Source organism: Adiantum capillus-veneris, chromosome 16 (assembly GCF_014529385.1).
Source record: "Adiantum capillus-veneris isolate H3 chromosome 16, ASM1452938v2, whole genome shotgun sequence".
NCBI lineage: Eukaryota > Viridiplantae > Streptophyta > Polypodiopsida > Polypodiales > Pteridaceae > Adiantum > Adiantum capillus-veneris.
The window spans coordinates 150745452-150817540 of record NC_140946.1 but is presented as its reverse complement, the minus strand read 5'-3'; the positions used below and the strand labels follow the sequence as shown (position 1 = coordinate 150817540).

The 72089-nt window shown below is 43.6% G+C and overlaps 1 protein-coding gene across 1 annotated transcript; it reads right to left on the bottom strand.

Annotated features, from left to right (window-relative positions):
- Nucleotides 1-14179: 14179 nt before the first annotated feature.
- On the bottom strand, nucleotides 14180-70121 carry LOC147440067 (transcription termination factor). Its single transcript, XM_086485745.1, has 2 exons — nucleotides 69833-70121; nucleotides 14180-14642 (listed from the first exon to the last, which is right to left on the bottom strand). The coding sequence occupies exons 1-2, from the start codon at nucleotides 69944-69946 to the stop codon at nucleotides 14484-14486; spliced, it is 273 nt and encodes a 90-aa protein (XP_086341871.1). The 5' UTR covers nucleotides 69947-70121; the 3' UTR covers nucleotides 14180-14483.
- Between the last annotated feature and the right edge of the window lie 1968 nt (nucleotides 70122-72089).

Below are 72089 nucleotides of genomic sequence, written 5' to 3'. Positions count from 1 at the left end.
TGGATTGGAGATGTTCAAGAACCCGATGAGAAGGTTGAAGACATAGCAGCTAAGCAAGATGCAGAGCAGGATGTAGATGTAACACCAGATAAAGTAGAGGAAGACTAGGAACCAGCAGTTTGCCCCGAAAGTGAGGAGATTTCGCCAAACTGCCCTGGATGGGGATATCTTGTTTCGAAATTCTGCAAGATCAAAAAGCTCATCATCCTTGATCTCGATGGACTATTTGTGAAACGAGATGTAACCAAACGTGATCCAAAGACTGGACAACTTAAACACCCTCCACGTCCAGCTTCCGACAAAGTTAAACTAAAAAGAGTGGACGAGAAGTTGTGGATCTACTACCGTAGAGATGTTGAGCAATTTGTTTGGGATTTGAGTCAAATAGCAGATGCAATGATTTGGAGCACTTGTACTGCTACTAACATTGAGCATATCCTCAGTACATGTTGGCCAGACATATGGGAACATAGGACTTATTACTTTAGGGATCTCTTCTCAAACTGGCAATGTGAAAAGTGGTCGTATTTTGAAGAGATTGTTGGAGCTCCAAGAGACCTTGCAGGTGAACCTGTGTCTTTCAAGCCCCTTTACCATGTTTGGAACAAGTTTCCAGAATACGACTCCTCTCAGACATTGCTGGTAGATGACTCCGGATATAAAAATCTGCGCAATGTCTGGGACAACTGTATATGTCCACCCACCTTTGATCCTCTTGATGAAGAACAAGACCCTGATTACCTCACGCGCACACTGTTTCCATGGCTATGCAGATGGGCACTAACCCCCAATACCCTAGAGTATACAAAGGCAAACCCCATCAGCAATCCCAAAGATGAACTTTTGAGTCTAGTCTTTGAGCACTTTGTTATAAATGGAGATGAATGAGATTGTACATCCGGAAGTGCCAGAAACGTTATATATTGTACATTCTTGGTGGATATGTAGACGTTTCTGGATAATTGTTGTAATACACTTTTTGTAATATACAGAAGTTCTGGCACTTTACTGTCTCTGCACTATACATGTCTCTACACTTCTGAATGTCTCAGAACCACTTTTTAGTGGTGCTAAACCCCTAAAACGTGGTTAAATTTTTATTATGTTATTGCAAAAGTTTTTTTGGAACTGCAACACCATTTAATGGTGATGTTTGGGGGGAGTGGTGAAGCATATTTAACCACTTTTTAGTGGGGCTAAACCGCTTTTTAGTGGGGCTAAACCACTTTTTAGTGGTGCTAAACCACTTTAGTACCACTAAAAAGTGGTAAATTTTTATTGAGTTTTTCTGAAACTGCAACACTTTTTAGTGGTGATGCTTGGGGGGGGAGGGGGGAGTGGTGAAGCATTCTCAAAAACCAGCATGTCAATTCCATCGTACATTTACACCAATTCCATCTTGTTCGATCTTTCACTAGATGATATAAAATCAGATTTGATTTACAATTCAAAGGGCATGCTATTGTATATTGTCTCATGGTTTTCATTCGAAAGTTCGAACACTTCTCCTATGCCATCGAGCACTACATGCTCCATAGGGAACTTTATTGCCCTTATCAAGTGGGAATATATGAAAACTACTGGCTTGTTATCCCACAGCTCATACAAGTTTGCTTGTAGGGATTTATACCAATGGCCCGTGACCATATAAGTATGCTTCTCTATCTTGTTGCCCCATGCATCAATTTGCTCGTTAGTTGTTAGGCCCTTAGCTACTACACACTTCAAAATGTAGAAGTCAACAGCCTCCTCATTATTCTCTTCAGAAGTGACATCAAAATTGTCTCCAGGTGTGAGAGCATCGCTTAAGGAGTCATAATGACCTGCATAAGTGGCACCATGGAACTCCTCATCATCTGAGTCTCCGTATGACTGGGAATCATTAGCAAGTGGCTCCAAAGTGTGATATTGCCACGTCTCCACATGTGATCTGTTCATACACTTTCTCCAATGGCCAAGCCTGCAAGGAAAACAAAAGCATGACAACCATTTTGATCGCAATGCACGAGTGTTGTTCTCAGAATACCCATTCACACAGTGCATTGCTCTTGAGCCCTTCAATGGTTTGCAGTCCCATTGATGGGATCGCTGAACATCGCCTAGCTTGACCTCCCGGAACACCCGACTGACCTCCCTCTTTTGCTTGTCATACATAGTAGTTACTCCAGTACTGAGATGCATTCTCAAAAAAGAGACAACTTCAACTGCACAAGTCAACCGCATGCTATTTTGCTTCAATTTCTCATGAGTTAGAGCCCTTTTAATGACAGCCCCAACCCCATCATGTTCCCCCTTTCCATGTCCTGAGCAAAAAAAATTCCAATTCATTTCCATGCTAGTAAGGCTCCAATATCTAGCAACAAAGTAAAACGGTCGCTTTGCTTTAAATTGTGAAGCTGCGCCATCTGACCAAACCCAATGTTTTTTAAAGCTTAGCCCTTGATCTCTCAACCATTGAGCATGTAAGAGAAAATCATGCTGCACAAATAAGGTGTCATGTTGTTTATCATCTGAGACAAAAAAGTGCATGGTCTTCTTTATTGCACCTGATGCGATGCGGAAATAAGTAGTCAGGACAAAGATAGTGACCTGCTTAGTGTACCAATGCATTGACTAGATCTCATTTTGCTCCTTGAAGGAGTAGTTCTCTGCAAAGTCAACGACGGAGACAACCACATCATCTGGAAACAAAGAAATGCAGTCCTTGAACTGTTGTGCTTACCACCTAAATATAAAATTGTGAGTGACATACTTCTTCAAGTGGTCTTGGTACACTCGCAAAAGTTCTCTAGGCAGCATTTTCTTGTGGACAATGTCTTTCACAGTGCTCTTTCTAGCTTCATTGTTTAATCCAGTAGCACCCACTATATTTTCAAAAAACTTCACAGATACTTGCTTAGTCTGCTCAACTTCTTCTCTTGGACAGATCTGCATATTACCTACACCGCATGCATTGCATGTTCCCATTAAGCATTGGTAGCTATGGAAACTATGTTCTGCAAGTATAGGGCAAAGTATAGAGTCCAACAGTGAAGTGGTACTCATACTTGCATGTTTGTATGCAAGACATCCATGGTTGACAACTTCATCATGATGAAGGCATATAGGGCAGCTGCACATGCAGCAAGAACCATGAAGATCAAAACTTCGAGTCCGCATGTGATTTACTGCCTCTTTAAGGAAAATCATTTGTACATGCACAATACAACAGCAGGTGTAGCGATCCCTCAATTTTCGAACAAAGAACGGTTTCATAGACTCGAAGCAACGTTGCGAAATCTGAATATCTGCAAACTTTGTCTTAAATCTTAAATAAAGCTCCACCTGCAATATACATGTATACAAATGTTAAAAATAAACTTAGCATTCAAAACTGGTTAAATTGTTTCAAAACATTAAAAAGTGATTCTATATCACTAAAAACTGGTGTGCACCACTAAAAACTAGTAATGATACATTCAGTAGTATTGTTTTACCTGTGAAAATAATGCACCACAAATACAAATTAGTGTAGAAACTAGTAACCATACAAAAAGGTAGAATATTAAGAGGTTGTGTGAGGACAACTTAATAGTGGTGAGAAACCGCATTCAGCGTAACTAAAACGTGGTTTGGCACGACTTAAAAGTGAATTCAAACCACTTGACGGTGATGAACCGCCAATAAAAAATGGTGTGCACTACTTGAATATGGTGGGCAACGATTAAAAAGTGGTGAGTAAGGACATGAAAGTTCTGGGGAAGTTCAGAACTAGCACTTAAAAAGTAGCTGGGGGGGACAAAATACTAGGTGACAGAACAGCATTAGCACTAGATAGTAGTCCAACACAACTTGAAAGTGGAGGAGCTCTTGTGAAAAGTGTTTGATGACCACTTTAGAGTGGTGAGCGACTAGTTCAAAGTGGCCAGTCACCAATTAAAATCTAGCACTTAAAAAGTAGCTGGGAGGGACAAAATACTAGGCGACAGACCAGCATCATAACTAGATAGTGGTCCAACACAACTTGGAGGTGGAGGAGCTCTTGTGAAAAGTGCTTCATGACCACTTGAGAGTGGTGAGCAACTACATCAAAGTGGGAAGTCACCACTTGAACGCGGATTCTGGTCACGTGAATGCGGTTTCTGGCCACTTGAAAGCGGGAACTTGCCGCTTGATTGCAGTGACAAGGTTTTAGCTACCACTTGAAAGTGGTGTCTTGCCACTTGGGAGTGGTGCCTCATCACTTGTATGGAGTGATGACTAACGTAGTGACTTAGCACATGAAAGTGGTGTCTCAACACTTGATGACCACTTGAAATTAGTGAGCAACTACTTCAAAGTGGGCAGTCACCACTTGAACGCTGATTCTGGTCACTTGAATAAGGTGTCTGGCCACTTGAAAGCGGGAGCTTGCCGCTTGATTGCAGTGACCAGGTTTAAGCTATCACTTGAAAGTGGTATCTCACCACTTGATGACCACTTGAGAATGGTGAGAAACTAGTTCAAAGTGGGCAGTCACCACTTGAACGCGGATTCAAGTCATTGGAATGCGGTGTTCGGCCACTTGAAAGTGGTGTCTCACCACTTGGGAGTGGTGTCTCACCACTTGCATGGAGTGATGACTAACGTAGTACTTTGCACATGAAAGTGGTGTCTCACCACTTGATGACCACTTGAGAGTGGTGAGAAACTAGTTCAAAGTGGGTAGTCACCACTTTAACGCGTTTTCTTGTCACTTGAATGCGGTGTCTGGCCACTTGAAAGCAGGAAATTTCCGCTTGATTGCAGTGATAAGGTTTTAGTTACTACTTGAAAGTGGTGTCACTCCACTTGGGAGTGGTGCCTCACCACTTGCATGGAGTGATGGACTGACGTAGTGACTTTGCACATGAAAGTGGCTTCTCACCACTTGAATGCGGTCAGACACCATGTGAAAGTGGTTTTTATACGTGTAAGTGTTGTGTGCACCGCTTCATTGTGGTGTGACAGCACTTGTAAGTGTTTACTAACAAAATGTGTTCAAACTCCACTAATATGGTTTTGGTTATCATCATAAGGTGGTGGGCACCATTCATGCAGCAGCAGTAAAAAGTCTATGGCACTACTATAACTGTTGCACCATGACTAAAAGCTGCTACATCACTTGGAAAAAGTGAGCTGCACCACCAAAAACGTTTTCACTTGTAACACCCCTACGAGTTTGTAAAACACGTCTGTTAGCATTGGGTAAACAAGACTTTTTAGTGGGTGAACACCACTTTGTAGGGTTTACGGTGAAGCGTTGGTGCATCTCTAGTAAAAACTGTTTCTTAAACATTAAAACCTGCTACAAAACATTAAAAACTGGTTCAAACACACTAAAAAGTGGTGTGGAAACACAAGTAAAAGTGCTTCAAAAACATTTAGAACTATTGATCAAAGTTTAGAAGTGGTTCAGATACAATTAGAGACCAGTATAGTAATGTTTCACCACTTTTTAATGTTGCAGCAGCACTAGAAAGTGGTGCAAAACACCAAAACAAGCTGTAGCACTAATAAAAAGAAGTATAGAAACATAATGTTGTGGCAGTAATGAGTTGTAGCACCAATAAAAAGTGGTATAGAAACATAATGTTGTGCAGGAATATGAGTTGTAGCACCAATAAAAAGTGCTAAAAAAATATATCAATTACCTGAGGCTCCTCAAGAAGGTGGATTGGATGCTTTACATATGAACATCTAGCTAGTCTCTTACTGCAACATCTTTCTTGTTGGGGGACACCCTCGTCTCATCCATCCAAAATTGAAAGACTATGTCTTTAACAGTTTGAGTTATGTGAGTTCTCCGTGCATCATCTCTATGACACGCAGATGCAGGGAACGAACCATCGGATTCACTTGACACTATTAAGTGATGTTTGGCTGAATATAAGTTTCTTTTGTGGATCCCCATAAGCTTGGCAGCTTGCGGTATGCTCATGTCAGTGTTTTGCTCCTTGCTTCCACCATTCACCAACATCATCATTGCTGATTTCTTCACAAAAAACTCGTCTGAAGATCTTGGGACCTTCACATGATTCAAAGTGTTGCGGATGTTTCTCAGCATAATTGCTTCCAACTCTTTGGATTTACTCTGCATAGTAAGGAAGCAAGGATGTTGAAGAAGTTCATCAAAGATTTCCTTCCTACCACTTGCATCCATTCCCATAGTTAATGTATCAAAGTGTTGTACCATAGATTGACATATCCTTCGTTTCTTTCTTTCATCCATCTCCCCTGTATTGCTTTCCGTCACAAAGTTGACCGTTGCCTTACGTTGCTTTCGTTTCTGAGCAGCCCAATATTCCCTCATTAATTTTCTGCGCTGAAGTTGAGCTTCTCTACTCAATGACGATGAGCTGATAGACAGTTCTTCACTGTGCTCCATTGTTGCAGTACTTTCAAAGGATTGCTCTACAAGAAATACAATACAAATCATAACTACACGCTATACTTTTAATTAATACATGGCACTTCTTACACTAATTAGCAAGATACTAACAAAGCATAATAAGTGTTTACATACCTCAAGAATCATCAAGTAGAAGAGGAACCGATAGAGATAGAGTTCGTGAGAGAGAGAGAAAGAGTGCTAAGAGAGAGAGAGAGAGACACAGAGAGAGAGAGAGAGATGAGCGCGAGCTCAGACGCAAGAGGAGCCATGCTTAGAGAGAGAAACAGAGAGAGATAGAGGGGGCTGAGCGATATAGAAAGCTTAGCAAGAGCTTTGTGAGAGAGGGACAGAGAGGAGCTAGATAGAGCTCCAAGAGAGATCTCAGAGACAAAGAAAGCTCAGACAGGTTGTAGCGGGAAAGAAGCGGCGGACAATAACCCAGCGTTTAGCAATAAATTACATTTAGTCTCATTAATTGTGGTACGTTAGGAGACTTAATTGACGTACCTTAGGAGAGTGATATTCGTTTTGAGATTTGAAGCACTTTTAAAACACCCACTTTTAAGCGCAAAAAAGCAATGTCCTTGACATTACTTTCCAGGCCACCTATACATGCTTTCACCCTGTGATAGTACTCATTCTTTTTTTTTTCATCGAGATATTTAAGGAGGTTAAGGCTTGATCAACTTCCGATTAAAAAGCCGAGCATAGAACTGGCAAACGGAAAGAAAGTGAAGAATAAGTATCTTATTCTCCATATGGGTGAGATATCTAATCGTGTACATGGAGTCAAGATGTTCACAAAGATCAATCTTTTCTCAAGGTATCATCAAATTTGAATTCAAGATATTGACATCCCCAAGACTACATGTGACACTTGTTATGGCCTCTAGGAATTGACAATCATGGCTTTTCATCTTACGGATGCTCCTGTAACTTTTTGTCACTTGATGTAAGAGTTTAGTACAACGATTTTTTCTTAATATTGAAGATGCTACTTGGGAAGAGGAAGCAACACTCTTGAAGCACTATCCTAGCCGACGGTTGAGATAAGATCTCAATTTGTAAGTTGAGGAGGTTGTAAGTGTTAGGAACTGGATCGTGCTAGCTATGGTGGATGAAAGAGAAATAGAGTGTCAATGCGTGAGTGTGTGTGTAAGCAAGGTTATCACTCAAGTGAATTAGGTTCCAAGATAGAATTAGCTTGGACTCATAAACACAATCTTGAGTATTGACTTAGCTTAGCACAAGTTCACCATGGACAAGCATGTCGTGCAAAATGAAGTTGTTGTTTATTCATTCATGAAATGAGCTTTAAGTAGCTCTACAGCCTTGCTCCACAGTATGTGGGATAAATCCACTCTCCTCTCCTTGACTCACACCTTAGGACAAAGCTCACACATTACAATCCTCCCCTTGATGTTTGGACTAAGACAAGATACTGAAGATGCATGATCCACACAGGCTAACAAAATCCACATAGGATAGTGATATCCACACAGGAAAATAAAGTCCACAAAGGATGGTGATGTCCACACAGGATGATAAGATCCACACAGGAAAAATCCACAAAGGATGGTGATATCCACACAGGATGATAAGCTTGTATCCACACAGGAAAAAGTCCTCCCCTACAAGTAGAGAGTCTGCATCTTCAAAATGGGTCTTCATAAAAGACAATGTTGCTCTCGTCTTCATTCTTTTGTCTTCTACTATGTGAGCTGATCCTCTGTCAGGTCTCTTGCCTTCGTTGCTTCTGCCGTTGCTTCCATTGCTGCTGCTTTCTCCACTACTACTACCTCCATTTGAGTAGCACCGAGAAGGAGGGTGTCCCTTCCTACCACATTTGTTGCAAGGTTTGTTTGTGTAGCAGTCTTTCGCTACGTGTCCCATTCTTCCACATTCATAACACTTTATTCCTTTTGTCGATGTTGATGGTGAATGCCTTCCCCTTGAAGATGTTGCGATAAAAAATCCTCCTGATGAGGTGATTGAACCTCTTTGCTTTCTTTCTTCTGCTTGGACTGAGTTGATGACATCTTGGAATGGTGGTGCTGGTTCTTTTTCTTCAAGAATTGTGACTAAGTGGTCATAAGAAGGTGGAAGTGCACTTAATAGTATGGCCACTTTGTCATCTTCTGGTACTTCAACCTGGATGTAAGTGAGCTGCGTGACAATGCTCTTAAGCCTATTCACTAGGCTAGCAATGTCCTCCACTTCAATCATAGTAACTTTGTAAAGTTGTCTTTTAAGAATAACTTTGCTTCTCTTGGCCCTAGCTCCAAAATTACTTTCTAGGACATGCTAGGCTTCATGTGCATGCTTACATTCATCTCTGAAATGCACGTAGTTGTCATGCAAGGAGGTGATGATGATTCCTAATGCTTTTTCGTCTTTGGCCAAATTCTGTGCACTTGCTATGAGTGTAGATGCCCTAGTATGCACTCCATCGGGTTCGGCTTGTTGCTCTAAGGCAGTGCTGATGACAGACCACAAACATTTTTTCATAAGGTAGCCTCTTAACTTCGTTTGCCAAGTGTGAAATCCCTCCCCATTGAATTTCTCTATTCCCTTGCCCCCCATTTGTGCCAATAGAGGGGTCTTAGCTTAGGAGACTCTCTCTGCCTCTTTACACGGCACACAAACAAAGAAAGATGATTATTTATTTGCAAAATTTTGTGCTTGGTTGCAATAATTTTAAGGGTTCATTGTAAGAGAGAAAGAGAGATCCCCCTTTTTGTGAAGCTCCTCTTCACCGTCGCGTCGATGAAGCCCCTCTTCACAAGGAGGTAATGTCCTTTGCTTTACGCGGTGAAGCTCATTGGATTTTCTTCCGATGCTTGAAGGAGTTTTGTCCTTTTGTAGGAACTCTTTAGTTGCTTTGGCTTCTTTGTAGGTGAAAACAACCTCTGATCATGGGCCTTTTTTACTTCTGTGGGATGTGCGGCTTAATTGGAACTCGAGGCCCATGGGAAGGTAAACAAGGCCAAGAATAGGTGGTTTGGGCAGCGGGTAGGACCGCGGGACAGTGGGCTTGGCTTTAGCTTTTGAGGCTCGGAGCAGCGTGGGAATGTGTCCCAAGCAGTGGCTTGGTCAAGCCTCAGCAGGCGTGGGAAGGGGGGCCCAAGAGGTCGGGTAAGCCGGGCAGAAAAGGGCAAGGTGGGCATGGCCAGCCGGGGTCAATGGGACTCCCTCCTTGCGGACCCACCAGTTCCACAAAAAGCAAATTTGAAATCCGTTTCGGATCCGCCCAGCGTGCCGAATTTAGGCAACCCGATTCGAGCCTCGGACTTCAATGCCTCAAATGGACTAACTAAATTGAGCTAGCCAACAAGCCCATGTGTTTGCTTGTGGAAAAGCTCCGAAAAACAGAGTGTTAAGCTGAAGTCGGCAAGCACTTTCCCACACAAACTCACACACACACACCTAATAATAGGCAATATTGAAGATAGCTTTAATGGAGTTCTCGGGCTCGGTTTGCAGAGCTTGAAGGCTCTATGGAAAGCTTGCGAGGAGATGAGATGATTGAAGCTTGATAAGTGCAAAATCGGGAAGATTAATTGAAGATGCAAACAACTAGAAAATTGACACAAAAAATGACTAGAAATGCAATAATTGGATACTAATCTTCTCCCTAATCAAGCCTATCTAGCCATGGAGGGTAGTGGCCTCTTGGGTGTGCCAAGGACATGCCCACACATAACTAGATTAGTGCTTAATTAGTGAGATGCAACTAGTTATGAAAATGTCAATGGGCCGCAACAATGAAATGCTAATTGATCTAATGGAGATGCTAATGATTAACACACACTAATGCATAATGAAAATCCTAGCTAGCACACCATGGCTCTGATACCAAATGTTAGGAATTGGATTGTGCTAGCTATGGTGGATGAAAGAGAAACATAGTGTGAATGCGTGAGTGTGTGTGTAAGCAAGGTTATCACTCAAGTGAATTAGGTTCCAAGATAGAATTAGCTTGGACTCATAAACACAATCTTGAGTATTGACTTAGCTTAGCACAAGCTCACCATGGACAAGCATGTATTGCAAAATGAATTTGTTGTTTATTCATTCATGAAATGAGCTTTAAGTAGCTCTACATCCTTGCTCCACAGTATGTGGGATAAATCCACTCTCCTCTCCTTGACTCACACCTTAGGACAAAGCTCACACTTTACAGTAAGTTACCTTTCTTTTACACATAAGCTTTTTGATGTGAAATCAAACAAATCTAGAACCTTAATGGAACCTTAGAATTTTGAAGATCTTTTTGAAAATATAAGGGTTGAAAGTATGCAATCCTATTGGATAAAATTCATAAGAAATCATATGGGTTGACCTGGAGTCACATAGGGGGAAGTGTGGCTCTCACATGAAGCATGGCAGCTACTGCAAGGCCTAGAAGCCCTAAAACTTGACCACATGTGGGTAGTGTAGAAGCATTGGGTGGCCTCTAAGACGTCACTAGGCCTAAAATAGCATGTGAGGGTGAGCTAACAATATAGGGGCTTCCTCGTGCAACAAAGGGGTAACTTCTAGCATACCCTCTACTTGACAAAAGCTATAAATAGGCACTGAGTTCTCACATATTTACACAATTTGTGTTGCTACTATACTTAAAATTCTTACTTCCCCTAAGAGAATGGAATCCACAAGCCACTTAGAGATCAATAAATCAAGTGGATTTATGGGGTAATCAAGCATTATTATGCTAATTATTCTTTAGGACCTCTATGCAATTATCCAAAGTCTATCGTAGAGTCTATTAATTACTCACCTTGTTTGTCTAAACAAAAATGGTTATGTTAATCATGCTTAGTATCTCATACATCATTAAGCCTAATTGAATAAGTCATGCATAGTTCATTTATTAAAGCAACATTATACATACTTATAATTAAGAAAATTATTAATGAGCTTAATTTTCATTAGTAAAAATTAGCTAAACTATAGCTTAATTAGAAAATTTAAAGTTAGAACTATATTCTCTATTGCATGGTTAAGAAATATGCATTATAATTCTTAGTCAATTTTTAGCTATACACCTTTTTTTACCTATTAAAATAGAGAGAAAATTATTTTTGTGAAAAATCAAGTTGAATTCAACTTTTCTAAACATTTGTGATTTTGGGAAGGAAAATGGTACAAAAAGAATTTGATTTCTAACTTTATATATTTTTTAGTTCATTTTAAAATTTATGGAATATAGAAATTTACATTTATTATTTATATGGTCTTCAAAAATAAAATGCTTCAAAAAAAATGATATACTTAGATCTTAGAAAAAAATTGAAAGAAAATGTTAATTATTGTTAATTTTTTCCATTTTTAGCTAAAATAATACTAAAATAAGCATTACAATTTTAAAAACATCTCTTGTAATTCTCTATTCGAATAATTGAAGATAATTAGGAAGAGTTTGAAACCCTAGTTTTTCTTATTATTATTAGGAAAATTATCTTTTTATTGAGTAGAAAAATGACAAAGATATTTTAGTCAATTAAACTATGGTAGATATCCCTAAGTTATATCTATCCATGGTTAATATTAGAGAACATAATTAGTTCATAGGAATCTATAAATCAAATATTTATCATAAAGCTGCCATAAAATTAAGGAATTAAATAGAGAAAATTATCTAAGGTTTACGAGAGTGCATCTAATAGCCTTAGTGCATTTTAAGCTACCCTTAGAAAATAAAAGAGACTAAATAAAGTAATTTAAGTATAGTAGCTATGATACCTCACAAAAGATTTCGAGATTCGGCGATGAATGATCACGACTTAAGTCTAAGCTACTTGACGTCACAAGGAGGTGATACCGATCATACATGTTGCGAATGTTGCACAAGTTAGCAATGTCATTCAAGTTATGCATACATTGTGTACGTGACCAGAGCAAGTTGATTAGAACCTCATCTTAAAAAAAGTATTGACTAAAACATAAGATTTACCCCTGGAAACACCACATTTTGTTGTAAACTAGGAAAGAAATAGTTGAGACAAACTGATTGACTAATTTGCTTAACATTTTGGTATGGTTTCTTTTTTACTAGCATTGATATCGGAGGACGATTGCCATGGGCCGTGACAAAAGTATGTCCAAGTTGGCCTAGCAAAATATTATAGACTTCTTGTTTTTTCATGGCATGAACCGACATTCATGTTGGCCCCACTGTTGTTGTGGCGAGAGTATGCACAGGTAGGCTTAGCAAGTTACTTTATCAAGTGGTATGGGACACCAAGGGTTTTTTCTTTGGATAATGTATATACAAGCCTTTGTCGATTGTGCAAGTAGAACTTCTAAGAGAAACATAGTAAGCCTCCCCCATCTCAGAAAAAGGAAAAAACATCATTTAGTTTAGGTTCAGTGATAGGTAGAAGAGAAATTCGAAGGTCTCAAGCATGATCAATTTTTTAGGTATATCGCTCCAGAACTTGGAAAGTCAAGCATGGTTGAGTAAAAAAATTGGCAATTATAGTTGTTTGCGACATAGTGATTGCATGAGCATCGAGTTTCAAACTCTCTGTCTCTCTCTCTCTCTCTCTCTCTCTCTCTCTCTCTCGTGTACGCTTTCTTCAAACTCGCCGATCAGCCTATGCTACATGGTGTCGCCTTTGGTGGAAGTGAGTTCATTAGCATGTTGCTAGTTAAGGGCATTCTCGGTGTTGCTTGCTGCAAGCTCGTCCTCTTGTTGCCTATTGTCAGCACGCTCTTTGTTGCCTACTACGGGGCAACGCATCTGTGTTTCTGCATGCTGCCAACGCAGCCTTAATGGGAATTGAAAAAAACAAAAAAAAAACTAGACAAGGATGGCCTTATCTAAGATGCGTTCACATCCTTGTTACCTTGGGTATGAAAAAACAAAAAAAAGTAAAGTGACTGTATTTGAAGGTTTTTACACCGAACCTATTCCAAGAATGTCTAAGAGGAATTTTATCTACTCCTTTGTTTTTAAAAGACTGTCTTCAATACTATTTGAAAGGTTAATGGTACAAACATGTGAGATAAACTAAAGAACTTAAATGTGTTTCACATCGTGGTAGTTATTAGAAAACAAAAAATTGTGACAAATTACAAATATGGCATTTAAAATGAACATGGAAGATTTTGAACCTTTGGTTGCTTGCCACCACAAATCTTAGATATCTTGATTTGAGGCTAGGTCATCAGAGCTTGGCCACCACGGCTTCTCTTTGGCTCCTCCAAGCATCTTCCTCCATCTCGTTCGCCCGCAATCTTGTTGGGTTTGACTCCCTCCTTTGCAACCGTCTTCACTGCTTGATTGGGACTTTAGATGTCTCAACTTCCAAAATAGACACAATGTACACATTGGTACTTAAGGGCATCGAGGGCACTGAAACTAAAAAGGCTAAAGGGTAATCTACAAGGTGGGGCACTACAGCATTAGGACCGATTAGAGAGTAGAAGACAAATGAACACAAGAGATTACACACACCAAGTACAAACTGGATTGTTTTGATTATGAAAGAGAGACTATTTATAGAAGTGGAAAGGAGTGTCTTGCATAAGCAATGACCTGAACTATGACGTCATGTGGATATTCATGTCCTTGAGAAAGGATGACTGGTAAGTCTACCAGCCTATGTACTGGTGAGATTTGTGATAAGTACACAATACTAATAGGACAAAACTTGGTGAATATTGTGATAATTGTGTATTCTACAAGACCATGACCTTGAAGTATGATTACCAAGTGAAAATTTACAATTTGGGCCTACCTACTACTGCAGGCCTTATATTATTACCCCAAAGTGTCCTATGTGCAGAACATAAGTGATTGCCATTGACATCTCTTTTGCTTAAGTTTTATGATAGTCAGCATACACAGCACAACAAAACTGACTCTTGTAACCTTACATAGGTTCTTTGCTGGAGACTACATACAGAAATACCCATACTACTGGCATTCATACAATTCACTATTATTTCTTGTCACTGGCACTGCCAACAAATTCAGGCCCTCTGACAGATTCACCAGCCCATACGACTTTCCTAGAGGACAAGTCGCCACAAATAGCTACAGATTTTAAGGCATTTCAGGTCCTTGGAATGTTTATGTTATTTCCTACCCTGTTTCTTGATCAAAATCTTCACCTTCACTTTCTTCCTCTACATTATCTGCATCGTCCTCCTCTCCATCAGGTTCAAAGTCATCTTGATCATTATCAGCATTGATCTTTCCAATTGGCATCAAAGTAGCATTAGCTATTCGTATCTCGTTATACTGCAAACAACAGAAAAGATGGTTCTTGTGAGAAGCAAGAATGAGCTATACAAAAAGCATTGAGTCCATCCTCTTGGTTCCTGTTACTCGCACACAGTCGGAGTTTATCTGATAAAACTCCATGCTTTGGATCATTCTCTCGCCCTTGATCTAAACAAGAGGTGGGTTCAAGTTCCCATGGATTTTCTCATGAAGCAAGGGACACCTAAGTTCATTCGGTATGGTCACCCTACCATGGCATGCCATTCCCCTTTAAACTTCTAGACCACCCCGGGAGGAAAACCCTGTCAAAATCCCTCTGCTGTTACAGTATGTTTCAATGGTAGAGGTCACAGATATGCTTGTAGCCCATGTCTGCCCATGACACACGGTAATTAAAGTATACCTGGTAATTAGAGCACATACTGAGACAAGATATAGAGAGAACATGGATTAGACCATCTTTACCTCATGACACGAGGATGGCACAACATTAAAGTCATTATTCTTCAATTCTCGACAAAATGTGAATAGTAGAGAACGAGGGAGAAGAACCCATGAGAAGAGAGTGCTCATACAAATGAATAATGAGAAAGAGGGGGCAGAGATCACTTTTATGTCACAAGAGATGATGTGGCAACCGGTCGACAAGAACAAACAAAGAGAAAGTCAGTGACGGATGACATGGTTGGACTGTACGGACAGTATGGATTGCTGACGTGGCTCCATAAATCACGACGCAGATCGCAATGGAAAATACGAAGGTGCTGATGTGGCAGGTCAGTCAAAAAGCGTCAACTTTTTTAGCGCCAACAATTATTAGCAATTACTTTCAGGCAGAGCTAGCTGTTTGTATCTGTTGCTTATAGGCCAGGGCCTTTATAAGTGAGCCTAGGGAGCCAATTTGGTAGATCAATCGTAAAGTGACTACCCGCACTAGTACACGAGTCACGACTATTGTTTGATTTCAACTTCAAGTGTGATGTGAGCGGAAGTGAATGATGGTGTGATCAGTGAGTGTTCAAGGTTCCTTTTACTTAGAGGAAGGGAGAGCCTTCCTTAACTTACTGAGAGAATGTGCAATAACCAAAACAAGAGAGTTGAAATTGTGAGAGAAAGTGTTGAGAGAGAGACAACACCAAATGGGATCCCAAACCCCCCTCCAAGGGCCCCCTCTCTCTATTGCTAGACAGGTATTTGCTTTAGATTGCACAAAGTCTGGTACAATGTGTAAGATGCAGCGGAAGTGAATATTGAACTTTGCTCAAGATGAGTGCTCCGAACTGTGCTCAAGGTTCCTTTTACTTACGGAAGGGAGAGCCTTCCGTTCCTTTAGTGAGAGAGTGCAATGGACACAAGCAAAGTGGTGAACACTGTGAATGAAGGTGCATGAGACTAAGAGATAGACAGAGAAGAATACGACACCAGAATGTTGTCGAACCCTCCTCCGAAGGCCCCACTCTCTATGGCGAGAGCAATCTACTTATGATTGCACAAATCTATACAATGCTTGGACTTGCCGACGATGAGGATGACGACGAGACTGGCTCAAATCTGAAAACGTTAAGGGCTGAAATCTGCAAATCTTTATTTGCTGAATTTTGACTCTACGGCGATGACGACGGCGATGATGACGACGCGCTGAAAACGTAGATGCTGAAATCTGCGTTTTCCGAGCTGAAACTGTAAACCTTGATAAATCTCACTGTGCGGCGAGGATCTGCTGCGGGAAGGTGAGATCTGCGAGGTTCGGACTTCTTCTGCGGCAACTGACTGCTGAAACTGAAAACGCTGATTCTAGGAATGAATCTGTCGCGAATTGCAAAACACCAAGGCTGATCTGCAAACCAAAAATGCTAGGGCTGATTTTGGTTCCAATCTACTAACGCTGGGAATCTGTTGTCTTCTGTGGGGAATCTGCTAACGCTAGGGCTGATCTGTTGTCTACTGTCGCCGAGAATCTGGATAATCTGATGCAAAAACTCTAGGCCTTCTGGTGAGTGAAAACGCTAGAGTTGTCGCCGGGGGGGGGGAGTCTTGCTGAGAAGTTGCCTGATGAACAAACTGTTCCTGCTGCCTCTTCTCTCAGAAAGTGCTAGCGCTAGGTTTCTATATATACAAACTTAGCAAATTTGCCCTACCTAGTTCCCAACAAAAGTCACTTAAAAATAATAAGTGAAAAATGTCAAAAATAGGGAAAACAGGTCTATGCACTGTAAAATTGCTCCTAATGGGTTCTGATGAAAATCTGATGGTCATGATGTGTGCAACCAGAGGATATGCATCTAATCTAAGTATCTGGACATGCACAGTCTACAAACAGACTCACAAAAGTGTCAGATCACTTCTTATTCTAAACTGACTTGATTGAATTGAACCCTTGTCATGCTGTAGCTTGTCCACGGACACATAGGGTTGGATGTGTCACGTGACATCCCCTCCTTTTCAAAGTGAGGTACTGGTACCGAACTATATGGCGTCTAGGGAGATCGCCAATAACTTCCGGAATCCTGGAAAGGTCTCTTCGCCCACCCACTCTGATGTGTGGGTCGTGCGATACTTGAACTTCATAAAGGTCTGCAACGCTTACTTCTTTGGGCCGCGCCGAAAGCGACACAAAGTCTTTTGTGGCCCCTTCAATGCTTCAACTTCGTCTATAGTCAGGCATCTACCTTCTTTAAGAATCTCCGACGCTGAAAATTCCTGAAACCGCTTCCAACACAAAAACATGAACATACCCATTCCATATAAAGTGACTGGAAAAATACTAGTCTTCTTTAAAGACTGTGCATGCAATGTAGATGAACATATAGACGGAGTGCCAAACCGTTCATCAAACACATGCAAACAATGGAATCGAAACTTGTCTTTCTGATCTAAATCAATCAATTGTGGCAAAACACAATGGAAATGCCTATGCTTGATGCTCAATCCTTCTTGTGCTCTTTCGGATATTGTGTCATGCCAAAGAAGAGACATGGTATGTAAATTCCTTGGGTGCAAACATTTTATCTTTCCATGAGTAATCCGCATACATCCGTGCTCATTCATGAGTGAATCGTGCTCAACGTACAATATGGCATGCCTATGAAAAGGGATCACATAAGGACGCTGACGAAAATACAAGAAACGATCACGAGTGAAACACTCGAACAATGCGTGCTGACTAATCATTCGAATACATAATACTTCCTGTGGGGGTTCTTTGAACCTAGGCTCGAGAGCCAAGATCGGTTCATTCTGAGGGGGTTCTTTGGACCTCGACTCGAGAACCAAGATCGGTGCTTCGTGATTGATCGTCTTTGCAATGAGGTTAGCTTCACTAGTGTCACGTGACACATCCCAACCCTATGTGTCCGTGGACAAGCTACACCACAGCAGGGTTCAGTCAGTCTAGATTAGCAGTGATCTAGCACTTTTGTGAGTCTATTCGTAGACCGTGCATGCCCAGTCACTTAGCATAGATGCATATCCTCCGGTTGCACACAACATGATCATCGGAATTCCCATCAGAATCCATTAGCATCAATTAGGGGAATTTTCCAGTGCATTTAGCCTATTTTCCTATTTATTGGAATTTTCACTTATTATTTTTAAGTGACTTTCCAACAAAAGTAGATAAAGCAATTTTGCTAAGTTTGTATATAAGCAAACCCAAGTTAGCCCTATTTGGCAGAAGAGGCAGCAAGAGCTTCCCGCTCAACAGGCAACTTCTCAGCAGTACCCCCCCAGAACCAGTGTGACATGAAACGTTTCGTGGTTTTGGTCGTTTCGAAGTTTTGAGGTTTTGAAACGTTTCGTTTCATAGCGTCAAAAACATGAAACAGGTTTCATAAACGACATTAAATTATATATTAATAAAATATGATAAATATGTATACAATGTAGCACACATGACTCTAGACTTTAATGTCCACGAGAGAGAGAGAGAGAGAGAGAGAGAGAGAGAGAGAGAGAGAGAGACGTGCTCACTGCTTAGAAGCGACTTCAAGCGAGCACGATCAAAGAGATGTTCAGTATTGATCAAAGTTAAAACACAGCCACTGGTTTCATGAATCGTAACTGATGCATCATTGATTCATTTAACAAAGTACTTCTATTGAACAAAGTTCAAACTTAATTCAATGTCACAAACCATAAGTTTTAGGGACCACAATCATTTGTTAACTGCAGCGTTGGGTTTCTGGAAAAAAAACCCCAATTTTAAACGTTTCATAAAAAATGGATGTCTGTTTCATGCGTTTCGGCAAAACGTTTCATAGGTTTCGGAGTTTCGGGGTTTCATCTGCATGAAACGCGTTATAATGTCACACTACCCAGAACCCCCCAGTGTTTTTGGACCTCCTCCTTCGCGGGGATTCCCAGCAGAACCATTGCCTTGAAGCTTCCACCTTCTGGCGCTGTCACCCCCCAGCAGATCAGCTGAAAGGCATGCATTTTTGAACCCTTGCAGAATCAGCCCCAGTACCTAGCGTTTGGGATTTCAGCCCTCAGCAAAAACGCCAGCCTCACCTCAGCCCTTAGCGTTTTTTGACGATCAGCAACAGCAGCAGATTTTAGCGAATTTCAGCATTGCATAGACCTGCAGTAACCAGCGTTTTCAGCCCCAAACACTAACGCTAGGAACCTACAGCATTAGCGTTTTTTATCAGAAGAATTCAGCATTGAAGAAACACAGTTTTCAGCCTATGACACAGCAGTAGGTCAGCCCCCAGATGGTTGCAGATGTTCCCCCATTTTCAGCCATAAAAACACAGCCAAAACAGTCATTTTCAGCCACCGAAACAGTCCCCGAATTCAGCGATTAGAAGCCTACAGATTTCAGCCATCTAGTCTTCGTCGTCACCACCGTCGTCGTCATTGGCATAGTCCAAGTTTCATAGTCCATTGCATTCGCATTGTACACATTTGTGCAATCAAAGTAGACCACTCGCGCCGACGAGAGTGGAGCCTTCGGAGGAGGGTTTTACAACCTCTCGGTGTCGTATCTCTTCTCTCTCCTTCTCTCAGTCTCAGTCACTTGCATGCACAATATCCACTCACTTTGTTCGTGATCATAGCACTCTCCATAAAGACGGAAGGCTCTCTCCTTCCCTAAGAACTAAAAGGAACCTTGAGCAATGAAAATCACTAACCTTGAGAAAATACAACATTCATTCCCCTACACCTAACATTGGTATCAGAGCTTTGGAAGTGTTCTGCATTACTCAAGGAAAGAACCACAAGAATTTCTTTGCTTGTTGCAATCGCACGAACCCAAGTTTACTTGGGCGTGGCGATTCCTAATCGTGTTTTGTTGAAGAGTGACAGGAATCCCAAGAAAGAAGGGCTTGTCAAGCCTCCCCTTGTGTCTCTTTTCACTCATTGAGAGCGGACCGTGCACTTAGCGGCCGGCCAATCGACGTGAGGTAGGAAAAAGCAACCTTGGTGTGAGCGCAAGGCCGCCAAGGGGTACGCCAATAGAAAAGGGTAGAACTCAGGTGAAGAGAAGATCCTTCGCAAACACAGATTGCAAGCGAAAGAAGACCTCAAGAACCTCAAGAACCCTGGATTCTCACGAATCAAGGACCTCAAGAACCCAAGTTCCTCATGAACTTAAGAACCCAAGACCCACAAGAACCCACGACTTCAGAATGATCATCACTCGAAGCGGAATGGATATTTCGCTCGGAGGTGATGAGCATGAGAGAAGCGAAGAAGAATTTTCCCCACCAGGAGGTTTTTCCGACCCTCCCTCTTCACCATCTACGACAAAACTTGCACTAACTCCTATGGATGAGTTGGACCAAGAAAGAGAAGCAGAAAGAAAAGCCTACGAAGAAGACATGGCAGCCATCGAGTTTAAGTACCAAGAAAGAATGGCAGCCATAGCGCGCAAGAGCAAAGCAAGACAAGCAGATTTTGATCGCGAGATCAAAGCACAAAAAGAAAAGAGCGACCAACACATGAAAGAGTTCTTGCGACTCTTTTCTATTGTGCAGGCGCAGTTCGCACAAGATCAGGAAAAGGAGACTCTCTCAGTCTCTACTTCTCCAAAGCATGACACACAGGATTTGCATGATTGTGTGAAGCATGATGATGATTTGATTGACCATGATTTGCATGATGATTTGAATGACAATGATAAGCATGATGATTTGGATGCCAATGATTTGCATAATGATTTGGATGACAATGACAAGCATGATGATTTGCATGATCAAGATGTGATTTCTCACAAGCATGATGAATTGCATGAAGATGATGTGATTGTTCACAATGATGATGTGTTAGTGGATGCTTTTCCTAGCGAAGCTAACCTCGTTGTAGATTCGATCAATCACGAAGATCCGATCTTGGCTTTCGAGTCAAGGTCCAAAGAACCCCCACAGGACGATTCGACCCTTCAAGAAGAACCGATCTTGGCTCTCGAGCCTTCGTCCAAAGAACCATCACAAGAAGTATTGTGTGTTCACATGATTGATACACATGCATTGTTCGAGTGTTTCATTCGTGAAGGTTTCCTGTATTTAGTCAGCATCGTTATGTGATCCCTTTTCCTAGGCATGACATATTGCATGTTGAGCACGTTTCTCTCATGGATGAGCACGAATGTATGCGGATTGTTCATGAAAAGCTGAAAAGTATGTATGTCAGGAAGTCACATTCCATGTCTCTTCCTTGGCACGACACAATTTCCAAATGAGCACATAATTGTATGAGCACCAAGCATGGGCATTTCCATTGTGAATTGCCACAGTTGATTGATTTTGATCAAACAGAAAAGATGCGATCTCATTGTTTGCATGTGTTTGATGAACGGGTTGTCACTCCGTCTCTATGTTCATCTATAGTGCATACACGGTCTTTAGAGAAGACTAGATTTTTTTCCTTCACTTTGCTGGCTGAAAACACTGATGCCAAAACGCTAGGTGCTCATGGGAAAAACGTTGATGGTGCTGATGATCCCAAGTACTCGGTACCGCTTGGTACTTGAGAGGCTCCTTCACTGCTCCTTTGCCTTCTACAGGTGCACTACTGGTGCACCAAGGGTTGGTCAAATATGTACACAAAGCTGGGTCGAGCAAGCTTCCCAACAAACCACACAATTTGGAATTTGAAGTCACTTTAATAATAAAATGTCTGCAAGAAGTGGTTCATGCGCAATTTGGGAAAAACCAATCCATGCGGTGAAAATGCTTATGCTTGGAGCTAGGTACTGATGCAACATGCTATGGGTTGTGCAATCAAAGGGTATACAGCTACTTAAGTGCCTGGACATGCACGTCTTGCGTACAGGTTCACAAAGGTGTCAGAAGTTCAGAACACTTCCTAGGCTACCTAAACCCTAGAAGTAGGTACAGCTTGTCCACATGCACATAGGGTTAGATGTGCACGAGACATCACCCCCTCTTCAAGGTGAGATATTGATACCAAGCTGTATGGCGTCTATATAGTCTGCCATCAACTCTTGGGCGCCTACGAAGAACTCTTCGCCGGCCCACTCTCTACTACGTGGGTCCCGCGATACTTGAACTTCAAGAAAGTCTACAATGCTTGCTTCTTTGAGCCGCGCTGAAAACGACACAAAATAACCTGCTTCGGCTCCAATGCTTCAACTTCGTCTACAATCTCGGGTTCATCTTCTTCAAGAATCTCCTTTGAGGAATATCCCTAAAACCACTTCAAACACAATATCATAAGACATATTTATTCCTTGTCGAGTGACTAAAAAAAGACTATGCTTCATAAGCGACTGTGCATGGAATGCAAATGAACAATGTGACGGAGTGCCAAACCGTTTATCAAATACATGTCAAAAGTGTGATCTAAACTTAAAATTTTCAACTTAAGATGGTGAAACACTGTGTTTCCCTTGAATGCAAACTCTTTATCTTTTCTAGAGTGATCTTCATGCATCTTTACTCATCCATGAGTGAAGCATGTGCTTCGTGCAATACGGCATTCCTATGAAAAGGTAACACATAAAGACGGTGACGAAAATACAAGAGACCATCACGAATGAGAGACTCGGACAATGCATACTGACTAATCATGGGATTAAGAGATACTTCCGGAATGGATTCTTTGGATCTCGACTTGAGAGCCAAGATCAATCCTGTGTGACTGATCGTATCTGCAAATGGGTTAGCTTTACTAGGAACACAATCAATCAAATCACCAAACTGCTCACAAGACCGGAACCATCAAGCTTGACGGTCACTCCAGGTATCTCGGTACATAGTGGTGCAACTTGAAGGCTTGATGATACTGACGAACAATCACATCTCTATCATGCAAAAAATGTGTGCCGTGCTTAGGAGAAGGAATGACAGAAGGAGATTCCTTTTCATGCAATGACTGATTCTTTTCTAGACTGTGGGATTGTGTACTAAGAGAAACTATGAGACTTCGTGTTTTATTCTCTTCCAAAACATGAGAGTAAGAGATTGTAAGGTACAGCGGAAAGAATGTTGAACTTTGCTCAAGATGAGTGCTCCGAACTGCGCTCAAGGGTTCCTTTTACTTACGGAAGGGAGAGCCTTCCGTTCCTTTAGTGAGAGAGTGCAATGGACACAAACAAAGTGGATGAACACTGTGAATGAAGGTGCTCAGACTGAGAGATAGAGAGAAGAGAATACGACACCAGAGACGTTGTAAAACCCTCCTCCGAAGGCCCCACTCTCTATGGCGAGAGCGGTCTACTATTGATTGCACAAATCTCTACAATGCTGGGACTTGCCGATGATGTCGACGACGATGAGGACGACAACGAGACGGGCTCAAAACTGAAAACGCTAAAGGCTGAAATCTGGAAATCTTTATCTACTGAATTCTGACTCTATGTCGATGACGACGATGCGACGATGACGCGCTGAAAACGTAGATGCTGAAATCTGTGTTTTCCGGGCTGAATCTGTAAACCTTGCGGAATCTGACCGTGCGGCAAGGATCTGCTGCGGGAAGGTGAGGTTTGCGAAGTTCGGGACTTGTTCTGCAATGTCTAACTGCTGAAAACTGAAAACGCTGGTTCTAGGACTGAATCTGTCGAGAAGATCTGCAAAAACGCTAAGGTTGATCTGCAAACCAAAAACGCTAGGGCTGAAACCTGACCTTGCAGGGAAATCTACTAACGCTAGGAAATCTGTTGTGTTGCTGTGGGAACCTACTAACGCTAGGGCTGATTTGTTGTCTACTGTCGCCACGAATCTGCAAGTGCAAAAACGCTAGGTTTATGCTGACTTGCAAAAAACCCTAGGCCTGACGTTGGGGGTCCTGCTGAGAAGGTGCTTGTTGAGCATGTGCTCCTGCTGCCTCTTCTGCCAGAAAGTGCTAGTGTCACGTGACACATCCAACCCTATGTGTCCGTGGACAAGCTACAGCACGACAAGGGTTCAGTCAGTCCAGTCAGTCTAGAATAGGAAGTGATATGGCACTTTTGTGAGTCTGTTCGCAAACCGTGCATGCCCAGGCACTTAGTGTAGATGCATATCCTCTGGTTGCAAACAGCATGATCATAAGCATTTCATCACAATCCATCAGAATCCTTCAGGAAAATTTTCCAATGCATTTAGCTTATTTTCCATATTTTTGACATTTTTTACTTATTATTTTTAAGTGACTTTTGTTGGAAAGTAGGTAGGGCAATGTAACAAACTTGGACACTCCAAGTCAAGAATCAACCGCGACAGCACCAAATAACCACTTCAAAACAATTCACAAATCACAATAGATTTGCACTGGCCCGGCGGAGTTCCGTACCTAGAGATATTGGCCCCAAAGACTGGCGCCCCTTTCGGTATTTCTTTTTATATTAATCAATCATCAAAGTACAAGAGAGCGGTTAGGGTTTCACTCTCAGACTCTGCGTCCGGATGCTCTGAGAAGTGAGGCCCTCTCCACTAATTTAAAGGTTACAAGGGATGCCCAAAAGCAGAGCCCCAAAAGCTTTTAAAATCAAAAGCATCAGTTCTCTCTCTCTCTTGAGAGTCTTTTCTCTTTTTTTTATAAAAAAAAAGCAAAAGCAAAATTCGCGTCGCTCATCATTTTCCAAAAAAAAAAAAAAGAATAATCCGCCTCCGCGATTTCCGGAATTTAGGGTTTTTTGGCAAAAATTAGGGTTTGCAAGAATTTTAGGGTTTATGGCAGAAATTAGGGTTTCTGCTGTCCGCCAAGTCATCACTTTGTGACATACCCCCCTCTTGAAAGCATTGTAATCGACCGCGATTACGCCTGCAAAACCGACAAAAGCCATAAACCGTCTTAGCAGACACTGACTGTTAGTACCTACGTACTAGGAACGCACATCTAACACATGTACAAAATCGACAGTCACATCACACGACATCACAGGACATCACCAGACATCACAGGACATCACATGACATTCAACATTCATTCGGATCTTAGACCATGATTTATCGGCAATGTAGCTAGCAATCACATCTAGGTCCAATCGGGACCTCATCGATGTCCGATTGACTAACCCCTATTGCAACCATGTCTATTCGAGATCAATCAAACCAAAATGCTGCAGTCATTTCGGCATCAGTTCCTGCACTCACAAGAAGTCAAGAACAAATCAGTATCATTATCAGGAATTCCATTTCATAAAGTCATCCAGCAGAATACTGTCAGCTCTCAGTCTCCCTGAAGCTCAAAGAGACATCAGTGACTTTAGTATCAAAATCGAGGCATCTGTTGACAAAGGAGCGGAGTAACTCCCCTCTTGTGCATCCCACTGCACCAGATCTTCGGCCAAGCTGAGTTTCTGGGTTCCGTTTGGAGTAGACTATGCTAAACCAAAACATCGAGGTAAAGTTTCACAATCCGAGGAGTATCTGCTAGGTCCTCCTCCTCCATCCACTTCGCATCAAATGCAGGAAAGTTCTTGAACTTAACCAAGAACCCGCCTTCGGACTTTACCCTTCTTCGTATCATTATGTGCCAAAATCTGTTCAGGAACAAGGATCTCCTCGTTTTCTTCCACTTTGGGTTGCTCATCAGGCTCCCCATCATCAGGCACATCACCCTTAACAGGTTTCAAGAGACTCACATGCAATGCATTGTGAATCCTCCAAGTATCTCGCAGTTTCAATCGGAAGGAGACATCATTTATCTTGTCAGTAATCTGGAAAGGTCCGTAGTATCACATACTAAGCTTTGGAAAAAGCCTCTCCTTTCCCTTTTTCTTTCTTAGACGTGCCTTCTCAAAAGTAAGAGCACCCAATCATCCTTCTTCACTTTCAAGTCGCGACGATGGCGATCCGCTGCCTTTTTCTGTCGTTCTTGAGACTTCTGTAAAGTCTCGCGAACCTTGGCAAAAGCCGTATCCAAATCTCGCGAATATTCATCCGCTTCAAATTTCTAATCTTTCGTGCTCAGGAAGGATGGAACCTTCGTAGCAGTTTCAACAATCTCACATGGCGTCTTCCCCGTCGAACAGTGTATCGTGCTATTGTAGGCAAATTCCACCAAACATAGGTTCTTTTCCCATTGAGTCTTCTGATCCGAGATACAAGACTTCAATAAATCTAAAATCACTGAATTGGCAATTTCAAATTGCCCGTCAGTCTGCAAGTGGAACGATGACGAGAACTGCAACTACGTGCCAATGTTCTCCCAAATTGCCTTCCAAAACCAACTCATAAATCTGGGGTCTCTGTCGGAGACAATCGTCTCAGGCGTGCCATGTAATCGGAAAATCATCGTGATCATTCTGTATTCTCGGGAGATTAAAAAAAATGAAATCCATTTCAATATTTTCCCAGGGGCGGGTGGGTATGGGTAAAGGCTGTAACAATCCCTGTGCCTTATGCCTGTCAAACTTGACCTTCTGGCATACCAAGCAACTGCGCACAAACTCTTCCACATCCTTCTTCAGTCTCCGCCAAAAGAAATCTCTCTCTACCCCTTTCATGGTGGTAGCAATGCCGCGGTGACCCGTAAAAGGTGGACAGTGGCAATCAATCATAACCTTTTCCCTCAACGGTTGTGTAACTCACAACATAGTCTTTTTCATCAAGTAGCCTTCCCGAAGGGTGTATCCAGCTACCGTCTCCCCATCCCGTATCCGTGTGAAAATATCTGCAAAACCTGTATCTGTGGCATACTGATCGACCATATCCTCGAAGCTCCTATGATGTATCGCGGAAATAGCCAGAACCAACGGTTTCCGAGACAAAGCATCTGCCACCACATTCTTCTGTCCCTGCACATGGACAATCTGGAAGTGGAACTGTGACAAGATGTTCACCCACCGCATCTGCTTTTCCGAAAGCTGCTTCTGTGACAAGAAGTAGCGCAAACTCTGATGGTCTGTAAAGACAGTAAAATCCGCTCCGAGTAGGTAATGCCGCCACTGAGTAATAGCATGGATAACCGCCAAAAGCTCTTTCCCATCTGTGCTGTCATCTCCGGCCTAGAGAACAAACGGCTCTCGTAAGCTATGACATGGCCTTCTTGCAGCAAGACCGCACCCAGACTACGACCACAAGCATCACAATATACTTCAAATGACTTCTGCAAGTCCGGCAAATTCAAAATATGGTCCTGTAGTCAATTTCTCTTTCAATGTCTAAAAGGCAGTCACCTCTGTGGGTCCCCACGAAAAAGGTACTCCTTTCTGTGTCAAGGTATGCAAAGGGGAAGCAACCTCTGCAAACTTTCGTATGAACCGTCTGTAGTACGAACACAGTCCCAAGAAGCTTCTAGCTTCATGGACATTCCTCAAATCGGGCCAATCACGGATAGTCTCTATCTTGGCCGGATCCATTTGCACTCCTGCGGCTGACACAATGTGTCCCAAAAAGTGTATCTCTGGTAGGAAAAATTCACTTTTCTTAGCATTAATCACTAATGTGTGATCCCGTAATGCCTGAAAGACTTGAAGCAGATGATCTCTGTGTTCTGCCTCATTCTTGGAGAAAACAATGATGTCGTCAAAGAAAGTGCCAACAAATAGTCTGTACTCTCGAAAAATCCTGTCCATCATCCGGTTAAATGTCGCAGGAGCATTGGTTAAGCCAAAAGGCATCACCAAAAACTCAAATAACCCAAAAGTCGTCCGAAAAGCTGTCTTGTAGACATCTCCTGGTGCTATCCTGATCTGATGATATCCACTCTTCAAGTCAATCCTGCTAAAGCACGAGGATCCCTGTAACCTGTCGAGTATATCATCGATCCTAGGAATCGGAAATCTGTTCTTGATGGTGATTTCGTTGAGAGTGCTATAATCGATGCACATTCTCCAAGATCCGTCTTTCTTCAAAACCAACAACATTGGAGAGCAATACGATGAAGTACTAGGCTGGACAAGACCCTTTTCCAAGAGGTCTTTCACTGAGTTCATAATCTTTTCATTTTGTACTCGGCTCACACGATAAGGTGGCCGATTCGGTGGCGTGCTTCCAGATATCAGATCAATGGTATGATCTTCAGGCCCTCTCAAAAGCAATCGGCATGAGCGTGGAGAAAAAAAAATCTTGGCGTTCTTTTCTTCGGGTCAAAACATATTCAACCTTTATCCATCGTTCAGTTCTCCCAAAAGAATGAGTAAGAAAACTGAAGTTCATCAAGTACAATCTCTAAACCCTTCATTTATCAAAGTCGCTTTCTCGGCCCGGTAGTCAACCACGGCGTAGTTCTTGTGGTACCAAGGGATCCCGAGTAGAACGTCACTCACGTGCCCTGAACACCCCTGTCATTGCAAACTAAGTTTGCCAATGCTCGGTGTAATGGCAACATCCCATCCGGGTGCCAGTCGAACTACCTCCGCCTGTGGCGTCAGTCTGTCGGGCGTAGTTCCAAATCGAGCCGCCAATTCCAAGTGAAAAGAAGTTGGCCTTGGCTCCTTCAAAAGAGCTTCCTGATCCTTCACTTTGCCCCGAAAGCGGCAAAGTTTGTACTTTCATTCATTAGATTCGGTGCAGGTCCCATGCCATGTGGTACCAGTTCTGCTTTTCTATCTGCCTTTTCTGCCACATTCCTCAGCTGCCCTCAAACTCTTAGGCATGTCGTCGTCTTTATCATTCTGTTCTTTCTGTGCCTTTTTAGGGCACTTCGCGGAGATATGTCCAGTTTCCCCGCATCCAAAGCACTTCCCCTCCCTGATGTAGCGAGTCCGCTCCTGAGGAGTAAGTCTAGGTCGTGCATCCTTTTTCTCTGGGTTGCTCTTTCTTTTTCTACTTTCATTCCCAGAAGTCTGTCCGGTTCGTTGTGTCGTGACCTCGTCTGTGGGGTAGGTCAAACTGCCAGAGTGAATGGCAAAGCCCCGCTTCGCATGACTCATCAACTCCTGAATAGAAGCTGACTTCTGTTCCAAGCAGTGATCTCGGATCTCTGTAGGTAGACCCAAGGTAAACCGCTCAATCTGTTCTCTGAATGAGATCTTCTTGAATGAAGAGGCGGGCAGAAAAGAGCTCCAGAATCTTTCACAATAAGAATTCACTGTATCGCTCTTGGTCATCCGGAGATGGTTCCAAGCAGCTCGTATATCTCGCTCAACCTCTTGAGTCAACCAAGAAGAAATAAAAAGCCTTTTTAATTTTAGCCATGTAACTGGCACAGTCTTGCTTAATAGAAGCGTGGACCACCAAGTACGAGCATTTCCCTTAAAGTAAGAGGCAGCTCTCCGAATCTTGGAGTGCTCTGAATAGCGTCCTCCCACGAAAGCGATGTCAACCTGCTGTATAAAAGACGAAGCCTTCAAAGCATATGAGTATCCTGAAAAGTATCAAACTTGATCGAGTGGCCACCTTCCTTAAACTCTCGGACTTTCTTGCTTTTATCTTCGAGAAAGTCATACTGGTTGGCTTTGTAAAATTTCTTCTTGTTCGCATAAAACTTTCCGTCATCGGAATCTGAGCTGTCTGTAGACGAGTCCTCAGTAGAACTGTCAGTCTCTGGGCGAGATGTAGCCTTCTTTGCCTTTTTCTTGCCCGTTCCGAAGCTTTGTGTCTTGCTTCACTTTTTGCTTTTTTCTGTCTTCTTCGCTCTAATCCGAGGAGCTAGAAGAACTGTCAGAAGAAGAAGAAGAAGAACTGGGTACTCCTTCAAATCGAACACGCTTCTTCCGTTTCTTTGCTTTGTCGAATGTCGACTGACGACCCAAATATCCCGGGAAGTCAGTACCTTTGTTCTGCTTTTTGCCGTGCTTTTTGCCTTTCTTTTGCACGTCGAAAAGCTGAGCAATCCGTGCATCAACCACGTTCTCCAGTTCCTTCTCCGTATATTTCTTGGAGGCAGAAGGTTTCTTGAGAGCGGGTTTCGGGAGTGGTGTTGTGGTTCTCTGCCACTCCATCTGTACCTCTTCCAACGAGGTCTGGTTCATATATTTTGCCATCTTCGGGTCCTTGGCAAAATTGAGCATCATCTTTGTTGCATCGCTGATCAACTGGCGACGCTCTATCTCTCGCGCTCCGCCTAAGTAGGCCAAGGCGGGCAATACTCTCTGCCTGAATCTTCGTTGTGATCCCAGCCCGCATCTCCAGATGCAGAGGGAGTCGACTGATCATTGCCTGAAGCCATAGGTGCCGCGGAAAAAAAAATTCGGGGATCGGATTTCCCGTAGAAGAGAAATCGGCCGTGCTCTGATACCACTGTAACAAACTTGGACACTCCAAGTCAAGAATCAACCGCGACAGCACCAAATAACCACTTCAAAACAATTCACAGATCACAATAGATTTGCACTGGCCCGGCGGAGTTCCGTGCCTAGAGATATTGGCCCCAAAGACTGGCGCCCCTTTCGGTATTTCTTTTTATATTAATCAATCATCAAAGTACAAGAGAGCGGTTAGGGTTTCACTCTCAGACTCTGCGTACAGATGCTCTGAGAAGTGAGGCCCTCTCCACTAATTTAAAGGTTACAAGGGATGCCCAAAAGCAGAGCCCCAAAAGCTTTTAAAATCAAAAGCATCAGTTCTCTCTCTCTCTTGAGAGTCTTTTCTCTTTTTTTTATAAAAAAAAAAGCAAAAGCAAAATTCGCGTCGCTCATCATTTTCCAAAAAACAAAAAAAAAAGAATAATCCGCCTCCGCGATTTCCGGAATTTAGGGTTTTTTGGCAAAAATTAGGGTTTGCAGGAATTTTAGGGTTTCTGGCAGAAATTAGGGTTTCTGCTGTCCGCCACGTCATCACTTTGTGACGGGCAATTTTGCTAAGTTTGTATATAAGCAAACTAGAGTTAGCACTTTCTGGCAGAAGAGGGAGCACTCGCTCAACAGGCAACTTCTCAGCAGCACCCCAAGCCCTAGCGTTTTTGCTCCACAGCAACCACCTAGAGTTTTTGGACCAGATCAACCAGCATTTTTGCTCTTGCAGATCCCTGGCGACAGAAGACTCAACTAGAGACCTTGCGTTTTACAGTTGCAGGCCATCCGGCGACAACAGAGCCATTTTCAGCCCTAGAGTTTTGATTTGCAGATAAACCCCAACGTTTTGCAGATTTACCGCGACGGAACATCAAGAACCACCAACGTTTTCAGTTTTCAGCCCTTAGACACCGCAGATCAAGTCCCAAACATCGCAAATCTCACCTTCCCGCATCAGTTCCTCACCACACGGTCAGTTTTCGCAAGGTTTACAATTTCAGCCCGGAAAACGCAGATTTCTCAGCATCTGCGTTTTCAACGCGTCGTCGTCACATCGTTGTTGACATAGAGTCAGAATTCAGTAGATATAGATTTTGCAGATTTCGGCCCTTAGCGATTTCAGATTTCAGCCCATCTCGTCGTCGTCCTCATCGTTGTCGACATCGTCGGCAAGTCCAAGCATTATAGAGATTTGTGCAATCATAAGTAGACCGCTCTCGCCATAGAGAGTGGGGCCTTCGGAGGAGGGTTTTACATCTCTGGTGTCGTATTCTCTTCTCTCTCTATCTCTCAGTCTCATACACTTCCATTCACAGTGTCCATTCACTTTGTTTGTGTCCATTGCACTCTCTCATTAAAGAACGGAAGGCTCTCCCTTTTCCAAGAAAAAGGAACCTTGAGCACAGTTCGGAGCACTCATCTTGAGCAAAGTTCACTCATCTTGAGCAAAGTTCAACATTCATTCCGCTGCACCTAAAATTGGTATCAGAGCTTTGGCAGTGTTCTGTATCACTCAAGGAAAGAACCACAAGAACCACAACAAATTTTTTACTTGTTGAGGTCGCACGAACCCAAGTTCACTTGGGCGTGTCGATTCCTAATCGTGTTTTGAAGAGTGAAAGGAATCCCAAGAAAGAAGGGCTTGTCCAGCCTCCCCTTGTTTCTCTTTTCACTCATTGAGAGCGGACCGTGCACTTAGCGGCCGGCCAATCGACATGAGGTAGAAAAAAGCAACCTGGGTGTGAGCGCAAGGCCGCCAAGGGGTGCGCCCACAGAAAAGAGCAGAACTCGGGTGAAGAGAAGATTCTTCTCTAACACAGATTTCAAGCGAAAGAAGAACCGCAAGAACTCAAGAATCTCAAGACCCTCAAGAACCCAAAAACCAAGACCCCCAAGAACCCAAGTTCCTTGTAAACTTAAGAACCCAAGACCACAAGAACCCTCGACTTCAGTGGATGGTCATCACTCGAGGTGGAATGGATACTTCGCTTAGAGGTGATGAGCATGAGAGAGGCGAAGAAGAATTTTCCCCACCAAGAGCTTTTTCTGACCCTCCCACTTCCCCATCTACACCAAGGATTGCACCAGATCCTATGGCAGCTTGGTGCAAGACGATGATGGACATGATGACAACGTGGCACGAAGCAAGAATGGCAACCATGGAGCATGAGCGCGAGCAATTACGCTTGGAGACCAAAGAATTTGATCGCAAGTACGAAGAAAGAAAACAAGCATTGAATTGCAAGAACGTTGTTCATTCTTCCTCTCTCATTTCTAATGTGCAGGCAAAGATTGAAGAGATTCGGGAAAAGGAAACTCTCTTAGTCTCTTCTTCTCCAAAGCATGATACACAGGATTTGCATGATGAGAAGCATGATGATTTGAATGACAATGATAAGCATGATGATTTGCATGATGATCAAGATGTGATTTCTCATAAGCATGATGATTTGTATGATCAAGACGTGATTGTTCACAAGGATGATGGTTTAGTTGATGCTTTTTCTAGCGAAGCTAACCTCATTGCAGATTCGATCATTCACGAAGACTCGATCTTGGTTTTCGAGTCGAGGTCCACAGCACCCCCCCAGGCAGATTCAATCAAACACGACGAACCGATCTTGGCTCTCAAGCCTAGGTCCAAAGAACCCTTACAAGAAGTACTATGTGTTCGAATGATTCGTCAACACGCATTGTTCAAGTGTTTCATTTCTGTATTTTAGTCAACGTCTTTATGTGATCCCTTTTTCTAGGCATGATATATTATACGTTGAGCACGTTTCACTCATGAATGAGCACGGATGTATGCGGATTTCTCATGAAAAGATGAAAAGTATGCATTCAAGGAAGTCACATTCCATGTCTCTTCCTTAGCATGACACAGTTTCCGAAAAATTACAAGAAAGATTGAGCACCAAGCATAGGCATTTCCATTGTGTTTTGCCACAATTGATTGATTTAGATCAGAAAGTCAAGAGTAGATCTCATTGTCTGCGTGTGTTTGATGAATGGTTTGGCACTGTGTCTCGTTGTTCATCTACATTGCATGCACAATCTTTAAGGAAGGCGAGATTTTTTCCAGTCACTTTACATGGAATGGGTATGTTCATGTTTTTGTGTTGAAAGTGGTTTCAGGAATTTTCAGTGTAAGGTGCAGCGGAATGAATATTGTATTTTCTCAAGATTAGTGATCTTTATTGCTCAAGGTTCCTTTTAGTTCTTTAGGGAAAGAGAGAGCTCTTCGTCTTGTAGAGTGATGTGGTCACGAACAAAGTGAGTGGATATTGTGCGTGCAAGTGAATGAGACTGAGAGAAGGAGAGAGAAGAGATACGACACCCGAGAGGTTGTAAAACCCTCCTCTGAAGGCCCCACTCTCGTCGGCGAGAGTGGTCTACTTTGATTGCACAAAGGTGTACAATGCGTATGCAATGGACTGATGCAATGGGACTATGCCGATGAAGCCGATGGTGATGACGACGACGACTCGATGGCTGAAATCTGTGATCTTTTAATCGCTGAATTCGGGGCTGTTTTGGTGGCTGAAAATGACTGTTTTGACTGCGTTTTTATGGCTGGAAATGGGGAGCATCTGCAACTAACTTGGGGGCTGATCTGCTACTATTCATCTGCTGAGAATCTGCGTTTGTCAATGGCTGAAATCTGCGTTTTTGTCAAGGCTGAAAAAACGCTGGAGTCTGCAAGTGATGCTAGCGTTTTTGCATGAAAACGCTGGCTGGTGCTGTATCTACTGAGGTTGGAAAAACGCTGGAATTGCTGATGTATCTAATGCATGCGGGACTGACCTGACTCTACAAAGCAAAATGTTGAAGTGCTTGATGAGGCTGAGCATTAGTGAATGCTGAAAACGCTGATGGTAATCCTGAGGAATATGCTGGCGATGGCAGGGATCTGCAAACGCTAGAGTGTTGATGATCGATGGCGAAGACCTGCTGATGAAGGAAACGCCAGGGATGAGGGGAAGATGCAAAACGCTAGAGGGTCATGAGGGGGGGAGGTACTGCTGAGAAGTTGTCAGTTGAGCGGGAAGCTCCTGTTGCCTCTTCTGCCAGAAAGTGCTAACTTGGGTTTGCTTATATATTACCTTAGCAAAATTGCCCTACGTACTTTTGTTGGAAAGTCACTTAAAAATAATAAGTGAAAATAACCAAAAATAGGGAAAATGGGCTAAATGCACTGGAAAATTCCCCTAACTGATGCTAATGGATTCTGATGGAAATTCCGATGATCATGTTGTGCGCAACCGGAGGATATGCATCTATGCTAAGTGACTAGGCATGCACGGTCTACGAATAGACTCACAAAAGTGCCAGATCAGTGCTAATCTAGACTTGACTGAATTGATTGAACCCTGCTGTGGTGTAGCTTGTCCACGGACACATAGGGTTGGGATGTGTCACGTGACATTCAACCTCGGAGATTCTTGAAGAAGGTAGAAGCATGACTCTAGACGACGTTGAAGCATTGAAGGAGCCACAAAAGACTGTCGCTTTCGGCGCGGCCCAAAGAAGCAAGCGTTGCAGACCTTTATGAAGTTCAAGTACTGCACGACCCACACATCAGAGTGGGCCGGTGAAGAGTCCCTTCCAGGATTCCGGATGTTGTTGGCGATCTCCCTTGACGCCATGGAGTTCGGTACCAATACCTCAAGTTGAAAAGGAGGGGATGTCACATGACACATCCAACCCTATGTGTCCGTGGACAAGCTACAGCACGACAAGGGTTCAGTCAATCCAGTCAATCTAGAATAAGAAGTGATCTAACACTTTTGTGAGTCTGTTCGCAGACCGTGCATGCCCAGGCACTTATTTGTAGATGCATATCCTCTGGTTGCACACACCATGATCATAAGCATTCCCATCAGAATCCATCCGAATCCTTCAGGGGAATTTTCCAATGCATTTAGCCTATTTTCCCTATTTTTGACATTTTTTACTTATTATTTTAAGTGAATTTTGTTGGAAAGTAGGTAGGGCAATTTTGCTAAGTTTGTATATAAGCAAACTAGAGTTGGCACTCTCTGCTAGAAGAGGCAACAGGAGCAGGAGCACTCGCTCAGCACACAACTTCTTAGCAGAACCCCAAGCCCTAGCGTTTTTGCTCCACAACAAACACCGAGCGTTTTTGGACCAGATCAGCCAGCGTTTTTGCTCTTGCAGATTCCTTGCGACAAAAGACTCAACAAGAGACCTTGCGTTTTGCAGTTGCAGGCCATCCGGCGACAACAAAGCCATTTTCAGCCCTAGCGTTTTGATTTGCAGATCAACCCCAACGTTTTGCAGATTTACCGCGACGGAACATCAAGAACCACCAGCGTTTTCAGTTTTCAGCCCTTAGACACCGCAGATCAAGTCCCGAACCTCGCAGACATCACCTTCCTGCAACAGTTCCTCGCCGCACGGTCAGTTTCTGCAAGGTTTACAGTTTCAGCCCCTTAAACGCAGATTTCAGCATCTGCATTTTCAATGCGTCGTCGTCGCATCGTCGCCATCGACATCGTCACCGACATAGAGTCAGAATTTAGCAGATAAAGATTTGCAGATTTCAGCCCTTAGCAATTTCAGATTTCAGCCCGTCTCGTCGTCGTCGTCGACATCGTCGGCAAGTCCAAGCATTGTAGAGATTTGTGCAATCATAAGTAGACTGCTCTCGCCATAGAGAGTGGGGCCTTCGGAGGAGGGTTTTACGTCTCTGGTGTCGTATTCTCTTCTCTCTCTATCTCTCAGTCTCATACACTTCCATTCACAGTGTCCATTCACTTTGTTTGTGTCCATTGCACTCTCTCATTAAAGAACAGAAGGCTCTCCCTTTCCTAAGAAAAAGGAACCTTGAGCACAGTTCGGAGCACTCATCTTGAGCAAAGTTCAACATTCATTCTGCTGCACCTAACAGCTAGTGCTAGGTTTGCTTATATACAAACTTAGCAAAATTGCCCTACCTACTTTCCAACAAAAGTCACTTAAAAATAATAAGTGAAAAATGTCAAAAATAGGGAAAATAGGTCTATGCATTGTAAAAATGCTACTGATGGGATCTGATTGGAATCTGATGGTCATGCTGTGTGCAACCAGAGGATATGCATCTAATCTAAGTGTCTAGACGTGCACGGTCTGCTAACAGACTCACAAAAGTGCCATATCACTTCCTATTCTAGACTGACTTGACTGAATTGAACCCTGGTCATGCTGTAGCTTGTTCACGGACACATAGGGTTGGATGTGTCACGTGGCAAAGACGGAACGTTTTATCACAACGAAGAACAACGGGAGGTGCTCCTTTGACAGCGAGAGAGATTGTGTTTTCTTATTATAATCTTTAAACCACTTGATGCCAAAAATCAAATCACATCCTTTGAGAGGAGAAATGCCAAGTGCAGCAGAAGAGAATAAGGATCTTGCTCGGATCTAGTACTCCGCACACAAACACAAGGGTTGCTTTACTTCACTTGAAGAACTGAACTAAACTGAAAGAAAGAGAGAGACGAGAGAGAAAAGACACGACACAGGGATGTCGGGTCCCAATCCTCAAGGGCCCCCTAACTCCTCTGTTGCCAGAGCAAGTACTTTCTTTAATCTTGCACAAATGTTACTACAATCACTAAATGCTGAGATGCTAATGCTACTGATGTTGGGTACTGGGTACTGATGTGCTGAAGGGATACTGAGGTTCTATGTCGATGACCATGATGTCGACGACAAGGTGCTGATGGTCTATGTCGACGACGATGATGTTGACGACAGGTACTGCTGGTCTACGTCGAAGACAGGGAGGTCTACGACGAGTACTACTGGTCTATGTCGAAGACGACGATATCGACGAAGGGTATTGCTAGTCTATGTCAAAGATGATCATGTCGACAATGACGACAATGCTAACGACGACGACGACTGTCACGGACACGACGATGTTGCCGTGACGACAACGATGACACGAGGCTAGGACTGAAATCTGAAAACGCTAGGGCTGAAAACTGCGATCGTTGGGAATCTGCTGCGATCGGGTATTGTGCCAACGACGAGGATGATGACGATGAAGTCGACAACGACAGCTGTTCTAAGGACTGAAACCTGAAAATGACAAGTCCGGGACTTGCGATGACGATGACGATGTCGACGACCACGATGGTGTCAACGACGACGGCGTCAAGGCTGAAAAACACTTAAGGCTGAAAACTGAAATCTGTCGCAATGGATGGCTTTCCGACAAGGATCTGCTCCCGGGAATGGAATCGGGAATGCGACGAGGCTAAAGGGATGGAACTGTTGCAAAAACGTTGATGGCTGAAATCTGCTCCAAAAACGCTAGAGCTGTTGGGATACTACTGAGAGAGAGACCACCTGCCGGATGCAACACTTGGTGCACCACCTTCTGCTGCCTCCTTTGCCTCTACTGAGTGCCCAATGGTATTCTTTTATAGTTTCTTTAGCAATTTTCCCTACCTAGTTTTCCAACAAAAGTCACTAATTAGTAAATAAGTGAAAAATGTGTACTTTGGAAAAAAGGATTCTATGTTGTAGAAAATGCTCATGCTGAAATGACTGTACTGTGCAAGAGAGGGTATGCAACTGTGACCAGCCTGGACATGCACATCCTACTAGAGGCTCACAAAGGTACCAGGCTCAGTCCCAAGGTAAGACTCATGTGTTGGGTTAAAGGCCTAAATAACCCCTTTTTGTACATTTTTATACTTTGTCCAGGTTCACATTGATCCTAAAAAAAAAAAATTAAGTTACTTATAATAAAAGTGGAAAAAACCCAAAACTCACTTATTGAGTTTTCCCCAAGAACGTACGAGCTCTTTCTCTTCCTGCTTCGATCCCTAGCGCTTCCTCTCTGCTGTACTCCGCCTCCTGCTTCTTGCCCCAATCCTTCACTACATCGCGACACACACCTATCGATACCTTCTGCTTCGCACTTTCAACTGGTATCAGAGCCCTAGGGTTTCAAAACAGCCTTGCGCAGTCTCCTGGACAGCGAGTTAAAATTGCTCTCCCACGATCAATTTCACTTCCATCGCGAAGCCCCTTGCTTTCGGGGTCGAAAAGGTCACCAAAACTGCCAAAACAGCCCAAAACAAGCTGTTTTTAGGTCAAAACAAGTGATTTACAGGTTATTACAGGTCAAAACAGCAATACGCAAGTGCACCAAAGTTGTGGGATCACATGTATTGATGTTTGTCGCGACAAATTGAGTGAAAAGCTGAGTAGAGGTGCTTGAAATTACACATTTCAGCTGAAATTTCAGATTTGGACTGTTTCATGTAAAGAAACTGTGACTCTTTGTATGCAAGTCTTGTGGTTGCTACTATTTGCTGAAATTTTCAGCCTAATGCATCTCTCTTGTATACACACTTGTGGTTGAATTAAAATGGCTTCTTCCTCTTCCGCATCTGACACTAAAAGTTTGATGGAAATCGAACGGTTCGATGGTCAAGGCTTTAACCTTTGGCAAGAACGCATGCAAGGTATCCTTTTCTTAAAGGATTGTGAAGATGCATTGGAACAGAATAAGCCACCAGGTTTGTCTGACGAAGAGTGGGCCAGGTTAAATAAGAAGGCTATGGCCTACATCAAAATGGCTATCAATGATGACATTTTGACGGACATCAAGCGTTTGGACTCTGCTTATGCAATATGGCAAAAGTAACGTCATTATGAAAACACCACACCTGTGAACCAGGTGCATTTGATGTGAAAGTTGGTGAATATGCAGCTTGATGACTCGAAGTCAGCTTCTGAGCATTTGAGTGCTTTTATAGGTGTGTTGAGTCAGTTGCGGGACAGTGGGCTTCAGCAATTCGACGATAAGCTGAAAGCTATTTTCTTGCTTATAACATTGCCAGATACTTGGGAAACCTTGGTTGTCTCCTTGAGCAACAGTCCCATTCTCACGTATGACGGTGTGAGACGGTCTATTCTCAATGAAGAGATTAGACGCAAGTCTAGTGGGGAAGGTGACAGTTCTGCCTACAATGCAAGAGGTAGAAATCAAAAGCGTGATGCGGGCAACAAGACTCAAAATAGAAGTAAGAGCAAGACAAAGGATTAAGATGTCACTTGTTATCAATGTGGTAGAAAGGGTCACAAGAAACCCGATTGCGGGTGTTTCAAAAAAGAGCAGGAAAGGAAGAAGGAAACGCAAGATAAGAAGAAGAAAGATGAGAAGAAAGAGGAAATGCTGATTTTTCCAAGGATGCTGAGAATGCAAATGTATCCTCTAGTGTCGTCATTGAGGAGTTGTCAAACGTTGAGGAAATTTTGGTTGCGGCTTCATGCCTCTCAGATTTGGTGATAGCTAATGCAGAAGATATGCTTATCTCGAAGAAAGATATCATTGATGCATTGCTTAGTGCTAATGATGGCTTATCCCAGTCATGGATAGTGGATTCTGCTGCTTCATTCCATGTGACTCCATCTTTGAAGTGTTTTGCTACATATGCTGCATGCAATTATGGCAAGGTATACCTTGGTGATAATTTCACTTGCAATATTAAGGGAATGGGTACTATGCGTTTGGCTCTTAACAATGGTCAAGAGCTTGTGTTAAATGATGTCAGGTTTGTACCAAGCATTAAGAAAAGTTTGCTATCTGTTGGCCAGTTAGATGTACACGGTTATACTACCATCTTTGCTAGGGATTCATGGAAGTTTCTTAAGGGCTCTATGCTTATTGCATAAGGGTCTAAAAGAGGTACTTTGCACTAGGAAAACTCTTCTTCGCCACTCCCATGCTCACCACCTTCATGCGAAGCATCCATTCCGCTTCGGGTGATTACCATCCACTGAAGTCATGGGTTCTTAAGTTCACGAGGAACTTATGTTCTTGTGGTTCTTGGTATTCTTGAGTTCTTGAGTTTCTGAAGGTCTTGAGTTCTTGAGGGTCTTGAGGGTCTTGGGGTTCTTGAGGTTCTTCTTTTGCTTGCAATTTGTGTCAAAGAAGGATCTTCTCTTCACGCGAGCTCTACTCTTTTCTTGCGGGCGCACCCCTTGGCGGCCTTGTGCTCACACGAAGGTTGCTTTTTCCCACCTCATGTCGATTGACCTACCGCTAAGTGCACGGTCCGCTCTCAATGAGTGAAAAGAGGCACAATGGGGAGGCTGGACAAGCCCTTCTTTCTTGGATTTCTAGCCACTCTTCAAAAACATGATTCGAAATCAGCACGCCCAAGAGGTCTTGGGTTACGTGCGACCTCAACAAGCAACAAAATTATGTGGCTCTTGTGGTTCTTTCCTTGAGTGATACAGAACACTTAAAGCTCTGATGCCAATGTAAGGTGCAGCGGAAGTGAATGTTGAACTTTGCTCAAGATGAGTGCTCCGGTTCCTTTTACTTACGAAAGGGAGAGCCTTCTGTCACGTGACACATTCAATCCTATGTGTCCGTGGACAAGCTACAGCCCAACAAGGGTTCAGTCAGTCCAGTCAGTCTAGATTAGAAGTGATCTGGCACTTTTGTGAGTCTATTCGTAGACCGTGCATGCCCAGTCACTTAGTGTAGATGCATATCCTCTGGTTGCATACAGCATGATCATAAGCATTCCCATCAGAATCCTTCAGGGCAATTTTCCAATGCATTTAGCCTATTTTTTCTATTTTTGACATTTTTCACTTATTATTTTTAAGTGGCTTTTGTTAGAAAGTAGGTAGGGCAAATTGAGTAAGTTTGTATATAAGCAAACTTAGACTAGCACTATTTGGCAGAAGAGGCAACAGGAGCCAAGCTCGGCAGACAACTTCTCAGCAAGACCCCTTGGTGGATTTTCCCTCCAAGCAAGAAGCAAGAACCTCCCCTAGCGTTTTTGAAGACCCCTTTCCTAGCGTTTCCAGCAAGCATCCTCGCAAGGCAATTCCAACCACTAGCGTTTTTGTATCTGGATGCCATCGCCACAGATTCCTTCAGCTAGCGTTTTTGCAAAGCTCAGCATACCTAGCGTTTTGACAGTTTTCAGCCACAGCAATGCAACGTTTCAGCAATGAAGCACCTGCAAGATCAGCCCTAAAGAAGTAGCAGATTCAGCCCAAAAGACCATCAATTTTCAACCTTAAGAAACCTCAGTTTTCAGCCCTAAACCTGCAGATTTTCAGCGACAAAGACCCACAGAAACAGCCCCCCAAATCAGCGTTTTTGGATTGTAGCAGATTTCAACCCATAGCGTTTTTGGACAGCAGTAGAAAGATTGCAGATTTCAGCCCTTAGGTCGGTCTCGTCGTCCCCGTTGTCATCGTCAACATAGCCTAGACTTGCATCAGTTTCATACATACCATTTGTACCAGATTGTGCAATCTTTCTACTACTGTCCAAAAACGCTATGGGCTGAAATCTGCTACAATCCAAAAACGTTGATTTGGGGGGCTGTTTCTGTGGGTCTTTGTCGCTGAAAATCTGCAGGTTTAGGGCTGAAAACTGATGGTCTTTCCGGGCTGAATCTCCTACTTCTTTAGGGGCTGATCTTGCAGGTACTTCATTGCTGAAAACGCTGCATTGTTGTGGCTGAAAACTGTCAAAACGCTAGGTATGCTGAGCTTTGCAAAAACGCTAGCTGAAGGAATCTGTGGCAATGGCATCCAGGTGCAAAAACGCTAGTGGTTGAACTGCCTGGCGAGGATGCCTGCTGGAAACGCTAGGAAAGGGGTCTTCAAAAACCCTAGGGGAGGTTCTTGCTTCTTGCTTCTTGCTTGTCCTGTTGCCTCTTCTGCCAAATAGTGCTAGTCTAGGTTTGCTTATATACAAACTTACTCAATTTGCCCTACCTACTTTCTAACAAAAGTCACTTAAAAATAATAAGTGAAAAATATCAAAAATAGGAAAAATAGGCTAAATGCACTAGAAAATTGCCCTGAAGGATTCTGATGGATTCTGATGGGAATGCTTATGATCAATCATCATGTTGTGTGCAACCACAGGATATGCATCTACACTAAGTGACTAGGTATGCACGGTCTACGAATAGACTCATAAAAGTGCCAGATCGCTTCTAATTTAGACTGACTGGACAGACTGAACACTTGTCGTGATGTAGCTTGTCCACGGACACATAGGGTTGGATGTGTCACGTGACATCCCCTCCTTTTCAAAGTGAGGTACTAGTACCGAACTGTATGGCGTCGAGGGAGATCGCCAATAGCATCCGGAATCCTGGAAGGGACTCTTTGTCAGCCCACTCCAATATGTGGGTCGTGCGGTACTTCAACTTCATAAAGGTCTGCAACGTTTGCTTCTTTGGGCCACGCCGAAAGCGACAAAGTCTTTTGTGGCTCCTTCGATGCTTCAACTTCGTCGAGTGTCATGCTTCTTTCTTCTTCAAGAATCTCCATGGCTGAAAATTCCTGAAACCGTTTCCAACACAAAAACATGAACATACCCATTCCATGTAAAGTGAGTGGAAAATATCTCATCTTCCTCAAAGACTATGCATGCAATGTAGAAAACGGAGTGCCAAACGATTCACCACACACACGCAAACAATGAGATCGAATCTCTCTTATGATCTAGAGCAATCAACTGTGGAAATTCACAACAGAAATGCCCATGCTTGATGCTCATACTTTCATCTGCTCGTTCTACAAATATGTCATGCCAAGGAAGAGACATGGAATGTGACTTCCTTACATACATACTTTTCAACTTTTCATGAACAATCCGCATACATTCGTGCTCATTCATGAGTGAAATGTGCTCAACGTACGATATGTCATGCCTAGGAAAAGGGATCACATAAAGACGCTGACGAAAATACAGGAAACGATCACGAATGAAACACTCGAACAATGCGTGCGTATCAATCATGCGAACACATAATACTTCCTGTGAGGGTTCTTTGGACCTAGGCTCGAGAGCCAAGATCGGTTCTTCCTGAATGATCGAATCGTCCTGTGGGGGTTCTTTGGACCTCGACTCGAAAGCCAAGATCGGTTCTTCGTGATTGATCGAATCTACAACGAGATTAGCTTCGCTAGAAAAAGCATCCACTAACACATCATCCTTGTGAACAATCACGTCATCTTCATGCAACTCATCATGCTTGTGAGAAATCGCATCTTGATCATGCAAATCATCATGCTTGTGAGAAATCACATCTTGATCATGCAAATCATTGTCATTCAAATCATCATGCAAATCCTGTGTGTCATGCTTTGGAGAAGAAGAGACTGAGAGAGTCTCCGTGTCCTGAATCTCTTGCATCTGTGCTGGCACTTGAGCCAAGAGTCGCAAGAACTCTTGCATGTGTCGCTCGCGCTGTTCTTGTCTTGCCTTTCTTTCTGCTTCTCTTTCTGCTTTTCTTTCTGCGTGCCTGCGATCCATTTCTGCTTTTCTTTCTTTGCATTCACGATCAAATTCTGCCATTCTTTCTGCATTTCTTGCATCGCGTTCTAACTTCCTTGCCAATAACATCTGGTCCAACTCTTCCATAGGAGTTAGTGCAATCCTTGATGTAGATGGAGAAGAGTCAGAAAAACCTCTTGGTGGGGAAAATTCTTCTTCGCCTCTCTCATGCTCATCACCTCTAAGCGAAGTATCCATTCCGCTTCGAGTGATGACCATTCTGAAGTCGTGGGTTCTTGTGGATTCTTGTGGTCTTGGGTTCTTAAGTTCACAAGGAACTTGGGTTCTTGCGGATCTTGGGTTCTTAAGTTCACAAGGAACTTGGGTTCTTGCGGGTCTTGGTTCTTGAGGTTCGTGAGGTTTTCTTTCGCTTGCAAACCGTGTTTGAGAAGGATCTTCTCTTCACCCGAGTTCTACTCCTTTCTACGGGCGCACCCCTTGGAAGCCTTGCGCTCACGCCAAGGTTGCTTTTTCCCACCTCACGTCAATTGGGAGGCCGCTAAGTGCACGGTCCGCTCTCAATGAGTGAAAAGAGACACAAGGGGAGGCTGGACAAGCCTTCTTTCTTGGGATTCCTGTCACTCTTCAAAAACACGATTAGGAATTGACACGCCCAAGCGAACTTTGGTTTGTGCGACCGCAACAAGCAAAAAAAATTATTGTGATTCTTATGGTTCTTTCCTTAGAACACTGCCAAAGCTCTGATACCAATGTTAGGTGCAGCGGAATGAATGTTTGCGCTTTGCTCAAGATGAGTGCTCCGAACTGTGCTCAAGGTTCCTTTTGTTCTTATGGAATGTAGAGCCTTCCGTTCTTAATGAGAGAATGCTTTGATCACAAACAAAGTGAATGGACACTGTGCGTGCAAGTGAATGAGACTGAGAGATAGAGAGAGAAGAGAGATACGACACCAGAGACTGCGCAAAACCCTCCTCCGAAGGCCCCACTCTCGTCGGCGAGAGTGGTCTACTATTGATTGCACAATCTGGTACAAATGGTATGCATGAGACTGATGCAAGTCTAGGCTATGTTGACGATGACAACGGGGACGACGAGACCGACCTAAGGGCTGAAATCTGCAATCTTTCTACTGCTGTCCAAAAACGCTATGGACTGAAATCTGCTACAATCCAAAAACGCTGATTTGTGGGGCTGTTTCTGTGGGTCTTTGTCGCTGAAAATCTGCAGGTTTAGGGCTGAAAACTAAGGTTTCTTAAGGTTGAAAACTGATGGTCTTTCCGGGCTAAATCTGCTACTTCTTTAGGGGCTGATCTTGCAGGTGCTTCATTGCTGAAAACGCTGCATTGCTATGGTTGAAAACTGTCAAAACGCTAGGTATGCTGAGCTTTGCAAAAACGCTAGCCGAAGGAATCTGTGGCGATGGCATCGAGATGCAAAATCGCTAGTGGTTGGAACTGCCTGGCGAGGATGCCTGCTCGAAACGCTAGGAAAGGGGTCTTAAAAAACGCTAGGGGAGGTTCTTGCTTCTTGCTTGGAGAGAAAATCCACCAAGGGGTCTTGCTGAGAAGTTGCCTGGTGAGCTTGGCTCTTGTTGCCTCTTCTGCCAAATAGTGCTAGTCTAGGTTTGCTTATATACAAACTTACTCAATTTGCCCTACCTACTTTCTAACAAAAGTCACTTAAAAATAATAAGTGGAAAATGTCAAAAATAGGGAAAATAGGCTAAATGCATTGGAAAATTGCCCTGAAGGATTCTGATGGGAATGCTTATGATCATGCTGTGTGCAACCAGAGGATATGCATCTACACTAAGTGACTGGGCATGCACGGTCTACGAATAGACTCACAAAAGTGCCAGATCACTTCTAATCTAGACTGACTGGACTGACTGAACCCTTGTCGTGTCATAGCTTGTCCACGGACACATAGGGTTGGAACTTGGATGTGTCACGTAACACCTTTCGTTCCTTTAGTAAGAGAGTGCAAATGATCACAAACAAAGTGAACACTGTCAATGAAGGTACTAAGACTGAGAGATAGAGAGAGAAGAATACCACACCAGAATGTTGTCAAACCCTCCTCCGAGGCCCCACTCTCTATGGCGAGAGCGGTCTACTATTGATTGCACAAATCTCTACAATGCTTTGGACTTGCCGACGATGTCGACGACGATGTCGACGACAATGAGGACGACGACGAGACGGGCTGAACTCCGAAAATGCTAATGGCTAAAATTTGCAAATCTTTATCTGCTCCTCTTTGTCGGTGACGATGTTGGCAGCGACGATGCGACGACGATGCGCTGAAAACACAGATGCTGAAATCTGCGTTTTCCGGGCTGAATCTGCAAATTGCGCTGGATCTGATGCCTCCTCTAAAATGGAAGTCCAAAATTTGACTCTTATGCCATTTCTTAGTATTGAACCACTCCTACTTGCTTTTGCTGAAGCGAAAGAGGAATCACCTCCACCCCTAGGAGGAGTTTGCATGGTTGTTGCACTCTCTTGATCTCTTCCAATTGTCTCCACTTGAAATCCTCCTTCAAGTAGTACCTCAACTTCTTCATTTGTGAGATTTGTTCCTAGATCAATAGGCCAAGTTGTTGAAGGAGGAGCTAGACTTGGCTCTATATTATGATCCACCACATAGCAATGAATAACATGTCTAGAACAGAATCAAAACCATTGTCTGAGTAGCCCATTTAGGTTCTATCGCGATGGAACTGTAAAACGCCAGGACTGATATGCAAACCAAAAACGCTAGGGCTAAAAATTGTCTTTGCTGAGAGAATCTGCTAACGCTAGGGCTGATCTGCTGTGTCTTGTTGTCGTCGAGACTGATCTGCCGTGCGAAAACGCCAAGGTTGGTCTTGGATGAAAAACGCTAGGTCCTTGCTGTGATGCAAAAACGCTAGGCCTGCTGAGAAGGTGCCTGTTGAACCAAAGTTTCTGTTGCCTCTTCTGCCAAAAAGTGCTAGCGCTAGGGTTTTCTTATATATATTCTTACTAGAATTGCCCTACCCAGTTCCCAACAAAAGTCACTTAAATATAATAAGTGAAAAATGTCAAAAATAGGAAAAATAGGTCTATGCACTGTAAAAATGCTCCTAATGGGTTCCGATGGAAATCTGATGATCATGATGTGTGCAACCAAAGGATATGCATCTACTCTAAGTGTCTGGACATGCATGGTCTGCAACCAGAATCACAAAAGTGCCAGATCACTTCCTAATCTAACTGAACTGAACCCATGTCATGGAATAGCTTGTCCACGTACACATAGGGTTAGATGTGCACGTGACAGGAATCCCTTATGCATCAGCTTGTGGTTCTCTTATGTATGCTATGGTTGCCACTCGTCTCGGCATTGCTTATGCAGTGGGAGTTGTTAGTCGATACATGTCGAATCCTGGCAAAGGCACATTGGGAAGCTGTCAAATGCATTCTGAGATATTTGAAAGGTACACAATCAAAGTGTATTCGTTATGGCAAAAATGACTTAAAGTTGCAGGGATATTGTGATGCCGACATGGCAGGTGACATGGATACCAGGAAATCTACCAATGGATATGTATTTGCTATTGTTGGTGGTGCAGTCTCTTGGTGTTCCAAGTTACAGAAAATAGTGGCATTGAGTACTACTGAGGATACATTTCAGCCACAGAAGCTTCAAAGGAAGCTATTTGGTTGGGCAGACTTGCAAAAGAACTTGGCATACCTGCTCATACACCCGTGTTGGGTTGTTATAGCCAGAGTGTTGTCTACTTAGCCAAAAATGCCATGTTTCATGCACGTACCAAACACATAGATGTGCAATACCACTTCATACGACAAGTATTAGAGGATGGTCTAGTCACCTTGACTAAGATCCATACACAGGATAACCCTGCAGATGTTCTCACCAAGAGTCTTGCTAAGGCTCAACATGAGCATTGCATACAGCTGGTGGGAGTTGGTTAAAAAGGCGTCATTTATGCCTTTAAGTGGGAGGTTGTTGGGTTAAAGGCCTGAATAACCCCTTTTTGTACATTATTATACTTTGTCCAGGTTCACATTAGGTTCAATGTGAACCTGGACACATTTTTTTAAAGTCACTTATAATAAAAGTGGGAAAACCCAAAACTCACTTATTGAGTTTTCCCCAAAAACGTATAAGCTCTCTCTCTTTCTACTTCGATCCCTAGCGCTTCCTCTCTGTTGCACTCCGCCTCCTGCTTCTTGCCCTAATCCTGCACTACATCGCGACGCGCACCTATCGGTACCTCCAGCTTTGCGCTTTCATCATGCTAGACTATGGCGGAAGCATGTCCACGTGGCGCAAGTGAAGTGCGTACGTGACATCCCCTGGATACTATGGATGTAGGTACTGCTGCGATGTAAACACCCACCAGACGAGTTACTAAGTAACCTTACTACTATCACAGAATACCAGTCTTCGTGCTGACTCTGCCTGCAAGCAAGCATTACCACCCGAATAGTCCTGTCGTGAAAACACTGCGGGTGAAGCTGAAAGGTAAGGGTGCTCGGAGAAAAATCCAAGGGTTTCTTGTTGACGGAACTGGATGCACGCTACATGCGAATGCAAATGCAAAAAAGGTTAGGGATCTTGTCTCTAAGTCCTTCCATATCCGCATAAGAGCCTAGTAGATGTTGGTACTCAAGATCTGGGTTTTCGTGTATCTAATGTCCATCTTCCTTCAAAGACATGGCAATGAAGATGGGATCTGGTAAGTCCATGGTGGGAACTCAAAGATTCTTCAAAAAAAAAAAAATGGCAGAGATTCTTTTGTTCAACTTGTGTTCTTGATGATTCTTAGTTCTTGAGGTTCTTGATTCTTCTTTAGGTTCTTCCCTTGAGTTCGCGAAACCAGAGCGCACACAGAGCTCTGATACCAATGTCATGTACAACAGAAGAGAACAAAAATTTTGCTCGCATTTAGTACTCCGCACACAAACACAAGGGTTGCTTTACTTCACTTGAAAGAACTGAACTCAACTGAAAGAAAGAGAGAGACAAGAGAGAGAAAAGAGACGACATAGGGATGTCAGTTCCCAACCCCCAAGGGCCCCCTTGCTCTGTTGCCAGAGTAAGTACTTTCTTTATTCTTGAACAAGTGTTACTACGATGACTAAATGCTGAGATGTTGATGCTACTGATGTTGGGTACTGGGTATTGATGCACTGAAGGGGTATTGAGGTTCTATGTCGATGACGATGATATCGACGATGAGGTGCTTATGGTCTATGTCGACGACGATGATGTTGACAACAGGTACTGTTGGTCTGCGTCGAAGACGGGGAGGTCTGCGACGGGTACTGCTGGTCTATGTCGAAGATGATCATGTCGACGATGACGACGATGTTGACGACGACGGCAACCGTCACGAACACGACAATGTTGCTATGACGACGATGACGACGCAAGGCTAGGGCTGAAATCTGAAAACGCTAGGGCTGAAAACTGAAATTGTTGGGAATCTGCCAACGACAACGAGGATGTCGACGACGACAGCTATTCTAAGGACTGAAAACTAAAAACGCTCGTTGATCTGTAAGGTTGAGAATTGGCATTGATGTAAGGGCTGAAAACGCGATACTCTGTCCTAGCGATGATGATGACGACGATGGAACTATGACAATGACGACGATGGGTCGTCGTCAAGTCCGGGACCTGCGATGACGATGATGATGTCGACGACGACGGCGTCAAGGCTGAAATACACTAAGGCTGAAAACTGAAACCTGTCGCGATGGATGGCTTTCCGGCGAGGAATTGCTGCCGGGAATGGAATCGGGGATGCGACGAGGCTAAAGGGATAGAACTGTTGCAAAAACGCTAATGGTTGAAATCTGCTCCAAAAACGCTAGAGTTGATGGGGTACTACTAAGAGAGACTTAGTGCACCACCTTCTGCTGCCTCTACTGAGTGCCCAATGGTTTTCTTTTCTAGTTTCTTTAGCAATTTGCCCTACCTACTTTTCCAACAAAAGTCACTTATTAATAAATAAGTGAAAAATGTGTACTTTTGAAAAAAGGATTGTATGCTCTGGAAAATGCTTATGCTGAAATGACTGTACTGTGCAAGAGAGGGTATGCAACTGTGACCGGCCTGGACATGCACGTCCTACTAGAGGCTCACAAAGGTACCAAGCTCAATCTTAAGCTAAGACTCATGCTAGACTATGGCGGAAGCATGTCCACGTGGCGCAAGTGAAGTGCGCACGTAACATCCCCCTCTGTTAATAGTGAGGCACAGCTGCCAAACTTCTATCTGTACTTCTGATGCTGACTGATGGATGCTTCTAATGTTGTGGATGCATCACCAATGAAAATTCCTCCTAACGGGTGGATACTACGGATGTAGGTACTGTTGTGATGTAAACACCGACCATACAAGTTACTAGGTAGCCTTACTACTGTCGCAGAATACTAGTCTTCGTGCTAACTCTACCTGTAAGCAAGCATTACCACCCGAATAGTCCTGTCGTGAAAACATTGCAGGTGAAGCTGAAAGGTAAGCTCGGAGAAAAATCCAAGGGTTTCTTGTTGACGGAACTGGATGCACGCTACATGCGAATGCAAATGTAGAAAAGGTTAGGGATCCTGTCTCCAACTCCTTCCATATCCGCATAAAAGGCTAGTAGATCTTGGTACTCAAGATCTCTGATGTCCATCTTCCTTCAAAGACATGGCAATGAAGATGGGATATGGTAAGTCCATGGTCGGGACTCAAAGATTCTTCAAGAAAAAGAAACTGGCAGAGGTTCTTTGGTTCAACTGGTGTTCTTGATAATTCTTAGTTCTTGAGGTTCTTGATTCTTCTTTAGGTTCTTCCCTTGAGTTCGCAAAACCGAAGCACACACAGAGCTTTGAAACCAATGTCAGGTGCAACGGAAGAGAATAAAAATTTTCGCACACAAACACAAGGGTTGCTTTACTTCACTTGAAAGAACTGAACTGAATTGAAAGAAAGAGAGAAACAAGAGAGAGAAAAGAGACACAGGGATGTCGGGTCCCAACCTCAAGGGCCCCCTTGCTCTGTTGCCAAAGCAAGTACTTTCTTTATTCTTGAACAAATGTTACTACGATGACTAAATGCTGAGATGTTGATGCTACTGATGCTGGGTACTGGGTATTGATGCACTAAAGGGGTAGTAGGTACTGAGATTCTATGTCGATGATGATGATGTCGACGACAAGGTACTGATGGTCTATGTCGACGACGATGATGTTGACAACGGATACTGTTGGTCTACGTCGAAGACGGGGAGATCTGCGACAGGTACTGCTGGTCTATGTCGAAGACGATGATGTCGGCGACGGGTACTATTGGACTATGTCGAAGATGATGATGTCAACGATGGGTACTGCTGGTCTATGTCGACGACGACAACGATGCTGACGACGACGGCAACCGTCACAAACACGACGATGTTGCCGTGACGACGACGACGTGAGGCTAGGGCTGAAATCTGAAAATGCTAGGGGTGAAAGATGAGATCACTGGGAATCTACTATGATCGGGTATTGTGCCGACGAGGACGATGATGTCAACGACGACAGTTGTTCTAAGGACTGAAAACTCAAAACGTTGGCTGATCTGTAAGGCTGAGAACTAGCGTTGATATAAGGCTGAAAATGCGATACTCTGTCGTAGCGATGACGATGACGACGATGGGACTATGACAATGACGACGATGATGCGTCGTCAAGTCCGGGACCTGCGATGACGATGACGATGTCGACGACAACGGTGTCAAGGCTGAAAACTGAAATCTGTCGCAGTGGACGACTTTCCGACGAGGATCTGCTGTCGGGAATGGAATCGCGGATGCGACGAGGCTAAAGGGATGGAGCTGTTGTAAAAACGTTGATGGCTGAAATCTACTCCAAAAACGCTAGAGTTGTTGGGGTACAGCTAAGAGAGAGACCACTTGCCATGTGCAACACTTAGTGCACCACCTTCTGCTGCCTCCTCTGCATCTACTGAGTGCCCAATGGTTTTCTTTTATAGTTTCTTTAGCAATTTGCCCTACCTACTTTTCCAACAAAAGTCACTTATTAATAAATAAGTGAAAAATGTGTACTTTGGAAAAAAGGGTTCTATGCTCTAGAAAATGCTTATGCTGAAATGCATGTACTGTGCAAGAGAGGGTATGCAATTGTGACCGGCCTGGACATGCACATCCTGCTAGAGGCTCACAAAGGTACCAGGTTCATTCCTAAGCTAAGACTCATGCTAGACTATGGTGGAAGCATGTCCACGTGGCGCAAATGAAGTGCGCACGTGACATCCCCCCTGTTAAAAGTAAGGCACAGCTGCCGAACTTCTATGTACTTCTGATGCTGATTGATGGATGCTTAGGATGCTGTGGATGCATCACCAATGAAAATTCCTCCAAACGGTTGGATACTACGGATGTAGGTACTGCTGCGATGTAAACATCGACCATACGAATTACTAGGTAGCCTTACTACTGTCGCAGAATACCAGTTTTTGCAGGTTGCAGCCCAAGCTAGCGTTTTGCACATTCCCGACAACAGATCAGCATAGAGCATCAGCGTTTTGCATTTTCAGCACTTAGACTCCGTATTGCAGCCCCCAAACCTCACAGATCTCACCTTCCCGCAACAGATCCTCGCCGCACGAGCAGATCAGCTAGAGTTTGCAGATTCAGCCCGCGTTTCGCAAATTTCAGCATCTGCGTTTTCAGCGCATCGTTGTCGCATTGTCGTCATCACCGTCGTCATCGACATAGAGTCAGAATTCAGTAGATACAAGATTTGCAATTTTCAACCCCCTAGCGTTTTCAGTTTTCAGGCCGCCTCGTCGTTGTCGACATTGTCGGTAAGTCCATTGCATTTAGACCATTGTACGAGGATTGTGCAAACAATAGCATAGACCTCTCGCCATAGAGAGTGGGGCCCTTGGAGGAGGGTTTGACAACATTCTGGTGTCGTATTCTTCTCTCTCTATCTCTCAGTCTCAGCACCTTCATGCACAGTGTTTATCCACTTTCTTTGTGATCATTTGCACTCTCTCACTAAAGGAACGGAAGGCTCTTCAGTTTTCAGCCATCGTCATCATTGACGATAGCAGATCAGCCCTTAGCCTCGTCGCGTTCGCAGTATTCCATCAGTATCCATAGCAATTTCAGATTTCAATCCATTAGCCTCACAGTACCTTACTCTTGCAAGCATCGTCGTCATCGACATCCTCAAGCATCTCAGCATTTAGAACCATTGTACCAAACTTTGTGCAATCTAAAGCAAATACCTCTCTAGCAATAAGAGGGGAGCGTAGAGAGAGAGAGAGAGAGAGAGAGAGAGAGAGAGAGAGAGAGGGTCTCTTGAACTAATCAACCTTGGCAATGAATAACTGAATGTGTGTATAATGCAATGGAGGCAAGGATTGCTTATATACCAACCTCAGTAAATTGCTCTACCCAGACTTTGACAAATAAGTAAAATAAATACCTAAGAGCCAAAATAAATATTGCCCAGTTCGCTTGAGATGCCAAAACTCTAACACCCTCTCTGCAGCTCATAGTGGACATAAAAAGTGAGACCAAGTCGATGAACAAGCTACCATGGACACCCCAGCAACAACTCCTTGCTGTTGGATTTGCTACCCTCAACTTTGTACCTTAGAAGAATGCCATCTTGAGCATCAGTTGCCTTTTTTAAAAATTTGAACTATAGATACCATTCATCCAAGAATCCCCATTTGTGAATTGTGAACACATCACATCCAATAATAATACTCCAATATAATGACCTGTGGAACACATCCTGTCCATAATCTGACCGACAACAATGGATTGGTGCACTCATCCATAGTGTTTTAGATATGTCTGATTGGTTCCCTGCCAAATGCATGTGCATTGAACTCCGACCCACGAGTTCAAACACCGAGAACTTTAACTCCGACACATGGGTCCAAATCAATTATACGGAGCACTGGTTGCCCTCTCTGCCACTCACAAGCCTCTCTCTGGCTGAAGCTGGTGGCGGCACCGATCGCCATGTGACTAGAAGGATGGAGTTCGTGCCAGTGTAGACTCTACTATACAAGCAGCCTCTTTGTTGTCCTTCCCTGAGTCACTATCACTACTTTCCTCATGATGCTTGCTTTTATCTTTGTCCTTTGTAGAACCATTGTCTTTGCCTTTGGATTTGCAATCTTTAGCCAAATGACCATGCTTTCTACAATTGTAACCACAGTTCTTGGTCTTTAATCTGGAATCCGAAGCAGCAAGTGCTTCCCCACCTGTCTCAAAAATCTGAATTTTGCCTTGAGTTATCAACACGGCTTCCTCCTCAATAAGAAAAGAGCTGAGATCATCAAATTCTAGCTTCTCCTTTGTGATTCGTAGCTGAAGTTTTCTAGCCACCATTTTATACGCCTCACGCAACTTCGCGAGAACCAAAGCAGCTAACTGAGTACTCATCAGTGCACTTCTCATAGCCGATAGTTGATTATGAATAACTTTAGTCTCGTAAGAAATGAACTTCCTTGTGGAAACTAGATGGCAAATAACTATCCAAGAAGGATGATTGCTCGCATCATAGAATCCCGATCAAACATTCCAACGAGCTTGAACCACATATCGTTGGCAGTCTTCAAAGTCTGCACGGTTGGAGAAATGTCCTTCGTAAGAGATTCCGCAATGGCCGCCATTGCCTTCGCATTAGCCGCATCCCAATCGACACACAACTTAAGATATTCATCATCTTAAAGGTTGGTGTACCTGTTGTTAGGATCCCTCGTGGGACGGGGCTTTTGAGCCATCGACAATGTCCCATAGGCCTTACCGTGAGAACCAAAGCCACGTGATCAAACTCCAATGAGCATAGTTATTCCCGTTCAATTTGTCGTTGACGTTCGAGCAAGGGGGAGACCGTGTTAAAGTTGCAAGATTTGGTAATCTCGGAAACCTTCTCACACTCCAAGAGATGGCCGCTATCACCAGCGTGTGACTACTATCTATCCTTTTTGTTGATTTCTTTCTTATTATCTATTTACTTTCAGTTTTTGGAAACACCCCTCGGGAAATCTAACTGCCGTGCATTGCATAGCTAGTGTGGAACTGTCCAGAGGGAGTCCAGGCCTGAGGGCAAAAGAGCACTAAGGTTGGATAAGGACTATGGTTAGCCAAGTGGGGTCATTGACTAGCCAAAGTGGAATCCTTTGCTACAGAGGCTACATTTCAGTTCTGGATGTGGCCGCAGTGTACAAAGAGGGTCGGATGACCTAGAAAGATACCATGGCAACATCTCCTAAAATTTAGGGAACTGCTATTTTGGGACCTGAAAATGTGTTGACGTCATTACCTCCGGAATGACAAAGGGAACATTTTCTTACTCTGCCGTGAAGTCAACTGGGCAGCCGGTTGGGAGATTTTTAGGCGGCAACCCCGAAACGGGAAAATGCTTGTAAATGTGCCAAGTGACACCTTCTGGTGCACTTGCCTCATGCAACAAGAGTTGGCGCTGAATTTAGGAGGGGGAGAGCCTCATTTTCAGTTTTGTCACAGGTTAAGAGCTATGGAGTGCTTGCTTTCCCTCTTATGCACAGTGCGGTGCCAAGAGTGATGCCCTGCACGCTACGCACTGCCCTCTCTCTCCCCTTTGGCAGTATGTTATGCCCCTCTAGTGGGCTCTTCATTTGACCAATGTACAGTTGTGTGGGTTCATGTGCGATTGCCGAGGTAAGAGCCTCTTGCACAAGTACTGGATTAGCTAGCGGCTAATCCCCCCGCAGGTACAGGTGAATTCGCAAAGGTTTCACGCCAGAAATCTCGTCCGTTTCAAAGGGCAAGTAGCCCTACAAGTGCGGGAGCTCGAGGACTTGCTAAGGATGCGACCGGCACGCGAAACGGAGCCCGAAACAGTAAATTACAGCCTGCTTGCAAGTTTAGGGTTTTGGCCCTAAACGGACCCTAATACCCCCAGGAGGTTCGGGGACACAAGGGGACCGCTGTACAGGCGATCTGGCGCATTTTTAGGGCTGAAAACAGAGAATTCAGCATGCTGCAGATTCTCGCCAAGTTTTGCAAAGTGCCCGTATGCGTCGGGAAAGTCATTTAATGCGTGGGAATACTGACCGTGAAGGGTTCTAGTACAGTTATGCTGCCGAAATCAGGCCAGGACAGTCAAAATTCAGCCAGAGAAGTGAGCCTTGGTCAGTTTGGGCTTGAAGACACAGGGGATCATAGACCAGAAACAGGAAATAGCAATTATGGCTGACAGACCAGATGATGTGACTGAAGAGGTTTCCTCTTCACAGGGTCAACAGACACATGAAGTGGGTGAGTCCTCAAGACCACCACGGATGGATGATGATATATTCAGGACCCAGTTGGCTACTGCTGTGGCTATGTTCACACAAGTAATGCAGAACCCGAGGTTTTTAGCCTTTCTGCAACCTCCTGTTCCGTCTCAGCAAGTTGGGTCACTGGATCATATTCAAAAGCCTGTTAAGGCTCAAGCACAGGTGATTCATACTGCACAGTCAATGGAAACACTTGTACACTTGACGGAGAACATGCAGTCTCCACAACCTGTGCCTAAGGTGCAAGAACAGGTGGCTGAGATGCCAGTCTTTCAAGCTGTACCAGCTCAGCCCGCCACCTTTCAGCAGCCTATAGCTGGTTCTAATGGGCAGGGAAGCAACCTACAGGCTATGCAACAAGTCTTCCCACCACCTTCAGTACACCCTGGCTATTTTGAAGGTGGATCGGTATTCCAGAGCATGGCTGGTCATGCAGCTGGAAATCAGTTTTGCTCAAACGATGATGCCTAACCCCATGTATGGTGTCATGGGCATGCTACCAAGGTTTCAGAGCACTCAAGGCCAATTTGGGATGCCACAGGCAAATTTTGGTATGGCTGGAATTACAAATCAGCAGCCAAATATGGCATTTCCAGGTCAAGTTAATAGCGGCCAAGGAACACAGATGAATCCTAATAGTGTTCCCATGTTTCAGTCACTTCCATATGACAATTTAACACCGCTGGAGAGGCCAACTCCATACAAAGAAGGTGGCAAAGGTGTGTCATTCACGACCTTTACAGGGTTTGATGACAGGAAGAAGGCTCTCTCATTCCTCCAACAGTTTGACAAGGCCTATGCAGGGGGAAACTTTACAGAGGCTTCAAAGGTCCACAAGGCAGCCACTTTCTTGACAGGGAATGCGGGACAATGGTGGACAACTTTATTGCTTCAAGGGCAAGCTCCGTCCACATGGATTTATTTCAAGCAGATTTTTGCAGCAGCATGGTTATCTGATGATTTCGAAGCAGATGTCATGGCAAAATGGCACCAGCTTAATGCTGCTACTTGCAAGAATCTGGATGACTACAATCGGAAGTTTTGGAAAGCTCTACTTCCAGTAACTTCCTATAGGTTTGTGCCATTGATAGAACAGATTGAAAAATACTGTTGTGGCCTACCCAAAGGATTGAGAAAGTACTGCACGAAGACCAAAGTCACTACTTTGACACAACTCATCGAGGTAGCAAACACTGGCAATGGTTTGCTCAAGGGAGAAGATTGTGAATTCAATACTGGCGTCAAGGAAGAATCAGCCAAGAAAAATTCAGCGAAGAAGTATGTTTCCAAGGAGGTTCCTAAAGTGACTCAGGAGCCAGCCAACGCAGGGAAAGGCAAAGCTTCGGCTGAATCAGAAAAGGGACCAGCGGAGAAATGGAAAAGACGTTTTCCTCGCCAAGTCGAAAGAGCAAAAGAAGGTCCTGAGGTCAGAGAACAAATGCTTTATTTGTGAGCAGCCTGGCCACATTGCTTACAATTGTCCTACAAAGAAAAGGCCAGCTGATTCTAAAGACAAGGAGGACAGGAAAGGAAAGAAGCCCATGGCTGGTCTAGTGCCAGATATGGTGGGCGACAAGCCAAATTCAGATGCAAGTGAGCTTTGCAGAGCATGGGGAAAGGTCAAGGATCAAGCAGTGCTTATCTTCTTTGATCCAGGTGCCAAAGCCAACTTCATTTCCCCAGAATTGGCTTCAAAGTTGGGAATCAGACCTGAAGAGATGGGGTATACAGCAGAGGCAGGTTTGGCATGTCCTGGCCATACAGAGGCTGTGACACCCATCATTGGAAAGTTGCGTCTACATATCCAGTCCTATGTAGATGCTGAAAAAATTTACATCATGCCACTGGACGGATGTGATGTGTTGTTAGGTATTCCTTGGTTATTTCGTGTACAGGGAATCATGGATGCCTACAACAAAAAGATCACTGTACATAGCAGGGGAAAGACTCACATTCTGGATGTAAAGCTTAAAGGGGAGTCTATTCCCACTGTATCAGCTTCTGCTATTACTTCTATAATGAAAAAGCATCTTTCTGCGTACTTGGTTTTTGCACGTGAAGTGTCAGATTGTGATGAATCAAATTTATCTCTGTTAGATAAAGAAAGGTCAATGTTTTTACAACAGTATAGTGAGTGTTTTTCCGATTCATTACCGTCTCAATTACCGCGAGAGAGACCCAAGGACCATGCGATAGATTTGGTGCCAGGCAATAGCCCACCAAATAAGCCTCCGTACAAGGTTAGTGCGGCTCAACAGAAAGAGATAATGGGCCAAGTACAGGAGCTGTTAGAAAAAGGGCTGATTCAGCCGAGTTTATCTCCATTCTGTTCTCCAGTGTTGTTGGTGCAGAAAAAGGATGGCTCATGGCGTATGTGCATAGACTACCGTGCACTGAACAAGAATACCATCAAGAATAGGTTCCCTATACCTAGAATTGATGATATTATGGACAAATTAGAAGGAGCAGCTATGTTTAGCAGGATAGATCTAAAAAGTGGGTACCATCAGATCCGCATTAGATCAGAGGATGTACACAAGACTGCTTTTAGAACGACGTTTGGCCTTTACAAATTTCTAGTGATGCCCTTTGGTCTCACAAATGCTCCTGCTACGTTCAATAGGATGATGTGACGGAGTACGAGCGGAAGTGCGACGCGAGAGAGAGTGCGAGAAGAAGAGCACGACGATATGGTGAACTCGCTCTACTGTAATGTGTAGAGCATAGTGAGTTCTTATTAAGTTTTAACAAAAGAATATGTGTACATACCTGGCAGCCCGCCCACTTACCTGGGCGACCACATTGGGCTTTATACCCCAACAACCTCCCACTTAAAGTCCAATGTGGTACTTTAAGTGTGAGAGAAGCTACTATACAAGCTAATATACAAGAGATGTAGAGAAGTGATGTACTACCCTACACCTAACTGCTTGCGAAAATGCGCAAAGCTCTCTGAGGGAAGTCCTTTTGTAAGTAGATCAGCAGGATTTTCTGTGGTGTGAACTTTGACAAGCTGAAGTTGCTTATCCTCGAGCATTTCCCTGATGAAATGATACTTCACATCCACATGCTTTGTCTTTGAGTGATAAACTGGATTGCGAGCCAATTGTATAGCACTTTGACTATCACAATATAACACAGGCATCTCTTCTTTGATTCCCAAATATGTTACTAGTCGATTAAGCCAAATTGATTCTTTGCATGCCTCTGATGCTGCAACATATTCGGCCTCTGTAGTAGACTGAGTAACACAATCTTGTAATCTAGAACGCCATGATACTGCTCCACCAGCCAATGTAAAGACATACCCTGACATAGACCTTCGGTTGTCTAAGTCACCTGCATAATCTGAGTCTGTAAAACCCTTTACACTTAGCTCCTGACTCCCATAGCATATACGCATACTCTTTGTAGCTTTCAGGTATCTCAATATTCCTTTCACTGCCTCCCAATGTTTCTTGCCTGGGTTTGACATGTATCGACTTACTACTCCCACTGCAAATGCAATGTCTGGGCGAGTAGCAATCATTGCATACATCAAACTACCCACTGCAGACGCATATGGAATCTTATCCATTTCAGCCTGTTCTTCCTCAGACACAGGACAATCTTGTTTGCTAAGTTTCACATATGGTGGCAATGGAACACTCAATGCCTTTCCCTTCTCCATATTGAAACGTTGCAAAACCTTGTCAATATACTCTGTTTGAGATAACCAAATCAACTTCTTTGATCTGTCTCTCTCAATGCGCATACCAAGTATATGACTTGCCTCACCCATGTCTTTCATGTCAAACGATTTTGCCATCTTTGACCTCAAAGCTGAAATTTCTTCCAAGTGCTTGCCAGCAATCAACATGTCATCCACATACAAAATAAGGATCAACCAACTACCATCCTTAGCCTTCTTTGTATATAGACAGTGATCGAACTCACTACGTTTGTAGCCTTGAGAAAGCATAAACTTGTGGAATTTATGGTACCATGCCCTCGGTGATTGTTTTAAGCCATAAAGACTCTTTAACAACTGGCATACCCAATCTTCCTTGCCTTTCTCAACAAACCCTTCTGGCTGCTGCATGTAAATTTCCACATCTAAATCACCATGCAAGAACGCTGTCTTGACATCCATTTGGTGCAACACCAAATCTAATATGGCAACCAATGCAAGAAAGCATCTCAATGTAGTTATTTTGACCACCAGAGAGAAGACTTCATCAAAGTCAATGCCTTGTTCTTGCTTAAAGCCCTTGGCAACAAGCCTTGCTTTGTACTTTGGCTGACTATCATGAGCGGTGATCTTATACCTGTAAACCCATTTACAAGGTAGAGCCTTTTTGCCCCGTGGTAATTTAACTAGCTTCCATGTCTGGTTTTTATGCAGAGCTGTCATCTCTGACTGCATGGCCAATTGCCAATTCCCGGAGTCCTTCATTTGCACTGCTTCCTTGTAACATGAAGGCTCATTGCAATCAGTCAACATGACATAGTTCATAGATGGAACAAACCTATCAGGAGGTCGCGTGACACGTCCAGATCTACGCACAATAGGTGGCTCAGGCTCAGCCACAACCTGTGGTTCCACTCTATCCTGTCCTTGCTCCTCTTGAGCCCCGACATTTTGTCTTGCACGTGCAGGTCCATCTTCTTGGAAGACAACTCTTCTAATCTCCTCAACCCTCTCTGGTTTAGAATGATATTTGGATTCATTAAAGTGAACATCATTGCTGCAGACAACCTTTCTGGATTCGGGATCCCAAAGTCTGTACCCCATCTCACCAGAATTATCATAGCCTAGAAAGATGCACTTTCTACTCTTTGGCTCAAGTTTGTTCCTAAATTCCTTTGGAACATGAGTATATGCCTCACAACCAAAGACTCTGAGATGCTTGTATGAGGGCATTTTGCCTGACCATACCATCTCTGGCACTGAATCCTTCTGCAAAACCTTGCTAGGAGATCTATTTACAAGATGAACAGCTGTTGATACAGCTTCAGCCCAAAACCCATTTGGCAGCTGTGCATTAGACAACATACTTCTGACCTTCTCTTGTATGGTCTTATTCATCCTCTCAGCAACACCATTTTGAGAAGGATTGTAAGGAGCAATAAGTTCACGTTTTATACCTTTTGACTCACAAAAGTCCTGAAAGGCCTTTGAAACACTCTCCACCATTGTCAGTGCGTAAGCATTTAAGCTTCTTGCCACTCTGATTCTCCACAAGTGTCACAAACGTTTTGAAAACACTAAATGCTTCATCCTTGTGCTTGAGAAAGTAAACCCATACTTTCCTCGAGTAATCATCTATAAATGTCATAAAGTAAGAAGCTCCCCCTAGAGATAGGTTAGGCATAGGTCCACACAAATCACTATGAACAAGTGCCAACTGTGTATCTCTTCTACTGCTTCTATGCTTATGTGGCTGCTGTGTTTGCTTACCATACAGACAATGTTCACAGAATTCAAAATCATTAAATGAAAAGCCAGGCAAATAACCAGAACGAGACAAGATTTCCATTCCCTTCTTGGACATATGTCCTAACCGGCTATGCCACAAAGAAACGTTCGGCTGCTCGGTTACATTGATTACATTTTTAGAGACATTTGATACATAAATCATGTAAAGTCCTCCAGACTTTACTCCATGTGCTACTGTCATAGAACCCTTGGATATCTTCCACATGTTCTGTGCAAAAGTGGTGACGTAGCCAGCATCATCGAGTAAACCTCTGCTGCTCAAGCTCTTTGTAATTACGGGAACATGTCTCACATTCTTCAGCGTGAAAGAAGAGCCATTCTGAAACTTCAATTGAACATCTCCAACACCTAAGATCTCACATGTCTGCCCATTGCCTAGCCGAACATGATCTTTAGTGGTCACATAAGAGGTAAACCACTCCTTGTTTGGAGACACATGAAGTGATGCCCCTGAGTCTATAATCCAGTCACTCAGTGCATTTCCATCAGATGCTGTAAGAAGAGCTGAGTCCATTGTATTCTTCAAGAAGTAGATGTCTCCTGACACTAGACTGTCATCCTCTGCAACAGTGTTTGTCACATTTATTTCTTGAATCTTCACTGAGGACTTGTTCTTCTCACCATGGTCTTCAGCTTTCTCTTTGCCTTTTTCTGCTTTCCATTCTCTGCAGTCTCTTTTCATGTGACCCTTCTTGCCACAATGGTAGCATTCTATGTCACTCTTGCCTTTAGCACTGCGGGACTTGCTACGAGACTGATTCCTCTTTCCACCTTTGTACTTTTCTTTGGTCCTTCCCCTGACAACTAAGGCTGTTCCTTTGCCTTTGTCCATTGTCTTTCTATTGGTTTCTTCAGTAAGCAGACTTCCTTCTACACCTGCTATGTTCAAACCATATGGAGGTGCAGAATTACTCAAAGCTGTGCGAAAAGTGTCCCAACTTTCCGGCAATGTGATCAACAGGAACATAGCTCTAACAGGTTCATCAAACTTGACACCTTGAGCTGACAACTGACTATAGATTGTGTTGAATTCATTCAAATGATTGGACATAGGTGTCCCTTCTTTCATCTTCAAGTCAACAAGCTTCTTAAGCCAGTATACCTGTGAAGCTGCACTCTGCTCCTCATAAAGATCACTCAGCTTTAACCATGCTTGATAAGCCGACATCTCGTCTGCTACATTGAAGTAAACGCTTTCTGCCAAAGTCAGCATAATGGTAGAAAGTGTCAATTCATCCATTTCGCTCCATTCATCTTCGTCCATATCTTCTGGTTTTATCCCCTTGAGCTTTATAGGTTTTATCTGCTTCTTTTGTACCAACACGTGCCAAATCTGCTTCTTCCACAATGGGAAATTGGTTCCATCCAGCTTCTTGATATTGTAAAGAGCAGTGTCCTGTGATCCAGCCATAGCTACGCTTCACAGTAGTTTACTTTCCTGGGAAAAATTCGGCAGAGTTTCCCCTGTAAACTGACCTCTGAACCAATATCAACCTGTCAAATGAACCAAGAAAGCTTCAGATTCTGCATAAATTTCGACAGAGTCTCCTTTGTAAAATGGCTCTGGTGTACTCAAAAACAGACCAAAAACAGCTCAAAAACACTGTCTCTCTGACACTGTAAGCTGTGGGTAAACCTGTCCTGCACCTGTACTGTCTCTGACTGTCCTGTCACTATCCTGTAAGCATAGACTGCGACAATGCCTCAACGGCAGTAAAGCAAAGATGCAATCCCAACTGTCTAACTCACAGTCAATACATCCTAGCTGCCTATCTAAGGGTGCTCGAGGGATCGCTCCAAGACCTGTATCACCGAAAGGATCTCAACATTCGAGAATCCCCCAGCTCAATAAAACCTCACTCGACCCTCAACAAAGGCTGCAGTAAATCTGACAGTACATAGACTTCCCACAAAGTCATACATCCACAAATTTCCCACTATATGCTGTAACCGCTGCGGCGGTTGTTTACTGCGTGACTCACAGCCAGCAAACCCTCAACAAACATACATCATCTCTGACAATACATCCCATGTGGAAGTACCTGCAATGTCAGGATGAAATCTGGAATATCAAGCAGCAAACACAAGCTACCTGATGAACTAGTGGATGTCGCCTACAGTCTGTGTGTAGATGCGCCCGTGTCGTATGTGACACGCCTCCAAGAACTGTGAGCCGTCCTTCGATGTGTAGACAGCCACAAATCAACACTCTGGGAGTGTCGATATCCTCAGCACCTGCAGTCGTAGGCCGAAAAACCCCAAATTTGCAGAGTCGGATCTACACCCGCCCAGACCACGTAGTCGAAAATGGCCTGCGCAGACGTTTGTCGAAGCCGAACGGTGGCCGAGATGACCTCAGAATGAAATTCTGAGAACACCAAGCCCTTCGAGCTATCCCACAGGATTTGGGGCCGTGTCTTCGCCTGTCGAATTTCACTCCAATCTGAGCTGGTGACTCTAGCCTCCTGCAGTGCTGCCCCGAGCCTCGATCTGAGCTCTGATACCAGTTGACGGAGTACGAGCGGAAGTGCGACGCGAGAGAGAGAGTGCGAGAAGAAGAGCACGACGATATGGTGAACTCGCTCTACTGTAATGTGTAGAGCATAGTGAGTTCTTATTAGGTTTTAACAAAAGAATATGTGTACATACCTGGCGGCCCGTCCACTTACCTGGGCGACCACATTGGGCTTTATACCCCAACATGATGGACAGAATTTTCCGTCCACACCAGCAGTTTGTTGGTACATTCTTTGATGATATGATAGTCTACTCAGAGAATGAAGAGGAGCATAGGCATCGCTTGGCCATTGTGTTCAAAGAGCTACGCAGTCATAGGTTGCTCATCAATGCAAAGAAAAGTGAGTTTTTTCTGGAAGAGATTAACTTTCTTGGACACATTGTCTCAAAGGATGGTGTCAGAATGGATCCTGCAAAAGTTGAAGCGATCAAGTCATGGCCAGATTTAAAGACGGTGCACGATGTCTGAAGTTTCTTGGGACTATGCTCCTATTACAGAAGGTTTATCCGAAATTTCGTTGAGATTGCTTCACCTTTACATGCTCTTCAAAAGAAGACAGTCACCTTTAGATGGACACAGAAAGAGATTTCAGCTTTTAATCTCTTAAAGGAAAAGATGACTTCAGATCCAGTCATTGTGTTGCCAGATCTTAGGAAGTCATTTGTGGTCCAGTGTGACACCTGTGGTAGTAGCATTGGTGCAGTGCTAATGCAAGATGGCAGGGTAGTAGCCTATGAGAGCAGAATTTTGCAAGGGCCAGAGATGACCATGCAGGTCTATGAGAAAGAGTTACTGGCTGTGATTCATGCGCTCTTAAGTTGGAAACACTACCTGCTAGGTGCAGATTTCATTGTCCAAACGGACCATCAGACCTTGCGATACTTCTTGAGACAGACAAAGTTATCTGAGAAGCATATGCGATGGGCAAATATTTTGTCCATGTTCCATTTTCAGATTGTGCATGTGGAAGGCAAGAAGAACGTTGTGGCTGATGCCTTGTCAAGGAAGCCACAAATTTCAGCTGTGTCAATTCCTTATCATCATGAACTTGATGATATGAGAGAACAGTATGCAAATGATGAAGATTTTGCAAGGGTCTTCGAGCAACTAATGGATGGACAACGTCATGAACACTATCTTCTTAAAGACGGGTTCATGATGATGCATGGCAGATTGTGTGTCACAAAGCCATTGCGACGCAAAGTTATGGAAGAGAGTCATGTCCCACCGTATGCAAGGCATCGTGGTATCGATGCTACAGTTAAAGCGGTTGAGACATTCTTCTACTGGCCTACATTGAGAAGAGATGTGGATGCCTTTGTGTGAGAATGCCTAATTTGCCAGAAGGTCAAGTTTGACAGGCAAAAGGCACCAGGGTTATTGCAACCACTACCTATTCCACATAAACCATGGGAAAGTATTGCTATGGATTTTATCTTTGATCTTCCGAGAACGCAGACAGGAAACGATGGTATTTGGACCATTATTTGCAGATTCAGCAAGCAGGCTCATTTTATTCCTGTCAGGAAGAAGATAAAGCCAGATCAGATGGCACGCTTGTTTATGAGCAATATTTTCAAGTATCATGGAATGCCACAGTCGATTGTTAGCGACCGTGATCCACGCATGACAAGTTTGTTCTGGAGAGGCTTGTTTGAGAATATAGGCACCACGCTCAAATTCTCTTCGTCATTTCATCCTCAAACAGATGGGCAGTCAGAAGAGGCCAATTCTACTATCCTAGATCTGCTGAAGTGCTATGTGTCAGAGCATAAAGGAAAGTGGGAGCAGTATTTGCCATTGGTGGAGTATGCATACAATAATACAGTGCATTCATCAATTGGCAAGGCACCTTTTGAGATAGTTGAAGGTGGCAAGAAAGTTCCTCCCATACTGCATACAAAGGACAAGATATTTGAAGCACATAAGTATGTTCAGGACATGGATGAAATGTACAAGAAGGTCAAAGTGGCCTTAGAAAAGACTCAGGCAAAGCAAAAGAAAGCAACTGATCGTCACCGTCGTGAAGTGGTATATTCACTTGGTGATTGGGTGCTTTTACGCTTTGAAAAGGCAAGGTTAAAGAAGATGAAGGGCAAGGAAAGACTGTTTCCAAAGCTCAGCATGCGTTACTATGGGCCTTTTCAAATGTGCGACATAATCAGTGATGTTGCACATAGGCTGAAATTGCCTGACAGTTGGAAGATTCACAATGCGTTTCATGTGAGTCTTCTCAGACCCTATGTGGGTGATGTGCCAGAAGATATGCCAGCTGAAGATCAGCCGGAAGTCGAGGAACTTGACGAGATCTTGGTCCCCGAACAGATTTTGGCACACAAAGAAAGGAAAGTGAAAGGCAAGGTTGCTAGGCGTTACTTGGTAAAGTTCAGAAACTATCCACCAATGGATGCTAAGTGGATGGAAGAAGGTGAACTTGCAGAGTCACCAACTGTGTTATCACTTTACCTTGAAGCCTTCGGTTTGCAACCTACCTTGACCCCTTGAGTTTCAGAGCTACATGGATTGTCAGTGTGACAATGGCTTTTGAAACAAATGATGTACATGGTATTTAAAGTGAGCTCAAATGAAATACCTGTTACATGAATGTTAGAGCTGTACAGATTGTCAGTTTGGCAATTGCTCTTATGGAATGTCCAAAATTTTGGTTAGTGCTATAGAAGTGAGTATTTCTTGTCAGTTTGTCAAGGATACAGTAATTGCTTCTATTAAAGAGTACATGTGTAACTGCATTCTTAAACTGTCGGTTTGGGTATGCTTGAAAGTGTTACGGGATCCAACGTGTACTATAAGACAATGGCAAAATGTGCAGCTACCATTTTGTCATTGGAAAGTTAGTGACTCAAAGCAATGGCACAGTGTGAAGCTACCACTATGTCATTGGGACAGGGTTCACACGCAGGCAATACATGAGTCGACGAGGTGTTGAATACACAAGGGTTGACAATGAGCATGTATGTGTCGTACATGTATCGACAGGTGTTGAATACATCAGTGTTGACTGTAAGCATGAACAACATAGATGCAAACGAGGATGTTTGAGATTTCAAGAGGGGGGTATGTCACCAACGTGTGACTACTATCTATCCTTTTTGTTGATTTCTTTCTTATTATCTATTTACTTTCAGTTTTTGGAAACACCCCTCGGGAAATCTAACTGCCCTGCATTGCATAGCTAGTGTGGAACTGTCCAAAGGGAGTCCAGGCCTGAGGGCAAAAGAGCACTAAGGTTGGACAAGGACTATGGTTAGCCAAGTTGGGTCATTGACTAGCCAAAGTGGAATCCTTTGCTACAGAGGCTACATTTCAGTTCTCAGTTCTGGATGTGGCCGCAGTGTACAAAGAGGGTCGGATGACCTAGAAAGATACAATGGCAGCATCTCCTAAAATTTAGGGAACTGCTATTTTGGGACCTGAAAATGTGTTGACGTCATTACCTCCGGAATGACAAAGGGAACATTTTCTTACTCTGCCGTGAAGTCAACTGGGCAGCCGGTTGGGAGATTTTTAGGCAGCAACCCCGAAACGAAAAAATGCTTGTAAATGTGCCAAGTGGCACCTTCTGGTGCACTTGCCTCATGCAACAAGAGTTGGCGCTGAATTTAGGAGGGGGAGAGCCTCATTTTCAGTTTTGTCACAGGTTAAGAGCTATGGAGTGCTTGCTTTCCCTCTTATGCACAGTGCGGTGCCAAGAGTGATGCCCTGCACGCTACGCACTGCCCTCTCTCTCCCCTTTGGCAGTATGTTATGCCCCTCTAGTGGGCTCTTCATTTGACCAATGTACAGTTGTGTGGGTTCATGTGCGATTGCCGAGGTAAGAGCCTCTTGCACAAGTACTGGATTAGCTAGTGGCTAATCCCCCCGCAGGTACAGGTGAATTCGCAAAGGTTTCACGCCAGAAATCTCGTCCGTTTCAAAGGGCAAGTAGCCCTACAAGTGCGGGAGCTCGAGGACTTGCTAAGGATGCGACCGGCACGCGAAACGGAGCCCGAAACAGTAAATTACAGCCTGCTTGCAAGTTTAGGGTTTTGGCCCTAAACGGACCCTAATACCCCCAGGAGGTTCGGGGACACAAGGGGACCGTTGTACAGGCGATCTGGCGCATTTTTAGGGCTGAAAACAGAGAATTCAGCATGCTGCAGATTCTCGCCAGGTTTTGCAAAGTGCCCGTATGCGTCGGGAAAGTCATTTAATGCGTGGGAATACTGACCGTGAAGGGTTCTAGTACAGTTATGCTGCCGAAATCAGGCCAGGACAGTCAAAATTCAGCCAAGGTTGTGCAGGGCAGCTTGGAAAGAACCACAGCGTTTATTCCCTCTTTTAAACAATAAAGAAATACCGAAAGGGGCGCCTAAGTTAGGGGCCAATCTCGTGTCGGTCTTCTCATACACGTGCATTCTAGCATCTGTATCCCATTCCCCTCTCTTGTGTCACTATAGCGCAGGTATAATAGACGGCTAATAATGGGTGAAAGCTAAATCAAAGTTTGAAGTAAAGTCTACCGTCCTTTTTGGATTGAACACGCCGGTTACAGCCGCACTAACCAAGCCGCAAAATAAACTCCAAGCCGTACCGATTCCCAAGCCGGTCCACTCATTTGCTACTCCAAAGTGGCTCCGCAAAATCTACGTTTTTATGCCCTCTCTTAAGCTCCAAACTCCGCCTCTTCGTCTCTTAAGCCGCACCAAGAAACTTCTTAAAACGTGGCCGCAAGGTTGGCTCAAAGCCACTCCCAAAAACAAAGACCACCGTTTGGGTCGTGTCCCAAACTACTTGAATTTCCTTTTTTCAAACCGCTATTTTACTTCCCAAAGCCAAGAGGACGTTTTCCAATGCCCTTCACTGGTTGGGCTCTTTACACCCAAAGCAAGGTTGGCTCAGGCGTTTTAAAACGCAGCAAGAGAAAAGGGGAGGGGTAGGTGCCGACAAGGGGTGCAAAGGAGGCGTTACTATCATCGACAACATTTCAAAACGCTGGAGTGGCGAAGCATTCACCTGTGCCGGGAAGGGGGGGCCTCTCAATGCTCTAGCCGTCGTCATAGGAGTTTCAAAACGCGGAAGGCAAGGGAGGGTGCTGCTGGTGCTGCCAGGCAGCGTTTTAGAACGCATGCAGGAGCAGCGTGGGGGGGGGGGGGGGGGGGGGGGGGGGGGGACAAGGGACAACGGCACCGCCTAGCAAATGCTAGGTATATGGGTGGAGGACAAAGGTGTTGGCAACAAGGGAGCTTCTGAACTTGCTTCTCCGCCAAATCTCTTAAGCACAAAGGTCCACCAAGGGCTCTGATACCATGTCAAAGTCAACGATGCGAAAGTGTAGAGACCAAGGAGAGTGAGCACGAGAGAGAGAGAGAGTCTCCTAAACCAATCAACCTTGGCAATGAATAACTGAATGTGTGTGTAATACAGAGGGATTGCATATATACCAACCTTAGTAAATTGCCCTACCCAAACTTTGACATATTGAATACCTCATTGTCACTACATTCCAGCTAAAGGATGCCATGAATGGCATATGAAAAGGGAAATAAAACTCCAGAGAGAGAGAGAGAGAGAGAGAGAGAGAGAGAGAGAGAGAGAGAGAGAGAGAGAGACCCACACCTTGACAACGACACCGGCTAGCAAATGCTAGGTATATGGGTGGGGGGCAAAGGTGTTGGCAACAAGGGAGCTTTTGAACTTGCTCTCCGTCAAATCTCTTAAGCACAACAGTCCACCAAGGGCTCTAATACCATGTCAAAGTCGACGATGCAGAAGCATAGAGACCAAAGAGAGTGAGCACGAGAGAGAGTCTCTCGTGAACCAATCAACCTTAGCAATGAATAATTGAATGTGTGTAATACAGAGGGGTTGCATATATACAACCTTAGTAAATTGCCCTACCCAGACTTTGACAGATCGAATACCTCATTGTCACTACATTCCAGCTAAAGGATGCCATGAATGGCATATGAAAAGGGAAATAAAACTCCAGAGACAGAGAGAGAGACACCTTTTCTTCGAGCTCTGCTTCTTCTTGCGCCAGCAAGGCTTCTTCGCAGGAGGGTGCGGTCCACTGGGTTTGATGCTCTAGAGTCGGAGGTTTAAGAGACGGAAACAGCGTCATCTCAATGCGGCAAAGCCGACAAGCAGCAGTGGCGGCGAAAGCGAACGCCAAAACCTCCACCTTCTGCCCCTCAGCTATAATTCACATGGGCATGGCCTCCGCACTCTCTGGCCACGGGCATAGGATCGACTGTGGGGGTCATTCCGGGCCATGGATGCATTTGCGTAGTGAATTCGGGGCGAAAAAGAAAATTCGAGATGCATTGTTTTAAATTCAGGTTGTGGAGTGAATATGGGGCAAAAAAGTAAATTTGGGATGCATTTTTGTAAAAAATTCGGGCTGCGCAATCTTGTAAATTCGACCCGTCCAATCGCGCGACCTACAATGCACACACCTCACCATTTTCACCTCCCTTGATCTCACTATTTTTGGTGTGATTTTACGTGTCGAAAGTGTTCGATTTTGATTACCAATGATTTTCTAAGATTTATAGAATTTTTCATGAAATTTTTGAAATTTTTTTGGCGATTGTTTGAACTTTCGGGTGATTTTTTAGTGTTTCAACTAATTTTTGACTTAATCTTGGCATTTTTGGACGTTTAAAAATTAAAAAAACAAATCTCAAGTTTCGACGCTTGTCTTTTCCCACATTGCCTTGCGGCGCATAAAACTTTCGATAGATCTTTACGGTCTGTTGGGATAATTTCCTTCGACATTAAAATATTCTTTTTCTTTTTTCTCTCTCCGCGTGAACACCCTCCATACATACCCTCCCTCTCTCTCCTCCTCCTGACGATCATTTACAATCTCTCTCCTCCCCCTCACTCTCTCTCTCTAACTCTCACTTTCTCTCTCTTGATTCGCTTGAATCGCGATTATTTTCATTCTCTCACTACTCTCCTCACTCTCTCTCTAACTCCCTCTCTCTCCCCGCTGACCCTCTCTCTCTCTCCCTTTTGTCGCTACTCACACACTACACACACACACACTCTCTCTCCCTCCCTGTTGCGTACCTCTCCTAAGGGCTGCCCGGCTGTCACGTCGTCCTTCTCTCGTCTTCTTTTGCTTGCTCCTGCCACGCTGCTGTCTTGTTGACTGCCCGCCGACGCCTACACGTGCAGTCTCTCGCTCTCTCTCTCTCCCCTACACGCGAGACTACACGCCGAGGCGCCTGCCACATCAGCATTGTCCACGTACCCACTCTCTCTCTCTCTCTCTCTCTCTCTCTCTCTCTCTCTCTCTCTCTCTCTCTCTCTCTCTCTCTCTCTCTCTCTCTCTCTCTCTCTCCCCCCGTTGTACGCGCCAGACCCCGCCTTCATTTACGTTGACAGCCCACGAGCTCCCTGCCTTCACGCCGCCAACTCGCTGTCAACGCCCTGGCCAGGTAGGCTAAGGTTTGATTCTTTTAATTTTCGTGCATATTTTAGTTTTTTTTTATTTTTTATTTTTATTTTTTCAAATGCTTTATTAACTTTAGTTTTTTTATAAAAAAACATTTAAAATTTACAAAAAGCCCAAAAAAATCTTTTAGAAATCATAATAACAATAAAACAAAATTCAAAAACAATCAAAAAATCCAAAATAAGGTTTTAAGATTTACAAAAAATCAAAAACTCATCAAAAATTTATTAAAAATTCAAAAAAACCTTACAAAGAACCAAAAATTACACAAATAAATCCCTAAAATTATAGAATATTCATAAAAGCTCAAAAGATTCATTAAAAAATAAAAAATTGATTGAAAAAATCATAAAACCTTCCAAAAATTCATAAAAATTACAAAATTCACTAAAAATTCTTTAAAAATCAAAACTCTTCCAAAAAAATCATTAAAAATCATAAAAATGCTAGAAATTTTTAAAAAATTTAAAATTTCACAAAAATTTAATAAAGATAAAAAGGAAGTCGTCGAAAGAGGTAGAAAAGCAAAAAGCAAAGCCGAGAAAATCACACACTGCAAACCGAGCAAACCGAAGAAAAGCCAAAACAGCACAAAAGCGAGCAAGTCAAAAAAAGCAAAGCCGAGAAAATTACACCGCACAAAGCGAACCAGAGAACCGTTAGAAAAAGCAAGCAAAACGACAAACTCAAAGCCGTTTGAGCGACAGGCAAATTTCAAAAGTTTGGCATGCTAGAAATTGGCAAGTGCAAGTAATTGCATTGAGAATTAGCTTCCAGTTGGACGAACAGGGGCACAAATCAT

What these genes read in the sequence shown, in the direction of transcription:
- LOC147440067 (XM_086485745.1), bottom strand. Translation starts at nt 69,946, where the DNA reads ATGACGCTGTTTCCGTCTCTTAAACCTCCGACTCTAGAGCATCAAACC. An exon ending in AAGCAGAGCTCGAAGAAAAG is followed by an intron (nt 14,643 to 69,832) that starts GTGTCTCTCTCT and finishes TGTTGTTTGCAG; the next exon opens with TATAACGAGATACGAATAGC.